This window comes from Schistocerca nitens, chromosome 1, assembly GCF_023898315.1.
Source record: "Schistocerca nitens isolate TAMUIC-IGC-003100 chromosome 1, iqSchNite1.1, whole genome shotgun sequence".
Classification (NCBI taxonomy): Eukaryota; Metazoa; Arthropoda; class Insecta; order Orthoptera; family Acrididae; genus Schistocerca; species Schistocerca nitens.
This window is the reverse complement of record NC_064614.1, coordinates 512713938-512786026: the sequence shown is the minus strand read 5'-3', so window position 1 is coordinate 512786026 and position 72089 is coordinate 512713938. Positions and strand designations below refer to the sequence as shown.

At 42.9% G+C, this 72089-nt stretch overlaps 1 protein-coding gene across 1 annotated transcript; it reads right to left on the bottom strand.

The window, feature by feature from the left end:
• Nucleotides 1–15478: 15478 nt before the first annotated feature.
• Nucleotides 15479–67531, bottom strand: LOC126258003 (ring-infected erythrocyte surface antigen-like). The gene is made up of 5 exons (XM_049955611.1): nt 67475–67531; nt 54750–54834; nt 46634–47059; nt 17569–17730; nt 15479–15486 (listed from the first exon to the last, which is right to left on the bottom strand). Exons 1-5 carry the CDS (start codon nt 67529–67531, stop codon nt 15479–15481), a joined length of 738 nt encoding a protein of 245 aa, XP_049811568.1.
• Between the last annotated feature and the right edge of the window lie 4558 nt (nt 67532–72089).

Sequence of the window (72089 nt, the reverse complement as noted above, 5' to 3'; positions counted from 1 at the left end):
GGTGTCGATGGTCCGCCGGCCGGTGTGGCCAAGCGGTTCTAGACGCTTCAGTCTGGAACTGCGCGACCACTACGGTCGCAGGTTCGAATCCTGCCGCGGGCATGGATGTGTGTGATGTCCTTAGGTTAGTTAGGTTTAAGTAGTTCTAAGTTCTAGAGGACTGATGACCTCAGAAGTTAAGTCCCATAGTGCTCAGAGCCATTTGAACCATTTTTTTTTGTCGATGGTCCAGCAATTAAATAAAATATAAGTTGAATAACAGGGAAACAATAGATTCTCACTTCACGTAATTAGTTATGAACAACAACATAGCTCGCGAAATATTCACTTCTAAACGAATACTACGTCTTCACTGCAGAAGCCACAGAAATCTCACAAGAGCACAAGTCGAAACTACGAAATATGAGTATCTCTCTGTCCCGCGACCACGCGCAAACTCTCCACTCTCCAAGTCTTTCCCGTAACCGTATGTCGCTACTCCACGTCCAGCACGCTCCGTCCAGCACCTCTCGTGTCCTGAGCCATTGTGTCGTCTATCGAAACGATGCTCCTCTCCCACTTCCGTACAGTCTCTCCACGTGTCCTTTTTGGAACGATCGCTGTGATTGACTACAACGCTCCCGCCCTGTCTCCAAGCCAACGCACATTCACAAACATAATGAAACACATACGAAATACTGGAGTTACATTTAAATAACTTGAAATTAAATAAATATTCCTACGGCTGGACCATAAACACTTTCTAACAGACATTATTAAATACACAAACAAATTAAATAAACACATATCAAGGGAATAGACCAGAAGTAAGTCAGTAGCCTAATGTCTCTGTGCTTTCTAAAACACAGTAAATAATTGACCAATTTCTTCATGTATAGTATACACCAGACATAAACAAGGGCATAGATGAATAAATATATTTATAAGCATGCTGCTACCGTTCTTTCGTGTAACTGTGGAGTACTTATGGCCTGAACCGATCGATAGTGATCAGCCACTTTGACCTCCAATAACTTATGTACTAGTCAAGTTACATGCCTGTAATTTGTACCAATTTAGGTTTACACTAATAGCTTTGTAAAGACACGTCGATCGACGAAATCGGATGAACTACACTCCTGGAAATTGAAATAAGAACACCGTGAATTCATTGTCCCAGGAAGGGGAAACTTTATTGACACATTCCTGGGGTCAGATACATCACATGATCACACTGACAGAACCACAGGCACATAGACACAGGCAACAGAGCATGCACAATGTCGGCACTAGTAGAGTGTATATCCACCTTTCGCAGCAATGCAGGCTGCTATTCTCCCATGGAGACGATCGTAGAGATGCTGGATGTAGTCCTGTGGAACGGCTTGCCATGCCATTTCCACCTGGCGCCTCAGTTGGACCAGCGTTCGTGCTGGACGTGCAGACCGCGTGAGACGACGCTTCATCCAGTCCCAAACATGCTCAATCGGGGACAGATCCGGAGATCTTGCTGGCCAGGGTAGTTGACTTACACCTTCTAGAGCACGTTGGGTGGCACGGGATACATGCGGACGTGCATTGTCCTGTTGGAACAGCAAGTTCCCTTGCCGGTCTAGGAATGGTAGAACGATGGGTTCGATGACGGTTTGGATGTACCGTGCACTATTCAGTGACCCCTCGACGATCACCAGTGGTGTACGGCCAGTGTAGGAGATCGCTCCCCACACCATGATGCCGGGTGTTGGCCCTGTGTGCCTCGGTCGTATGCAGTCCTGATTGTGGCGCTCACCTGCACGGCGCCAAACACGCATACGACCATCATTGGCACCAAGGCAGAAGCGACTCTCATCGCTGAAGACGACACGTCTCCATTCGTCCCTCCATTCACGCCTGTCGCGACACCACTGGAGGCGGGCTGCACGATGTTGGGGCGTGAGCGGAAGACGGCCTAACGGTGTGCGGGACCGTAGCCCAGCTTCATGGAGACGGTTGCGAATGGTCCTCGCCGATACCCCAGGAGCAACAGTGTCCCTAATTTGCTGGGAAGTGGCGGTGCGGTCCCCTACGGCACTGCGTAGGATCCTACGGTCTTGGCGTGCATCCGTGCGTCGCTGCGGTCCGGTCCCAGGTCGACGGGCACGTGCACCTTCCGCCGACCACTGACGACAACATCGATGTACTGTGGAGACCTCACGCCCCACGTGTTGAGCAATTCGGCGGTACGTCCACCCGGCCTCCCGCATGCCCACTATACGCCCTCGCTCAAAGTCCGTCAACTGCACATACGGTTCACGTCCACGCTGTCGCGGCATGCTACCAGTGTTAAAGACTGCGCTGGAGCTCCGTATGCCACGGCAAACTGGCTGACACTGACGGCGGCGGTGCACTAATGCTGCGCAGCTAGCGCCATTCGACGGCCAACACCGTGGTTCCTGGTGTGTGCGCTGTGCCGTGCGTGTGATCATTGCTTGTACAGCCCTCTCGCAGTGTCCGGAGCAAGTATGGTGGGTCTGACACACCGGTGTCAATGTGTTCTTTTTTCCATTTCCAGGAGTGTATTTAGATTTTGGAAATTCGTTGATGGGTGTTACTTGTATAATTTATAGTCTGATACTAAACTTTAAACTAATAAGGAAATTGAAAATCTGATTACACCATCATAATCGCCGTGCAAAAAATGGTAATGACCATGTTTCTGTTTGAGGTATCATGATTCATCTGGTTACTATAAATTTCCATACGATCTGTGAAATGGCTGCCATTAAGTTTTCACAAATTCAGCCATCTTTGGCACTCATGGCACGACTCCCTCATCGACACAGCATCACCATGGAATTGCCAGCCACGCGGTCCCTGAATCCCGGCTAACGTTCGGCATCGTGCGACCGCCGACGAGCCGCGGCCCGCCGAGAGGCCCCAGCGCGTCCACGCCAAATCCGAACTTAGACTATTTTCAGGGCGCCACAACTCGCCCGTTACCTCACAAGTTGCAGTGAGAAAAGTGGGCGAAGTTTGGTCCATCAGAGGAATTCACTCATATCGTTACAGGATAAGTATGCCCTGACTGTCCAACCTCTTTATCCATCAGAATAGATGCCTATCGTCCATTCATTTGGTGTACGATAACAGCAGCATGCACACATCAGAAATACTCAATGATTCGTTGAACGGACACCCAAAAGTATCGGCAGTGGAATGACCTGTCCTCAAAATTTAAGCGGAGTCTGTAATTTTGCACATTGAATAAATAAGTACGAGCGTACTTGGAAATTCTTTTTAGGATCTTCTTTTTTCTCTGTGGAACAGCATTAAGTGAAGACAGTATATTTGCAGCTTTTGTGTCCGCTACATCCTGCAAGACCGGCCGTGGTGGCCGAGCGGCTCTAGGCGCTTCAGTCTGAAACCGCGCGACCACTACGGTCGCCGGTTCGAATCCTACCTCAGGCATGGATGTGTGTGATGTCCTTAGGTTAGTTATGTTTAAGTAGTACTAAATTCTATGGGACTGATGACCTCAGATGTTGAGTCCCATAGCGCTCAGAGCCATTTGAACCATTTGAACCATCATGAAAGACGCAACAAAGTGTTATACATTGAAGGATGATGGAGTTCATATTAAAAGTAAAAGAAACGTATTTTATTTCAATGTTCCTGGTTGTCCCGCGTCGCGAACAAGAAGCCCCAAGGCCCGTTTGTATGCCAGGGGGCACTGGATGTCGCTGTGCTTTGATTTGTGTACGGTTCAAATGGCTCTGAGCACTATGGGACTTAACATCTTAGGTGATCAGTCCCCTAGAACTTAGAACTACTTAAACCTAACTAACCTAGGGACATCACACACACCCATGCCCGAGGCAGGATTCGAACCTGTGACCGTAGCAGTCCCGCGGTTCCGGACTGAAGCGCATAGAACCGCACGGCCACCGCGGCCGGCTTTGTCTACGGTGACGTTATAGCCTTAACCCTTGGCGCTTGCGCTTCTCTAGCGAGTCAGCGTATATATTGGCAAGCCATTGCAGAAACACGTCAGTCAGCACCTGAAGATGACGAGCAGCTGTCTCGTCGAAATATTGTGCAGCTTCCACAACATTAACTGACGCGATGCCCGTGAACCAATGAAGCAGTTACTACGTCGGGAAAGTCTTAAACAGCTCAATAATAATTAACCATTTCAGTTTGCCCTCATATTAATGGGACAAATCGTGTTTTCAGTTTTTCATTTTTTCGGATTTTTGTTATTGAGAACTATGAGTCACTAAACCTTACAGAAAAAACTGTTTTTCGTTGTTTCTACTATCGTATTTCGTTGTCTTTCTTCAATAAGAAATTTAAAAACCCTTGCTCATTGGACGCTGCTTTTTACTTTTTAATTACATATATCATCTTAGTACACCAAAGCCAACAGTTAAAACTTTCTTGACTCAACCCACATTGTGCTGTCTTATAAAATACGTTAAAGAGGCATTCGATCTCGAGAGAAACCCAACAGTTTGAAGAATATTTTACTGTAAAATCAGCATTGGTTATGAGTATAATGTTCTTCCATCTTCAGATGAAATTAAAAAACTTTCATACACTAAAGATGTAAGCAATCATGCATGAGCAGCGCCTATTAGACGGAGTGGTCCGACAGCCGATCAGTTCCAGTCATTCCACCAGCAAAGGGGTACACGGCTCGTGTTGTCAGTAGTCAACCATGCCTAGACGGTCAATACCGCGGATCGACCGCGTCCGCATTTTTACTTTGTGCCAGGAAGGCCTCTCAGCAAGGGAAGTGTCCAGGCATCTCGGAGTGAACCAAAGCGATGTTGCTCGGACATGGTGATACAGAGAGACAGGAACTGTCAACGACAGGCCTCGCTCAGGCCGCCCAAGGGCTACAACTGCAGTTGATGACCGCTACCAACTGATTATGGCTCAAAGGAGCCCTGACAACAACGCCACCATGTGGAACAATGCGTTTCGTGTAGCCACAGGACGTCGTGTTACGACTCCAACCGTGCGCAATAGGCTGCATGATGGGCAACTTCACTCCCGACGTCTATGGCGAGATCCAACTTTGTAACCACGACACCGTGCAGCGCGGTACAGGTGGGCCCAACAACATGCTGAATGGACTGCTTGGGATTGGTATCACGTTCTCATCACCGATGAGTGTCGCATATGCCTTCAACCAGACAATCGTCGGAGACGTGTTTGGAGGCAACCCATTCAGGCTGGACGCCTTAGACACACTGTCCAGCGATTGCAGTAAGGTGGAAGTTCCCTGCTGTTTTGGGGTGGCATTGTGTGGGTCCAACGTACGCCGTTGGCTGTCATGGAAGGTGTCATATCGGGTGTATGATACGTGAATGCCATCCTCCGACCGATATTGCAACCATATCGGCAGTGTACTGAGGAGGCATTCATCTTCATGGACGTCAATTAGCGCCCCCATCGTGCACATCTTGTGAATGACTTCCTTCAGGATAACGACATCGCTCGACTAGAGTGCCCAGCGTGTTCCGTAGACGTGAGCCCTATCTAACACGACTATAATAAATTGAGAAGAGCTGTTTATGGACGACGTGACCCAACAACCACTCTGAGGGATCTACGTCGAATCGCCGTTGAGGTGTTGCACAATCTGGACCAACAGTGCCTTGATGAACTTGTGGATAATATGCCACGACGAATACAGCCATGCATCAGTGCAAGAGAACGTGCTGCTGGGTGTTAGAGGTACCGCTGTGTACAGCAATCTGGACCACCATGTCTGAAGGTCTCTCTGTGGATTGGTACAACACGCAATGTGTGGTTTTCATGAGCAATAAAAAGGGCGGAAATTATGTTTATGTTGATCTCTATTCCAATTTTCTGTACAGGTTCCGGAACTCTCGGAACCGAGATGATGCAAAACTTTTTTTGATGTGTTTAGTTGTATATTGCTAATACGAAACTTTATATAAGAAACGAGTTATCATTTATATATTTTAGCCATAACATATCATTTTCTGATAAAATTTACATGTGTAAAAGAATGGTAAGTTTATTTATGTACATGTTGTTTCCTACGTATTAAAAACTGAAGCGATAAAGAAATTGGTATAGGCATGCGTATTCAAATACAGAGGTATGTAAACAAGCAGAATACGCCACTGCGGTTGACATCGCCTATATAAGACAACAAGTGTCAGCTGCTACAATGGTAGGTTATCAAGATTTAAGTGAGTTTGAACGTGTTGCTATAGTCGGCGCACGAGCGATGGGACACAGCATCTCCGAGGTAGCGAAAAGGGGGGATTTTCCGTAAGGCCATTTCACGAGTGTAGCGTGAATATCAGGAATCCGGTGGAACGTCAAATCTCCGACATAGCTGCGGGTGGAAAAGGATCCTGCAAGAACGGGACCAACGACGACTGAAGAAAATCGTTCAACGTGACAGTAGTGCAACCCTTCCGCAAACTGCTGCAGATTACAATGATGGGCCATCGACAAGTGTCAGCGTGCGGACCATTCAACGTAACATCATCTATATGGACTTCAGGAGCTGAAGGCCCGCTCGTATAATCTTGATGACTGTATGACACAAAGCTTTACGCCTAACCTGGGAGCCTTGTTTCAAATAGTATCGAGCGGATGGACGTGTAGGGGTATGCAGACAACCTCATGAAACCATGGACCCTGCATCTCAGAAGGGGACTGCTCGAGCTGATGGAGACACTGTAATTGTGTGGGGAGTGTGCAGTTGGAGTGATATGGGACCCCTGATACGTCTAGATACGACTCTGACAGGTGTCACGTACGTAGGCATCCTGCTGATCACTTGCACCCATTCATGTCCATTGTGCATTCCAATGGACTTGGGCAATTCTAGTAAGACAACGCGAAACCACACGCGTCCAGAATTGCTACAGAATGGCTCCAGAAACACTCCTCTGATTTGAAGCACTTCCGCTGGCCACCAAACTCCCCAGATATGAACATTATTGAGCATATCTGGGATGCTTTCAATGTGCTGCTCAGAAGAGATCTCCACCCCCTCGTACTCTTACGGATTTATGGACAGCCCTGCAGGAATCATGGTCTCAGTTCCATCCAGCACTACTTCAGACATTAGTCGAGTCCATGCCACGTCGTCTTGCGGCACTTCTGCGTGCTCGTGGGGATGCTACACGATAATAGGCAGGTGGACCAGTTTCTAATAAAATATCACGATGAGCAATAAAATATCACGATGAGCAAGTTTCTAACCAAAAGACATTTCCTCTGTTCTGAAATTGTCTTTCAGTAAATACGTGTGGCCACTATTTTTTTTTTTCGACGAAAGAAGATTCTGAAAACAATAATACTAGATCGTAGCTCCTCTCGGTACGGGCTTTTGTTAAAGTTTCGAGAACATACCTTCACCGAAGAGTCAAGCAGTATATTGCTCCCTCCTACGTATATCTCGCGAAGAGACCATGAGGATAAAATCAGAGAGATTAGAGCCCACACAGAAGCATACCGACAATCCTTCTTTCCACGAACAACACGAGACTGGAATAGAAGGGAGAACCGATAGAGGTACTCAAGGTACCCTCCGCCACACACCGTCAGGTGGCTTGCGGAGTATGGATGCAGATGTAGATGTAGATACTAGATCGTAGCTCCTCTCGTGCATTGCTGCGAATTAATATTATAACAGTATGAAAGCGACATGCAACAAACGTCAAATTGGTACGAAGTGTACTGAATGATTAGCATTTCAGCGCAACCGAATAAAATAGATAGGAGCAATGCCACCAACATTTGGTATATAAGGAAAGACTACGAAGTTGGTTCCTCACTCACATTTCGCATTTTAATTTTGGTAGTTAGTAAGAAGATCGTGTGACGCCCCATGTAGCAAAAGAGATAATTCTACCAACATGCGTCGTAATTCGAAAGCGTCAGGACCGTGTCGTGTCGAATCTGCAGTTTAGTCTTCCGCGATTTTTTTGTCTGCATCGATCGGGAATCGACTGGTTCAGGAGAACCATACTCGACCCCTTGCAGGATTTCAAAGCCACGATGCGTCTTTCGCCAGAAAGGACAGACGTGCTGTTCGCTCGGCCGTGCAGCATCGTTCGTCTTCGTCACATACGTTGATTTGGTAACGGGATAGTTTGCAATTTGCAGTTATCCAGGTGGACAGTGTAGGTGGACAGTGTAAAGTCTACTGGATCCCCACGGACTATCAAGCATGGCCACCATTGTTGTGGCTCCCCCTGATATTGCGATAGAGGGAGGCTGCCGATTGTGGTACGTCCACCGACAACAGATGTGAGTGGTTCTGCGTACTGCGTCACGATGGTCGCATCGGTGTGTGGAAGCTCCAATGGAGGTTCCAAGGAGAACGAACGTTGCCACATTGCATTCGTCGCTTTCATATGGGACCATCGCCTGGTGTGATGGTGTGTGTGGTGGTGGTTAGTGTTTAACGTCCCGTCGACAACGAGGTCATTAGAGACGGAGCGAAAGCTCGGGTTAGGGAAGGATTGGGAAGGAAATCGGCCGTGCCCTTTCAAAGGAACCATCCCGGCATTTGCCTGAAACGATTTAGGGAAATCACGGAAAACCTAAATCAGGATAGCCGGAGACGGGATTGAACCGTCGTCCTCCCGAATGCGAGTACAGTGTGCTAACCACTGCGCCACCTCGCTCGGTGTGATGGTGTGAGGTGCCATCTGGTACACAATACGATCTTCTCTGGTTCCCATATATTCGAGGTCTCTGTGATGTTATGTTTCGACAAGGGAACGCAAGACTCCATGCTAGCCCTGTTATCCCGACCTACCTGTACACGAGGGTGTTCGCATGTTGCCCTGACCAGCCAGTTATCCAAATGTCTCACCCACTTGAAACATCTGGTCTTGAAGTATCGAGGGACTGTCACGTACCACTAGGCGGATACCGGGAGCACACAGGTGGAGCAGCATAGAATCACATACTAGTGTGTCATCAAAGCTCACTTGGACCTGCTTTCCAGCCGGGTTAGAAAAAAATCAAATGTGTGTGAAATCTTATGGGACTTAACTGCTAAAGTCATCAGTCCCTAAGCTTACACACTACCTAACCTAAATTATCCTAAGGACAGACCCACACACCCATGCCCGAGGGAGGACTCGAACCTCCGCCGGGACCAGCCGCACAGTCCATGACTGCAGCGCCTAAGACCGCTCGGCTAATCCCGCGCGGTCAGGGTTAGAGCCATTGTCGCTACACCCAGAAATCACCTGGAAATTTGAGCATATATTATTCCAACTATACTGTATACATACAATAAGTTCAGTTTCGTTATTTGCTATCATTGCTGTTCATCAACATCCAGGAAAGTGGCGAAATTGGACTGATCAAAGGTTGGGAAATTGTACGGGCGCTGATAACCGCGCAGTTGAGCGCCCCACAAACCTAAACATCATCATCATCATCATCATCATCATTGCTGGTGTTGCAGTCTTAATGAGAAGCAGTGTACGTAAGATACGAGAAAATCCCTCGCGGCAGTGAAAGAAGTAGACACTCGCAGAGCAAGTATAGATGACAGCCCTTAGGGCTGAACATTGCCGCGTTCTAAGTTCAGTCGGTGAAGATCCGTTAAACAGTCATGTCCAAGAACTTGTAAGCCTAGCCTAATGGACTGCATAGTTTAGTCCAAGGCTAGGTCGATGCTGGGGCACTGCCTTTGCTGACGGTTTGGCAGCGCCTGCTACGTGTTGTCATGATCAAACGCATGCCGTTAGCCAGGCTCCCATTGTACAGAAGCCACAAAGGCCTCACACTGCAATGCGGACTGGAATGCCACTGCTAGCGTAGTAAATGGCGAACTTCTGTGTGTGACTGACAGTCAAAAACAGAAGCAACGACTCTGATGAGCGCTGTCAGGCAGCCAACATTGTTACAGCCTTCAACCGCTGTCTATGTTAAGCGGACTCTTACAAAAATCCACGTAGAGAATAATTTCTCGGGGGCGTACCACGACGTGCAGAGACTCCAGTTAAAGCATTCAAAGCATACTGATCTAGTACATCAGTTACCGTTCTTTGATTAAAATTGTTTATGTATTGTGATGTGCCATAAATTTCCTTTTAATCACATGTGTCCTGCGTGTTGCGATTGCCGTAAAGTTAGTGTCTTATGATGTGACTAATTACATCCGATGTCAGAAAAAATCTGTGTTTCGAATATTCATTTGTTGATTTTGGAAATTTTATGTCGCTCTAGTACTACTACACCTACTTGAAGAATACCTGTATAGCTAAGTCACTACATCACAATTGGAAGCATATCCACTCTAAATTTTTCTCCGTAGTTCACAGGGCTGATGCTCGCTGCTGATTCTTGAGCTAACAGAATTTTTTTCTTAATAGTCACGAAGTTAAGAAACTTCACCCCTCATTCTTCATGCAGTAATTAACTCTTTGGATATTGACGTAACATTTATTGCTAATTTTCGATTGTCGACTTGTAGAAGGAAGTTAATTAGTGGGCGAGAAGAGAAAAACCTGCGTAATGGGAGTCATCAGAGAAGCCGAACTGCTGCTAATTTGGAAGCCTTTTGGAAATTAATTAAAGTCTATTGTGTGGAGAGCAACGAGTGCTTGGTTCCTTCCTGCTGGAACTTCCATTTAACGAAACTTTTACGATTGTTTACCCGACCTCTCAGAATCGGTATGATATGCGTTGACAGCAGAAGGGTAGCAGCCTGTCTTCTAACTCATTTCGCATCATGTTCTTCCAATTAAAGGTCATTTCTGTTCCGTCGTTAGCAGACGGTCGTACTATGTGCTTCTCTATTATCAGGTCTCCTCAGGGAAAATAAAGCTGCATCCTTTCCCTCTTGTGTAGCCGAAATTAAATTTGCGTCTAGGTTATGTACGGAAATATTCCACCCCTTCTTCAGTGTCGTTATGTGAATAACAGCATTGCGTTGCATATGCTTCTGTTTCTGCAAAGCCTGTAATTTAATTTGTCAGGAAAATGATTAAAAATTCGTCAATACAGTTTGTAATGGTGGGGTCAGCGCGTCACTTGTGCAATGGCTACCGGAAGGAATCACTCTGTGACGTGCTGGAAGACCGCACTAGAGCCAGCGTGTAGTAATTTAGGAAAATAGAGAACAGTACACGAACTGCGGCACGAGACATCGAAACGTGCATTTCTCATAGCGACTCAAGCCTTTTCTCCCATAACCATTGAGATTAAGGCCTATTCGCTCAGATATGCGCGTGTCAACAAACCATAAATCGACCTGAATTCTCTTGCTCTTAACACTGAGTGTATGGCGGGCCTTGCGGCTCCCACAGAACACTTACGACTGTCTGATTACGGCCCCTCTCCGGTAGTCTAATCAACACCCTCGTCCTCTCCTAACAACATCCAGAATGCCAATCCCCTTCCTCCCACAATTAGGTACCTTCCAAAATCATGTGCTCCACGTGGAGCTGCTTGAAAAAGCACATTTCACCAACGGTGGCCCGTGAACTGCCTTTTTCGCCAATATCATATTTTTTACTGCTTGGTACTGCCTTTCTACAACAGATGGGCAGATCCTCTTCGACCAGTCTTCTTTCTGTCGAACATGCGCACTTCAGTATGCGCCTCGACATCACAGTCAGCACGCCAAATCAAAACACCGCTTCTCCATTCAAGTGGGAACACCAGCGTGGGAGCCAGTGCATCTCACAAAGGAGAAATGCACTAATTTTTGTGACGGCTTGGTGGCTGACGCCTGGTTGCGCCCACCCATTACGGCGACGGAAGGGAAAAAATGCTTTTCTTTCACAGGTGTAAACGTCCTTCTCCGAAACGCTGATAGAAATTCTGCGAAGGTTCTGTAAAATTTTTGCCGCCGGCCTCTGCATTAAACTGTCTTATGTCCCACCCCCCGTCCTTGCCCCCCTCTCCACGCCACTGCAAGGACCCGTCCGGCATCGTTCCACCTGCAGGAGAAGTACTGACCAAGACTCTTCGCCTGTTAGCCAGTATACCCGAGCTCAGTCCTTCGAATCTTCTAGCCTGCCATAAAGTGACTGTTTTGCTATCTATACCAGCAGCAGCCGCCGTATCCAACGGCAGCCATGGAGGAAACGGCTATCCAACATGAACACAACTCCTTCACTCGAAACTACAGCATGCAAAACTACATTATAACCAACACCGAGCCTAATCACTGTCAATCCGCCATACTGGTCACTGTGTCTCCTTAATGCAACACAAGTGCCCTACTCTGCGTAACTGAGAGCACTTAGGTGAAAGAGAGACGACGCAAAGGATTAGCCCCTTTCAAGGACAGAAGATGCCCAGGCATACTGACCGATGACCACGCTGTCTGGTCTCCTTCCCCAAACCAACCAACCAACCAACCCAGGCATACTGTTCTGCTGTCAACACAACACAACACCATCCATCAACAGCCCATGCTTACAGGTCACCACGACACTCCAACGCAGTCGTTTGTGTTGCGGTGTTCAAAAAATGGTTGAAATGGCTCTGAGCACTATGGGACTTAACATCTGAGGTCATCAGTCCCCTAGAACTTAGAATTACTTAAACCTAACTAACCTCAGGACATCATACATATCCATGGCCGAGGCAGGATTCGAACCTGCGACCGTAGCGGTCGCGCGGTTCCAGACTGAAGTGCCTAGAACCGCTCGGCCACACCGGCCGGCCGTTGTGTTGTTAATGCCAGCCAGTGTATGCAATGGAAATTACCTTATCTCGTTGCTGCGATTCTTGAGCCGACGGTGTGGTACTACACAGAATGTTGCAGAGAGTCATTACTTGTTCTCAGATGATATGTGCAGATCTAAAAGGGCTACAAAGTGTTTGGTACACAATACAGCGATCCGTCCTTGCTGTGGTCTGAGGTTGATTGGAACTTCGAGATGTTTATGCCTCCGCTTACATTCCCATGTAGTCTAACAGCACGCTGCTGTGACATCCAAATGCCCATACATCTGGATATTGCACGATTTGACCAGCTGGTCAAACGGAGGCCCAAAATGATATCGCATTCAAATTCGGTCAGATGCAGATAACGCCGTATCACATGAATACATGACATCTTCATGTCACGTTCCCTGTACAGCCCACAAACACCGGTATCAATACTAAGCGCAAACAACACAAATGTACTCTGGTGGCCATTCCACATGTCCCAGACAGTTCCAACTGTAGTCATTTGTGCATGTGTGAAGTTACATTGACATCCAATCAGCACAGGCAACAGACAATGAGTACAAGTACAGTTACACCGAACTGGCCACTGGAATTTCACTATATCAGAAGAATCATATCAGCCAATGCAGAATAAATGATGAGTTAAGCTACCCAAGGCATCGCCTCCAAGCCCCAGGACATGGAAAATAAAAGTCGCCAACTGTCAGCCTGTAGCCACACACACTTGAGAGAGATCGATACATCGCTGTTACATTACATCTGACGCATACACCTTCATGTAAAACTGACATTGTCGAGTGGTGAGATAAAATGGTCTGTTCCTCTCCCCCCCCCCCCCCCCGCCGCCCCCACCCATCCCCCCACTAGCCCAGACATGAGTTCATGTCAACGCTAGTAAAATTGACATTGAGTATATATTTGTACTGTTGATCCAATAATAAAAACGTAACTGATTCCATGTATTAATCCATCGATCAGTCTGTTTTCATTTCGATCTGATTTGCATTTTGGCACTCAGCATGGGGTCATTTGTTTATATTAATTTTTCCGAATTAAATTTCATTACACTTTGTCATCCAATACAGGGCGACGTCATTTTCAACTTATCAAAACAATACTAATCCATTTATCAAATATTGATGCCCAACGTAGGGCTACCTCATTTTCAATTAATCAGTATATCAGTCTAACCCACTTTCACTATATTTTGGTGTCCAACATGGGGCGATCTTCATTGCCATTTTCCAATTTTAATTTGGTTTTGATGCCCAATTTGAGCCATTTGCATATTAATTTCCAATCAAATTTCATTTATTACGGTATCTAGCCCGCTGTCTGAAGTTCATCACAGTTACATATATCGTTTTCCTTCTTTACAGATTACGTTTTTCTCATTACTTACTGCAATGTATAAGCAATCCAGGAGACCTATCACAAATTCGCGTAAGCTCCTCAGAGAGCTATTTTTGGTACTTTCGGCGATTCCAGTGATTTTCACTTGCATAGATTATAAATTGTTTATTTTGTAATTTTTCATTTTTCTCTTTCTTTCACTCTCTGTTCTCTGATCCCTGATTTTCATAAGGAATTTTTATGGATCCTATAGCTAACTAATAAAGACTTCCTTCATAAAAATGCACTATACGTATGCAAACGCCGTCCAAGCTCACTACAGGCAGAACACTGCAGCCAGACAACTGCTACCACATCATTCAAGCAAGAATAGTGTTTGTTACTAATTGAGTTATTGCAAAAGGTAAATTAAATGATAAAAAACGAACAGTCAGGGAATTAATCTCAGTAATTGACTGTGTCTGTCTTACCACTGTTTTAGTGAAGTATGTTCATAAAGAGACTATGGATATTTCTTATTTAAAAAATTTTTAAGCGTTTCTTTATTTGGGATAAATTATGTAATTAGTTATACTACCTAGTTTAAAGGAGGAGGTGATGTCATGTGAGTGGATAGAAATTATAAGGGGTATTCCACAAGGTTCGGTCAAGGATTCTCTGCTTATTATTGTACGTGAATAATTATTTTATTTTAATCACTTTTTTCAAAATCTCATAAATATTGCTAACCGAGTACAGGATCATCAGAATCGAAATGTTCTAAAGGCAAAAATTGGTTTTGGAGAAATGAGAATCCTTGAAATTTTTAAGTTATAAAGCTCCTCAAATATTTCATTGTGAAACACATAATACCATCCAAAAATGTAGAGTTACGAAAACTAAATACAGTCATTTTGTGTAAATTTCGATAAAAACTGGAGAATTCATTTAGTATATTCGCTAAACCATTCGATTTCAACTAATTTCGCCAATTTTATGGTCAGTGAGATTTTTTTGAAAGAGTAAACTGCCGTTTGACTGTGTATTACTGTATTTATCTTTCGTACTTTCTAGAGTTCGGCTTTCATACCATTATCAAGAAAATGCTAAAAATTCTGAGACCATTAACATGTCATATCTGGTAAGGCAGTCCAAAGCAGGCAAGCAAGACTAACATATGTCTTAATGGCATAAAAGCCGAAATATAGATTGTACAGAAGATAAATACAAAAATACAGAGAGAAATGGAGGTTTACTCTCTCAAAAAATATGCATGTCAGTAAGATATCTTATTTTTCACGTTTTCATTCATAGATATACTACAACGAAATATTTTTGACTATCCTCGTAGACAAAAACAATTAATTCGACAAAATTTAATAAGTAGAATTACTTCTATGTTCACACACATAATTAAAATATATATTTAAGCAGTTTCTTCTCCAAATTATCTCATTCTGCACATTTAATTAAAAGTAGTCAATTAGGCACCTGCAAATAATCAGCAAACAACCATACCAAAATATTTTTAATAGATGAGTGTAACTGTTGTTCAGACAACACGTTTCGCATCCTAACGTCCATTGTAAATGTCGCATACGCAACTGTCCAACTATCAGTCACTGTACAAACTATTTTAGGAACAGTTCTGTGTAGCAAACATTGAAACAGTGATTTCATCGTTTGGTTTTGTAGCCCTAGCAGTAGCTGTGTTTGCATATTAAATTACGGGAATTCACATTTGCCTTTTATGCAAACAACTGTCGTTTACAAATGCCCACATATGTTTCAACACCTCGTGACGTCGTCAGGAGGATACGTTAATGAAGTTCTTATGTTTCTAAATTGTTTGGTGCTTTACGTGATTGTATACTGCCTCCTTTTCATCTACAAAGTTATTTTTTAAGTATCTGACATCACCTAAATACTCTCCTGTTGTGGAAAACCGCTGTACAATAAAACAAAGGGGGCCATACAGAACACAATATATAAGCACAGAATAAAAGTACCCACTAATGATGGCTCACAACGTTGAAAGAAGTTTAGGCATTTATAAACAAAAGTTCTGTACGTAATAGGTGGACCTGAATTCCCAAGGTTTAGGAATCTTCAGCTATTCTGAATATATGTAAAACTTCCGAATGACTTTCAAATTCAAACATACTCTATCATGAGACACATGACCATGGGTTAATACAGAATGAACATGGTTTCAGTAGCATTTGACAGTTTTATAAGGTGCCCATGACCTAGGCCATAAACAGAACGTGCACAAGACAATTGCTTGCCCATTAAAAACTTACCTGTTCCTGCGTTTGCGTAACTAACATATCAATTGTCACATGTTAGAGAGAACGACAAAATGGAAGATAGAAATATTTTTCAAGCACCGATGTGTCCCTGTCTTGTGTAGGTATAAATGCGCCAACCATGAAAAATGTTCCAGTGTAATACTTGTCGAGATGTTCTAAAGATACCATATTTTGATACATACCCAACCTTCCATTAGTTTTAGATGCTCTTTGTAATAATAATAATCGTTCACTTCATCAACGAGATCAGAAATCCTAGTATAATGATACAAGAAGCGGTAGAGAAGGAGCGAGAGCAAAAGTGTAGGTTTGATAGACGGAGAGAAGAAGAGGGCAAGAACACCGATAAGTTTAATACTTCCAGCGAACATCGTAGTGCAGTTGTTAAATTATATTCTGCTATACTGACATTCAAATCTCCATCCCAATTTAGGTACAAATTCCTTGCCCCTAACTTTAAGAGAATTCCAGGATAGTTCCCTCGAGATGACCATGACCAAATACCAGCTCCATCCGTGCGAAACTGTTGTTAATCTCTCGTGACCTTGCCGTCCGTTCGAAGAAATACCCCTACAATGCTCTTCTTCGACTGTCCAGTAATTTCGGTTACTATGAAATCATAAAAGTATTATTGATTTTCTTCCTGGCAGATTAAACTGCATACCGGACTGGGACTCTAACAAAGCTTTCTTTCTCGGGCATTGCCCTTACCGACTGAACTTTCCAGGAACGATTCAGGAACTTCCCTCATAGCTCCACATCTGCTAATACCTCTTTGCTACTTTCAAAAATTCATACGTTCTCCCTCAATTCTTTGGGGGGAACATCTGTTAAGTTTGGAAAGCTACAGAGATATACTGGAAGACGTGAAGCTGTGAGAGCGGAGTCGTGAATAAGGCATGTTGAGTTCAGTTGCTAAGAGCAATGTCCGCGAAATGCGAGGTTGCGGGTTCGAATCTGAGTCTGGCTCACAATATCAATTTTATATGAAGTTTCAAATCATCGCTCTCTTCTCTAAAGAGTGCAACATTCTTTCTGGATTACGAAAAATATCAGCCTTTCTGCATGTATTTTAAATTGCAGCGTTACAAAACAGGGAAACAGGGAACAAATTTCAAAATGGAAGGAAAAAAGTGTCCATGAAAGACTAGTTATATTGTTAACATTAATATAGTGGTCACTGAATGTAGGAGTCACGCGGCTCCCTCCAGGTAAAAGGAACACTGGGAGAGGAAATGCCCGAATGTCCGTGTAGGCTTACCTGCTGTTTCCGGGACGCGCTTCTGTCCGCAGCAGCACCGTGTTCTGGCGGCGGCCGGCGACGCAGCTGACCCCTGAGTGGTGCGGCATCCTGCGCGCCTGCTGGCATGCGGCTGTTGCTGAATGTCGCAAGTGAGGCCCACCGCAGTTGGGTGCACCGACTCTGTATAAAGGAAGCAATTCTCAGCGCACTGACCATGGCATGGCTTCCCTCCTGTATTACAGAAAAAGTAGCGGCACACATAATATCCAAGTACTACGAGGCAACGCATTTCAGCATTATTGTACTATATTCTCTCTTTGGTTAACAAGAGTATGGAGAACTGACCATGCAGTTTCGCAAGTGAAATCAGTAGTTTAATCGTTTCTTGCAGTCACTACGCACTTATATTAGCCCTAAACCACGAGATATTAAAACTCCTAAATTGTGTCCGTGTGGACACACAATGACGTGCAGAGACTGCTTCATAGTTACGAGGGTGAGTCAAATGAAAACCTTAAATTTGTGATAACAAATCGAAATTTCGTGCCTTTATCTTGTAAGTTGGTAAGCGTGCTACAAACAGCGTGCATAATGGCCTGTAGGTGGCAGCATAGTGCAGATGCACATGTGCCGTCGCAGTATCAGTATAAAGATGGCCGCCCCACTTGCGACTTGCACCAGGGAAGAACAGCGTTCTGTTATTCGGTTTTTGCGTAAACCTATTGAAATTCATCGATGAATGTAGGTTCAGTACGGTGATGCATGTTTGTCACAACAGCAAGTATACGAATGCAGTAGGAAGTTCGCAAATGGTGTGACTTCAGTGGAAGATGCTCCTCGTCCAGGTCAGGCACAACGAGTTGTGGCTCCACAGAACACTGCAGCAGTTGAAGCCATAGTGAAGGAAAACCGCCGACTGACACTGAATGACACTGCAGCATGTTTAAAGATTAGTCACGCGTCAGCACACCACATTGTGCATGATGTGCTCCAGTTTCACAAAGTGTCTGCAAGATGGGTGCCACGCAGCTGACTCCTGAAATGAGAGGACTACGTGTTGATGCTTCTGAAGAACTTCTTCGGCGCTTTGAACGAGAAGGTGGTGGCTTCCTTACAAGAGTCGTTACTGTGGACGAAACCTGGGTTCACTTCCACCAACCGAAAACGAAGAGAGCGAGCAAGGAATGGCGCCATTCCTCATCACCAAAACGAAGGAAGTTTCGAACAGAACCATCAGCAGGGAAGGTTATGCTGACTCTCTTTTGGGACGAAAAAGGCGTCATTTTGGAGCATTCCATGCCTAGAGGGACCACTGTCACCAGTGATCATACACAGATCTCCTAAAAAATCATCTGTGGCCTGCAATCAAATCAAACAGACGTGGATTGCTGTCAGCAAGTGTCCTTTTTCAGCATGACTATGCAAGGCCACACACTGCCGTACAACAGTTGCAACAATCACAGACCTGCATTTTGAGTGTCTTCCTCATCCACCATACTCACCAGACCTTGTCCCAAGTGATTTCCATATGTTTGGACCACTCAAAGACGCAATGGGAGGAAAGAAGTTCCGTTCTGATGAAGAGGTACGCCACGCGGTGCATGAGTGGTTGCGCAGACTACCAAAAGAATTTTTTTCTAAACGAATTTATGCACGTTGTAAGTGCTGGCGGACTTGCATTGAGCGTGGGGGAGATTATGTTGAAAAGTGATACAGCTTTGTACCACTTCTGCACATTAAGCAATATTTAAAAAAATATTTAAGGTTTTCATTTAACTCACCCTCGTATACATGGTGTTGCATATTTTCTTGAGGGAAATCTTTGTCCTGCATAAACTGTTTTTGATTTTGGAAAAAACCCTTTTTCCATGCTTTTGATACTAGCTAATTCCACCCTCCTGGTTAATTTCAAGCTCCCGCTGTTACAGAGTGAAGAACTATAGTCACATAATACCTTATCTTCCATACAATCAAACAATGGGAACTCCACTTAGGCATATCAGCAATGTAGGAAAATACGTACATTTATGAGGAGGAAGATCCGTCTAATGATGTCCTTAATACAGGTTCCCTGTGATCATGATGGTAAAGAGCACAGTTCTGACAGATGTGAATTCAGCAAGAAAAATAAGAAAAGTGCAACCATTATGAGAGGTTTATCACTGTGCCAGCGTACATTACATTAAAAGCTTTATGTAGGTATCCCTTAAAAAAAAAATAAAAAGTGAGGACATGAAACGAATCGCTAATGGTTATACTTAATTATTACGAAAGATAATTGTTCGGAAGTGGGATACATCACAGTGAAAACAGCACAAGCATAATAAAGAAAGATATATCATCAGGAGTTCAATTTTGACTAAACTTAAATCTTCTACTGGTCAAAAATAAAACTCCTGAGTTACCTATTTTCTTTGTATTCAGGTTCGAAGCCGCTGTTGGGGAGCAGAAAAGCATGGTGACGTCAGACCGTTATAATATGATGTATAATGCAACTAAATAGTGTGCATTACACAAAGAAAACAGTAATCAGACTTTATGACAAGCAGTTAGATTTCACGGTTCGAGTTATGATAAATTCAGATGTGCATGTAATGAAGCACGGACGGCCTTGTAATCGACACGGCACCAAACCAATCGTTTGCCAAAGTGATTAAAAAAGCTGAAACAGACACACATTATGAACACACCAAAAGTAAAAGGTATTTCTACTGGATTACTATCAAATAAAAGTATAAATGAATTTATATATTAACATTATCACACGTAACATGGTAAGTAACAAAGAAATGAGTCCTTATATTAAGGAGCACAGAAGAAGAAAAATAAAAGGAAGAGGGTGCCTGAATTATTGTTTAAGTTGAAGCACGAAATTATACCAAGGATTTTAAACAGTGACAGAAATAAAAGATATAACTGAATCTTTGACTTATCACAATAGAGTAAATTATTACAGTTAGTTTCACACTTAAAACAGAACTACAAATGACGTAGTGAGCGTCTTACAATCAACTCTGATCGTAAGTCGCAACGACGACGATGTCAAGACATTTCTTCTTACCTTAAAGCAACTTCCCCACATTGGTTCCCATATACTCCTGAAGGCCATGGTGGGTATTGGTGGACTGAGGCTATGCCATAGTCCTACGACAATTCGTGGTAGCTAGCCTTCCAACCTGTAATCTGTTGTACGACCTTTCGTTTAAAATAAAAAGAAAAAAGTCTACGTGGCAACTGGTGCGTTTAGTAATTAACATGCGAAACTACTATTCAAAGCTAATAAAAAATCATTGGAATTAGAGGCACTCTTATGTTGTACCATAGCCTTCCCTCCCATGACAAATTGTTCAGCTGCTACTACACGAAAAAGGCACTAGTAAAACACTCACGTCTTGAAACCGTGATGCCTAAGAAAAAGCCATCTGCAGGGTGGTCACAAACAGTCTGAAAAGCTTATAAGGGTGTTTCAGGATAGGCTGTCATAAGAATTAACTGTTCAGAAAAAAAAATTATATACGTGGCGCCGTTTCCAACTTCATTAGAATAGAAGTTAGCCAAGCAGGCCTCTGCGAGCGCAGATTCATGCGGCTCGCCAGATACAATTACTATCAGTTGTTCTCATATCGTACTTCATAGCGCACGAAACCGCTCAAACTTTGGTTGCGGTTCGATTCTTACTAACGTATTTTTGTATCCCTCTCCTGTTCGGTTCTACGAAACCAAACGAAGAACACGTGTGGCGACATCGTCTCTAGTGGGTAGTTTGAATTTGCCCGCGCTACTGTCTGATTGACTAACTTCAATGCCAATTATCTCGCAAATGACTCAGTTTTTTAGTAACAGTTATTTCTCAGCTCAACCTACCCTGCATCACCCTTACAAGGTTTTCAGACTGTCTTCGACCACTCTGTATAACAATCTTTTACTGGGACAGGTGAGTTCCTAGATCTTTGATTAATTCATACAGCATTATGAAGGGCGGCAATCGGGAGAACAGTACAAAGCAAAAATTGTAGTGGTACGAGAAATACTGAAACAAAAAAACTGGAAGTTGTTGTGAATAATAAATGTACAAGCACTACGTGTGGAGAGTTTAGGCACGACCAAGGCGTAGAAGGACATAGAGTATGCCGTCACAGTAACCAGTTCCGAGAACGTAAACCGGGAAAGACCAAATAACGACATTATTATGAGTATACAACACAGTAGGAAAAATACGTGATTGAATTTCTAGGTGATTTGGGAGTAGACAGGGATACGAAATTCAGTATGAAACCACTGCCAGCAAGAATGGCTTCAGCCTGGCTGGCCACTGACTTGAACTCAGTCTGTATGACAAACGTGGCTGTGTAATTCCATGATGCTTCGACTCTGCGGCAGATTTCAGAAACCGTAGTGCCTGGTGACTGGTGTGCCAGTATCTAGGCAGACGATGACCAGATGTTTTCAGTGGCTGAGACATTTTGAAGTGGGACCTTTCCGTAAGCTATGCATAAATCACTTATTGACTCACAGGCGATCATTCATCGGCAAACAGGAAAAAGCTGGTATTTTCTTGTAACAACACCAGATCTCTGACTATTGCTAGCCAATCTGAGCCCTGGGCGCGTATATTTCAGTTGGGCGCATCAAGAAATTTGAACAACGAGTCACTATTCTCCCGTCTCTCGTCCTGAGCAGCACATGAAACAGAAGCGCTTAACACTCCTGCCTTGAGTATTTGATACGTGCGCTTTAGACCAGCAATCTCAACATAACGGTGAGATTGTAGCAAGGTGCGAACATTCAGGTTGTATTTGCCTGTTTGGAAATCACCAGAATGTTAAAGTTTTGTAAAGCTGGTGTTCTTTTCACTCTGAAATTTATATCTTGACTTGCACTGGATGAGGTTGTGCCTTTGTTCTCGTTTTCCATTGCATGAGAACACAAGGTGATCGGCAGCCGTCTCAGAGGTAACCATCTGTAAATTAAGTCCCTTACAAACAGAATCTCTAACTCGCAAGGCTTTTTCTGAGCAGTTTCTAAGTTTATTTTTAATTACTTTTGTGCCACGATGTTCGGAAGAGATGTTACGTGTTGTTATTGAATGATTGTCTCTGTCGACAATAGGTGACCTTGTAATATCAGATTTGTTTACGCATTATAATAGACTTTTTTGGTTTCTTTTGGTTTATTGTTTAAATCTTTCCCTTGTTCACAGATTTTACGACGTATATCTTACTTCCACGTTTGAATCATTAATATTTGTTTCGTACAAAACGTGCTCTATTTACTCACATTGCTCAGTGGCTATGGTAGATAGCTCACAACACTTGCATTTATCTTCTTTAACGACGTTTCAGCAGTACAGGTAAGACATAGCTACTGCACTTCTTCGAGCTATATGGCTGCAAAGACGATGTCGTCATAAATTATTGCTTCTGTCAAACAAGCTCTCTTTTTTCAGGTTATTATGTAGTGCAGGCGACAGTTGACACAACGTTTGTGCTGCACATAACGAGCCTATAAGGTTCAATAGTAAGGTACTTTGAGGCTTTGCGTAAATGATGATGAAGTCAACACAACACCCAGTCCCTGAGTGGAGAAAATCCCTGGCCCAGCCGGGAATCGAACCCGGGGCCCCTTAGCACGGCAGTCCGTCACGCTGACCATTCAGCTATCGGGGCGGACATGACGTTATTAATGGGTCATATTTAGTGTCCGTGGTTATATTTCAGGGTATAAATCTGATTCATAATATTTTATGCTCATATTTACATTCAAAAGGCGTGGGCAACCTTACAGCCTGGAACTCTGTATGGAGGTAGGACTGGACAGGAAGAGCAACATGCGGCCTTGCATTATTTCCTTGAAAGGTAACGTACCTGAGACATCGAAGATAAAAAATGGTTCAAATGGCTCTGAACACTATGGGACTTAATTGATAAGGACATCAGTCCCCTAGAACTTAGAACTACTTAAACCTAACTAACCTAAGGACATCACACACATCCACGCCCAAGGCAGGATTCGAACCTGCGACCGTAGCGGTCTTGCGGTTCCAGACTGAAGCGCGTAGAACCGCTCGGCCACAACGGCCGCCCAACGAAGATAGATCACAGCAACAGGCACTAACACGTCAGAAATGTAACGCCTGCAGTCATCGGCTGTGCGGACCAGAGCAGTCCAATTTGCGTGCGCAGTGGTATCCCGTACCATCACGGCAGGTGCTGGCTGCGTATGAATATGACGAATGAAATTGTGCAACGTTCGTTCTCCTCATACCCTCCACACACCCAATTCTGTACACAGAAACTAGATCCGTCTGGAAAGACGATGTGGCACTCCTGCGTCCAGTGTTACGACGTGGTGCACCAATGTCGACGCACAGCTCTCTACTGCTGCGTCAATGGAACCCTCAAACGGTGGTCACGAACGCTGGTAGTCCTCCGTGACCCAAATGTCGTCGAGCTGTCCTTAGGGATGCTTGTCTTGCTACAGAGAAGCCCATTGCTGAATCAAGATACGTGACCTGGCTGTACGATGCTCTGCGGCCGAGCGAACAATGTGTCCGCCATCCCGGGCGCTAGGCGCATGGAGCTGTTGAGACCCAGCATGGCTTTCAGTATGGCCCCGCTGAACCCACAGAATTAATATTGGCAAGACGGTCGTGGGGTAGCGGCCGGCGTGAGCAGCAGTATCGCTAAATGATAAACTGTAGTCTCTATAGACCGCGAACCTTCCGTTGTCGAATCCAGACCGAGATGGTATGGATTTCTCCTTTTTAAACGAGGCATAACACGATATTCTCAGAAACAATCAACATTCAAATTCATTCGTTCTCTACATGAGAAACCCGCTGCGTAATACTTCGTTAAATAAAGAATGTAGGTGGCATTACTTCTACCTACATTGTGTGATTGTGCTGAAATGTTAATGTTTTGCTTATGGAAGCTTGTTGTGCCCATCATGATAATTTGACGTTCGTTACATGCCGTCTTCAGGGTGCTGCAGTGCTGTTGGCAGGCAGTCTAATTAAATGCAGCATATAACGCCGTGAGAGTTTGGTTTTCCGTGAACTGTATTGCACAGGGTGATCAGAAACAGTCTGAAAATCATGTAAGCGTGTTGCAGGAAAGGTTGTGCTGAGAAATATTTGTTAAGAAAAACGTTCAATACGTTGCGCCATTTCCGATTTATTTAGCACTGGAGTTAGCTAATCAGGTCGTCGTACGTGCAAATTCAAGCAACGTGCCTGATACTGTGCCGCCAAACGTGCTCTTCTTTGGTTTCCTCAAACTGAACAAAAGTAGCTTTTCCCACCCAGCTTACATTCGTCACTTCCGAAAAAGGCACATATTAAATGGTAATGAGCATTTCAACAAGTGGTAACTCACGGACTCACAAATGTCCGAGCATTACAGCATTTTAGAGCGTGCAAGTGCTTGAATTTGCGTGCACAACGACCTGATCCGTTAACTTCAACGCTAAACAAATCGGAAACGCCGCAACGTATCAGATTTTTTCTTGACAATTATTCCTCTACTCAGTATCCCCTGGATCACTCTTACAATCTTTTCAGACTGTTTTTGACCACCCTGTATATATAAATAGTGTGACCATTTCACTATCCTTGGAATACACAGGCAAAGATTTTATGCAAAAGATTTCCTTGTTTTGCAATAAACTGGTTTTATTTTCATAAGTCGTAGTATATTAATCCTGAATTGTACTTGCATATTACGATTTGTTCTCGAAATCTTTGTGTACTTGATAAATAATTTGCTTTTTGTGCAAGGATTATAATTCCGAGATACAGAACTTCGCTCTCTGTGTGTGGAACCTTGTCCATCATTTTCTTTGGAAATATTTAGAGTCGTATTCAGAACATTACGAATTTACATTTGTGTATTAGGAGAATATACTGTTCAAGTGGTATAACTAATTAAAGATCTTGCCAAACGGTTTCTTACCCCTACAATGTTGCTTGCTCATTTCGTTTGCTTTCTGCTACGTTTTGTATTTACAGTTCGTATTTGGACTATTACGATTATATTTTGGTATTATTTACTAGATGATTGTGGGGAAAAAAGAAAGCAGTCATTGTGCGTATTTTTTATGAATAACACAGGCATTTTAGATGTGGAAATATTTAACTGTAATGTTCTGTTGAGTTTTGCACGATGTGTGGTACATTTCTCGAACTACATTCGCTCACAAGTGCAGCTTAACCAGTGAGGTGAAAGATGACTCATATCAATGTTTGTCATAATTTTGGCGTCTTCTTGCACTGTTAGCATATTTTTAACTTGGACTGCTGCGTTAATTCTATTAAATTTACTCATTTTACCTGTCTCGCTGGCAATTTTTGTTTCTGCTATTATTAATGTGGAGTCCTTTGCCTAATAGTTCCCGTTCATCGCTAATTAATTATGCTTCGTGAGACGAACAACTCTGTCATTTAGCTGATTTACATTCTTAATCATCTTTTCTTCAATATTATTATGATTTTTAAGTAAGTTGGAAATTTTTTGCTATCGTGCCTTGTACGAATTATTCATACGTTTTCTTGCAGTTTTATTCTCAACCGTTTGTAGAACATAAACATACTGCAGTGGTGAAAACACGTTATGTACATAGTTTCCATTGCAACTGTATAATTCCATGCCTAGTTCACTTACGCTAGTGGGAGGGGTTGTTGTTTACAGCCTTAACTTTGGCATATTTGTGTATAATACTTAATGCAATGCACTGTTTATAAGAATTTATTTTAGAATGCGCTTTGGCAGTTTTCAGTTTAGTCTTGAATAACCTACTTAGATTTGCGCTTGCGTGACATGGTACTACTTTTATAAGATCGGACATCGTCAAGTTTGTGGCGTACGAGATCTTAATTTTCAACATAAAATCTATTTTTCTTGATAGCCCACTTATAAAATGATGACCTGTTTCGGTTGCTCAAGCAATTATCTTCAGATAATTAAAATTTCGTTACAGTGAGTAGCTCGTCACATGTAGTACAGACAGGTATTGTATCATTAAAGCTCAATAACACACAGGAGTTTTAATGACAAAGCACATGTGACGAATTACTCATTTAAAATAAATTTCAGTGGTATGCTCTCCGTCACTTTCTTTTTGTTGTTTTTGTGGTCTTCAGTCCTGAGACTGGTTTGATGCAGCTCTCCATGCTACCCTATCCTGTGCAAGCTTCTTCATCTCCCAGTACCTACTGCAACCTACATCATTCTGAATCAGCTTAGTGTATTCATCTCTTGGTCTCCCTCTACTTTCTTTTTATGCAGCACATATTGTAAGTAGGAAGAAATTTTTACGAATAAAATTTGTTCTGCCTATTTTAGATCTGAAGATGATTGCTTGAGCAATCGTAAATGGTCACAATTTTACATATGTGCGATCAAGACAAATAAGTATTGCATTGAAAATTGAACTCGCAGTCTCCACAAACTTGAAAACGTCAGGTCTTATAACCAAATCTTTGGAAGACTTATGATCAGCTAAGGCGTAAGACACAGATAACATTTATTGAGACTTTTCAAGTTGGTTTGTGGAATATACTATCAGACTCTTCGAAAAATATCACTAACACAATCCTGAAGACAAGGCCAGATAAGAGGGAGAACCGTCATACAACCAGCTTAAAAACTGATTCACCTAAGTTTATCACAAGAATAATACAAGGAAGTATCTAACAAAAAGTCAGGATGTCTTAGGCGACGATGAATTTTGCTTTGCGAAAGTTAAAAGCACCAGAAAGGCAGTTGTGATATAGGGCTTGATAATGGAAGTAAAGCTTAAGAAAAATCAAGACACTTTCATAGAATTTACCGTCCTAGAAAAAGAGTTCGACAACTTAAAACTGTGCATGATGTTAGAAATTCTCAGGAAAACAGGTGTAAGCTAGAGGAGAGCACAAGTATTACACAATATGTACAAATACAGACAGTAAAATAAGACTGGAAGTCCAAGAACGAAGTGTTCGGATTAGACAGGGTATCATACAGATTTGTAATCTTCTGTCCCTGCTGCCAAATCTGTACATCGGAGAAACAATTACGATAATAAAAGGAAGGTGCAGGAGTGGTTTTAAAATTCGGAGTGAAAGGATATCAATATAAGGGTCGTTGATTATATTGCTACCCTCAATAAAAGTGAGAAATCATTGTAGGATCTGTTCAACAGAATCAACAATCTAATGAGCACACGCTACCGATTAAGGGTAATAAAAAGAGAGACGAAAGTAAAGAGGCCTAGCAGAAACTGTGGATCTCGAAGCACACGAAGTGAAAGAATTCTACTACCTTGTAAGCAAAATAACTCATGAGCGACGGAGCAACGAGGATCTAAGAAGCAGACTATTAAAAGCAAAGAGGGCATTCCTCCTAAAAAGAACTCTATCAGTATAAAACACAGCCCTTAATTAGAGGAAGACATTTCTGAGAAAGTACGTTTGAACCACAGCATTTTATGACAGTGAGACATAGGCTACGGGAAAGCCGGAAAACAAGAGAACTGAAGCGACTGATATGTAGTGCTATAGAAGGATGTTGAAAAGTAGGTAGACTGCTGAGAAATTAGTAGAGTCGACGACGAGAGGAAAATATGGAAAACACTGATAAGAAGAAGGAACAGGATGATAGGACAAGTGTTAAGATTTCAAGGAATAACTGCAGTGTTACTGGAAGGAGTTGTACAGGGTAGAAACTGTAGAAGGCATAGAGTGAAATTTGTCCAACAAATAACTGGCGAAAAAATGGGTTCTTCCATACTTTCTTGAAAATAAAGGGGCATTTTAAAAGAATAAGCTTTTAAAAAAAAGTATTCATAAGATGAATCAAGTTTTTGAGGAGCATTAAATAGGTACTCGCTGCAGTAGCAATCCTCTGACATCCTGTCAGTTGTCACCAGTCTTGCTCGAAGGTCGTGAGTTGAGTGAGGGCCAGCGGTCACGGAACGAGGCCGCAGCACCTGCGCAGCTCGCACAGAGAACGTTTGTTTGGAGCTGCGAGTGAGCATGCGTGTGTACGCGATCTAGGAGCGGCGTAAACACGTCCGCCTAACGACGATCCCAGGTAACCATGCCACGCTTCGTTGCTGATTCCAAGTGCCCACCGTTTGGATGTACTGTAAATAGATGCTGTTTTACGCCTCCCGCTAATACTCTCCAGTGCAGTACCTTTTCTTTGAAAGCGATTTACGTTAAAACTCGCCTAGGCAGAAAAAGGCACATGATTACGCAACGTAATGGCCTGTCTATCAATTTCATGGCCTCGTGAAAAATCAAACGCTCTTGCTCCTGTCTGATGCACACAGTGCATGTGGAAGATCTCTGCGACTGTAAGTTTTGTTTCCTCAGATGTACTGCTAGTACATTTTGTGTTCTATATCCAGACATCCACTACACTCACAACGTGAAGATCGTGTTGACACATCAAACCACGCAGTATTCTTAAAATGACAGAACTGAAAAGTTATACTGCTAAATTTTGGTTGTTTGGATGGTTGATTCGAGGGAGGGGAACAAACAGTGAGGTCATCGGTCCCTTTGGATTAGGTAAGGATGGGCAGGGGAATAGGCCATGCCCTTTTAAAGGAACCACCCCAGCATTTGCCTGAAGAGATTTAGGGAAATCACGGAAAACCTAAATCGGGATGGCTGGATGTGGATTTGAACCGTCGTCCTCCCGAATCACGTCCAGTGTGCTAACCACTGCGCTCGGTCTAAATTTTGGCACAGATGTGTTTAATTATTAATGTTCTACCTTTTTCCTTCGAATTTTTTATACTACCTGTAATCCTGCAAGAAAATGTTGTTTCTCATCAGTCACTGTACTGTCACGTAATTGTGGTCCGTTAACCCGAGTCTTTTGTTATATCCAGGGTAACATGTTCAATCGTGGTGACTTCAGTGCAATTATTTTCTTTGAGTAAAAGTGTCATTTTTGTTCGACTCATTGCGAATTTCTTACAGTTACCTTCTATATTGTACTGTGTCATACTATAACAGTTCTTTCTAGGTATTCCCCAAGTTTCATCAAGGTCTCTTACTTGGCTGTGACACATCATACTAAAGTTACTTCCTGGGGGACTGATGACCTTAGCTGTTTAGTCCCCCTTAAACATCCCAACAACCACCACCACCACCTAAAGTTACTTCCTTCGTTAAGTTTTACACATAAGTGTATTCCGATGCATTGACGCACATTTTATAAACGAAGTAGACGACAAACATTTAACAGTAATCAGTATGTGACGACACTTGGAAACGACATCATTTGATATACAATTGCGGCATTGTTCCACAGAAAATTCACAAAATCGATTTCAATAACCGCGGTAGAAAATTATAAAGTTTGGAACATATCAAAAAATGATAGGCGGTGTTATATTAATATCCGGCCAGAGTCGCCCTCTTCGTTTCCGGTCAATGGTACACGCATTACGATGTCCGACCTCAACATACGAAAATTCAGGCCAAGCGCAGGCCTGCTGTCGGAGCTGCAGTGTACTAAACGGCCTAAAGCGGTTGGCAGTATACCGTATCAAGCTGATTATTACATCGCACAGACCTACTCAATTGCGGCAATGTTGGCTGCCATGTTTCTCTGTTGTTCCAAATACACTGAAGAGCCAAAGATGGTACACCTGCGTAATATCGGGTGGAGATCTCTTCTGAACAACACGTTGCAAGGCATCCCAGATATGCTCAATGATGCTCATTTCTTAGGAGTTTGGCGCCAGCGGAAGTTTTTAAACGCATAAAAGTGTTCCTGGAGTCACTCTGTAGCAATTTTGGACGTGTGGGGTGTCGCAGTGTCCTGCTGGAATTGTCCAAGTCCATCGGAATATACAATGGACATGAATCGACGCAGATGATCAGACAGGATGCTTACGCACGTGTCACCTGTCAGAGTCGTATCTAGACGTTTCAGGGATCCCATATCACTCCAACTGCACACGCCCCACACCATTACAGAGCCTTCACACTTAGAACAGTCCCCTGCTGACATTTAGGGTCCATGGATTCATACGGTTGTCTCCATACCAGCACTCATCCTGCCAGGCAACATGTTTCCAGTCATCAAAAATCCATTGTCAGTGTTCACGGACCCAGGCGAGGCGCAAAGCTTTGTGTCGTGCAATCATCAAGGGTACACGAGTGGGCCTTCAGCTCCGAAAGCTTATATCGATGATGTTTCGTTGAATGGTTCGCACGCTGACACTTGTTGATGGCCAAGCATTGAAATCTGCAACAATTTGTGGAAGGGTTGCGTTCCTGTCATGTTGAATGATTCTCTTCAGCCGTTGTTGGTCCCGATCTTACAGGATCTTTTTTCGGCTGCAGCGATGTCAGAGATTTCATTTACTGTACATTCGTGAAACGATCGTACCGGAAAACCCCCACTTCATCGCTACCTCGGAGATGCTGTGTCCCACAGCTCTTGCGCCAACTATAGGACCACATTCAAACACACTTAGCCGGCCGTTGTGGCCGAGCGGTTCTAGGCGCTTCAGTCTGGAACCGCGCAGCGGCTACAGTCGCAGGTTCGAATCCTGCCTAGGGCATGGATGTGTGTGATGTCCTTAGGTTAGTTAGGTTTAAGTAGTTCTAAGACTAGAGGACTGATGACCTCAGATGTTAAGTCCCATAGTGCTCAGAGCCATTATCAAACCCACTTAAAACTGATAACCTTCCATTGTACGAGCAGCAGTAACCAATCTAACAACTGCGCCAGTCACTTGTCTTACATAGGCGTTGCCGACTGCAGCGCCGCATTCTGCCTGTTCACATATCTCTGTATTTGAAGACACATCCCTACTCCAGTTTTTTTTGGTGCTTCAGTGTAGTTCCACATCCTTTTTATGGGTTTACGAGGTGGTGATTTAGCGGGTCAGTTGAGGTGTAGTAGGCTGCCTGATGGTTCATCAGAACATGATCATATGTGCGCAGGGCTGTCGTGATCTTGGAACACGGGCGTATCCACAACATTCTCATCATGAAGATGTAGATGAAATGGCAATACTCGGTTACGGAGAATTCAGAAATAAACATCCCGTTTCATGTTCGCAGTAGCCTGAATGGATGGGTTCAAGTCAAAGTACGAGACACACCCCCAAAACATCACAGAAACAGCTCCGTCCTGTACTACACACTCCAAGCAATACAAGTTGAAAGCTTCATTGGGTCGTCGGTGTAACCGACACTTGGAATCATTTGAAAAGACAAAAAGTGGCGATTATTCGGGCCACAATACACTCCTCCACTCAGATTCTGTGCTGATTGGTACTCTGTATACAAGCAGCCTTTTGTAAAGCACCCGTCTTGATTCGTCCATTGCATGAAGCCGCCTTCCGATACTTTCTGAGACAGTCCTGCATTCACTGATAGCAGCAATTCCTGTAGTTTTTTAAACCGATTATCGCAGGCAAGTCGTGATGTCCCCGGTCCCTGTCAGTTACGATCTTTATATGACCGCTGTTATTACGCAGTCTTACATGGTTACCAGTGATACACCATTCTCTACAATAACTTTGGACAGTCCCCGTTCACACACAAACAAATCATCCAGTTTCATTTATGGTGTGGTCATGGGCACGTACTAACACTACATTTTCTTTCTGCCATTCTGTCACGTCTCCACGTCAAACCTTCTTACTGCGGTGATAATAAGAAATCGATGTTCAAAAAATGTCTTTATCGTGCCTCGATATATAGAATAGAAGCGTATACATATCGATATACCAGTGAAAAAAAATAGACATGTTGGCCTATAAAAATATCGGCTGAACATTGTAAATACACTGCCGGTTTGAGAGCTGTATACTTAAGTATTGATTGGTTATTAGGTATTCTGTACATGAACAAGCTAGCATCCTGCCTATCCTCCTTAGAGCAAGAAGTGAATGGAAACCGACGCACCCTCACGCTTGGCGGTAACCACTTTGCTAACAATGGTTAGGGAATGTAAGTGGCACAATTGCAGGTGTCCGTTGGGTCCGTCATACGGTTTCGTTATGTATCGGATTTGTATAGAACACTTCATGTCGACTTCCCTGCTTTTTTTCATTTCTGCCAACGCCAGCGACCTAGCAGTTGTAGTGTCAAAATAGCGTGCTGAAGTTAAACGTTGCAGTTTCTGTTGGTAGCGCCGAGCGCCGATAACGTCAGCATTTCCCCCACACGCCTCCGCCCAAGGCAAAGACCAAGCTTGTCATTTACATTTTTGTTCATCATTTTCAGCAGCTGTTTTTGGAGAATGTCGATGTGAAGAAGCAGCACTCCAGTTGCGTTAAAAATTGTTACTCCATTTACATCACTACCCCCCAGTGCAATCGCACTTCTTCTTTGTGCCACCTGTACTTGTTTCACACAGCCAAAGAGAAAGACTGGACGACATGAAAACTCAGAAAATAGTAAGATTCCTTCACACAGTGAAAGTAAAATTATGTTCTACTAAAATTTCAAAACAACAAATATTTACCGAAAACTGCGAAAAAAATAATACTGCCATTACAAAAAAAAATGGATGGCTCTGAGCACTATGGGACTTAACATCTGTGGTCATCAGTCCCCTAGGACTTAGAACTACTTAAACCTAACTAACCTAAGGACATCACACACATCCATGCCCGAGGCAGGATTCGAACCTGCGACCGTAGCAGTCGCGCGGTTCCGGACTGCGCGCCTAGAACCGCTAGACCACCGCGGCCGGCGCCATTACAAAATCGATGTGGCTATGTATCGGAGAATATAATGTCGCCGATAAATAACGATATTTTTTGGAATAAATATCTATACATCGATATTTTGCCAACAGTCCTAGCTGATACCTTACGAACGACTGGCATATGTGCTCGACTTCACTGCCTTGAGTTACTTCGGCACCGGAGGGAGACATGACCGCCTGGCACCGGTTCTATCGTCCCTACAGCACTCCGAAGCAACCATTGTGTTAAAGGAGTGACCAACATGTTGCTGGTGAGTGTTTTTACGTAACTCCTTACACCAGATTCGTTTTGAATACCGTGAAGGTAGCTTAGAGAAGCTAGTCGCAGGACCGCATAGTGTTAAAAACAATTAATTATTTCTTCTAAACTTTGATATTTTCATTATGGAACATAATATCCTGTGACGACCCGAGTCCCGGTTACTTTTCCAGAGTCAAACCACGGTGAGCGCTCCGTTGCGCACCGGGGAACGACGGGCGACTTGCTTGTGTTGGAAGAAGTGAAAGATCCAACAGACAACGAGCTACCTCTCAAAGCCATGTCGAAATTCCAAAGAGATACGTAAACTTGGTCGCCTCAGTTCTTAATTCGATGATGTAGTACATGACGTATGTCAGCTTGGTTCTGTCTCTCTGAACAGAGATCATCTGATTCCGTTCGTAGTCTCAGTGAAACGTAATTTTAGATGTGCAGTAAAGTACCGTGAGAGTGGGGATTATCATTTCGCATACGTCTCGAGGCAGAGCAATCGGATGTTAAGTCAGAGACAGCTGTCAGTTCGCCTACGTTCTGACGACGCAGCCGCGAAAAACCGCCTGAGAACGGTCGCCACGAAGACGCGCGCGCCAGGGCGCGTGCAGGGCTCAGCTCCGCAGCGAGCCGATCTAAGATTAATCGCGTTTATTCGCTCCGCTTCGAAACGCCATCCATTCACGCCAAACAACAGGCACGAACGCCAGACGTGCGGATAAATTCGTTTGCTTTTTTAACCCGACTGGCACGTAAACGAATTTGTCTCCGTGTTTTAGAAAAATGGCACCGCTAGGAAAAGAATTTCTATGGGCGTAAAGATAAATCGCAGTGTTCTCAAGTTTATCCACACACAGAATTCATGAACACTGAAACAGTGGAGGCGCAGCCATTGACTAGCTTCTAGAGATGAAAGTGAGGAGCTTATGGCAAACCAAACGGTTCTTTGACAGGGCTCACAACAAGTAAGAAGTCACTTAATGTGTATAGTCATATAACGAATTTCTTTAAAAAATATTGTTGATTTACGTTACTATTGCCCTAAAAGCGAGTCATGCGATTTTCGATGTAGTTAGGAGACTGTGTACTTGTAAGGCCATGTGTTCAGGACACAGATTAATTTCCTTTCAATTTTAGGTGTCAGCGCTCATAAGTGACGAAACAGAAACGCTAGAAAGTAACTAATTGCCACTCTAGAGCTGAAGACAATATTCGAATGAAAAAGTATGGCGTGATGCTCGTCTACTGCTATTCTGCCCTTCTCTCACTGGGCAATAATAAAATTCAATAAAAGCGGCGGTAAGGTCCAACTGGTGTGTTTTGTGGATTCGTATTTGCTTATCGAATAACGCTCATCATTTCCAAGTTTACAATTTTGCAATTTCTGTATTTTTACAGTTTCTGTTCAGTACCATTCAATGTCCTTCACACATGTGACTCCGAAGGCTTTTCCGGCGTAATAATTGATAATATTCTTCTAGGGTGTGCAGCCGGATCATAACGCCATCTTGACACAATATTTTAGCGGTCCAACTCGCCGCCATCTTCAGGTGAGAGTGCAGGTACACGATCTCGCCGGAACTGACTTCTTAGCGCAAGCACTGGGACACAGTGTTCATCGAAAGCATACGCACACGGACCGTTACCTGCGTGTTTCTAGCTGTCATACATCGTTCCAACGTACGGGGGTCCTGCGGACGTTGGCGAGAAGAGCTTATGCCATTTCAGACGGACAAAGCTTGACACAAGAAGTGGACCATCTCAAGGTTGTGTACTAGCAGAATGGCTATACAGACAAACAGATCTGTCGTGCTTTCCAGTCTGGACCTTCGCCTGAACCACCAGAAGATACCTGCAAATCGGTGGCTTTTCTATCTTTTTCTGGGAGCGCTTCCTCGAAAATAGGAAGAATTGTAAAAAGATATCATATCAAAAGTATTTTTCGTCCGCCAGCCAACATTAGAGCGCTTCTTGGCTCAGTTAAGGATGACTTGGGTCTGAGGAAGCCCGGTGTGTACAAGATCCCTTGCCACTGTGGGAAGGCTTATATTGGTCAGACAATCCGGACCATTCAGGACAGATGTGTTGAGCACCGACGGCACACACGGTTGTTTCAGCCAGAGAGATCTGCAGTGGCGGAGCACTGTCTCACAGAGGGACATATAACGCTGTATGACGAGACACAAATGGTTGCCCCTGTATCTAGCTATTGGGACTGTGTTTTAAAAGAATCCATAGAGATTCGATTATCTGAAAATCTTATTAATAGAGACAAGGGTTACCTTTTAAGTAAGACTTGGAACCCTGTGTTATCAGACATTAAAAAACAACGGTCTGTGTTTCGATCGTCGGAATAGTGTTTAATTTTTGATAGCGATATCACGATTTCGCCTGTTTCCACCACTGGGGCGCTGTATGTTTTCTTGCGCTAGAGGGCAGTTACGGCACCTTCTCGCGCACGCGTTGTGGGCCTTCTGCGGCCTATATAAGGGCCGCCGCTTGCGCTGAGAAGTCAGTTCCGGGAAATCGTGTACCAGCACTCTCCCCTGAAGATGGCAGCCAGTTGGCCCGCTGAAATATTGTGTCAAGATGACGTTACGATCCGGCCGCACACCCGAGAATATTATCCTTCACACATGCATACATGACTCCCTCTCATACACGTGTGAAGGACATGTCATAGTACTATACAGACACTGTACAGGCACAGAGATCGGAAAATTCAATTACATGCCAAGACAGCCCAATATGACGATAATAATAAGGGAATCACAGAAAATGTACGAGCAGTGAGGGACATCGACAAGGCGACATATGAAGGTTTGGATCGGTCCGAGAGGCACACACGCACAGCTGAAGTGGTTAAGGCGATCTCTCGCGTTAAGCGGGAAATCGTGGCTCGAGTCCTGGTCCGGCACAAATTTTCATGTGGCTCTAAGGAATTTTACACCTGATGTCTAATCATATTCGCAATTCGCGAATACATCTCTTCTTCCTTCCTTCTTCGTTTCGGTCATCTAAGGACCACGTACTAATTTCAATGCTTCCTTCTTTGTTGTTCTTTCTTCTTTCCTCCAGTATTCTTTCATCTTTTCACTATGTAACCTTTTTCTCTCCTCGGACCATTTTGACCCTGTCTTCTTCTCCCTCCTGCCTTGGAATCCTTCCATTTTTAACAATTTCATCTTGAAAATCTCTCATTCTGTTGCATCTTTTTCACTTATGCTGTTTCTTTCCCAACTTCTTGAATCCAGGCTACGAGGTGCGGCTAGAAAAAAACCGGACTGATGCTGGAAAAAACATTTATTTACAATTATTTACAATTTCATGTTATCTCCTTCAATGTACTCTCCTCCTCGGTCTCTACACCGCTCCATACGAATTTTCCACTGTTCATAGCAATGCTGCAGATCATTTTCGGTAAGTCCATACATTACTTCCGTCGCTTTTTCTTTTACTGCTTCAACAGTCTCAAATCTAGTTCCTTTCAAAGCTGACTTGACTTTAGGGAAAAGAAAAAAGTCACAGGGGGCCAAATCAGGTGAGTAGGGTGGATGATCTAAGATGGGAATGTTGTGTTTTGCCAAAAACGTCTTCACTGACAACGCACTGTGAGCTGGGGCATTGTCTTGGTGAAGGATCCATGACTTTTTTCTCCACAAATCGTTCCGTTTTCTCCGTACTAGCTCACGTAGGGTAGCCAGGACGCTAATGTAGTAATGCTGATTCACTGTTTGTCCCTCTGGTACCCAATCAATGTCAATTGATGTCAAAAAAAAAACAATCATCATTGCCTTGAATTTCGATTTTGACATTCCTGCTTTTTTTGTCGTGGAGAACCAGGAGTTTTCCAATGCATCGATTGGCGTTTAGTTTCGGGATCGTAAGTAAAAAACCACGATTCATCGCAAGTAACATTTTGTAAGAAGGTGGGATCACTTTCAATGTTTTCCAGGATGTTAGAACAAATCATTCTTCGGCGTTCCTTCTGTTCAATTGTGAGACACTTTGGGACCATTTTTGAACACACTTCGTTCATGTTGAAACTTTCATGAATAATCTGCCTAACACTTTCCTTGTCAACTCCTGTTAACTCAGACACTGCTCTGATTATTAAACGGCGATCTTGTCGAACAAGTTTACCGATTTTTTCAATGTTTGCATCAGTTTTTGCTGACAATGGTCTGCCAGTGCGAGTGTCATCACTGGTGTCTTCGCGGCCATCTTTAAATCGTTTAAACCACTCAAACACTTGTGTTCGCGATAAACAATCATCGCCGTACACTTGTTGTAACATTACAAACGTTTCACTTGCAGATTTTCCTAGTTTGAAACAAAATTTGATGTTAACACGCTGTTCTTTCTGTACACTCAACATTTTCCGACGCACAGACAAAACGTCAACTACTTAAAACAGACGCCACGGGCAGACTGAGTGCAGGAGGCAGATGAAACTCGAGCAGTAGGCGGAGCGAGAGTCACGTGACTGGCCACGCGACTTTCAGCCTTATTGCATTCGTTTTATTGTTTCACCAGTACTAGTCCGGTTTTTTTCTAGCCACACCTCGTATTGTTGACATCTTCTCCCAAATAAATTTAAAAATCTGTTTGGTTAAACTATTGCTGTTCATTCTGTATAAGTTTGTGTAATTTGTAGTTCAGTTCTAAACATTCACTTGCATAAAGACATTCTCGTTTTACTACTGTGCTGTAGTGCTGTATCTTCAAATTTTTAGACATACATCTTTTATTGTAGAAATTCCTAGTTATTCCATAAGCTCTCTCCATTTTATATACTCTTTCTTCTACAGCGAATTTTTCTAAGGCATTTCCTTGGATAATTCTCCCAACTATTTAAATTTATTTACCCTCTTTATCTGGCCAATATCTGTTGCTAGGGATTCCGGAGCATTTTTTATATCTTTCATTTTTTTTCTACAGATATTCTTAAATCTGTTTTGTTGGCTATTTCTTCTAAGAGATTGATTTGTATTCCAGCATTTGTTAGGTTTTCAGAAAGAACGCCAAACTCATCCGCTTTCAGTACCTTTTTTTTTTTTGGTTCCCAGTCTGATTGGTGATAGTTTCTGTTCTTTTAGTTTTTGTTTCCATTCTCTTACTATTTTCTCTAGTACACAGTTAAAGAGGAGTGGTGACAGGCCATCACCTTGCCTTACACCTGTTTTTATGTTGAATGCCTGCGATATGTCATCCCAAAACTTTACTTTTGATTTGGTGTGTGTGAGCGTTTCACTACTAAGGTTTCCTAATATAGATTTGATGCCAAATTCTATGATCACTTTATCTAGTGTTTCCCTATAAACCGAGTCAAATGCCTTTTTAAAATCTATAAATGTTACAACTATATCTTTGGAGTTTGTAAGTCTGTGACAAATTATGGACTTCAGGTTGAAACTCTGTACTGAGTAAGATCTGCCCTTTCTAAATCCACTCTGATATTCTCCCAAATGGCTATCAAGTGTTGCTTCTACCTTGTTTAGTAGTATTGTTGAAAATATTTGAATACCCACTGGCAACAAAGATATATCTCTGTAGTTATTTAAAATTTGCTTATCACCTCTCTTGTGCAAGGGATGGATGAGAGACACTTTCCAGTCTACTGGTATCTTTTCAGTTCCCCATTATTTCCTCAAACATGAGCTGAAGGTTAGTTATAATTTCTAGTTGAGGCCATTTAATAAGTTCAGCTGTAATAGTCTTCTCCACTGGTTGTGTTGTTTTCATGGTACTTATTGCTTTTTAATTTCTTCAGCTGTAGGTGGTGGATCCGCTTCTGTATTTTCATAGAGATCTGGAAATTCTAGCTTTCAGTTTGGTTCTTCACAGTTCAATAGTTTTTCAAAGTACTTTCTTAGTATTTCACAATTCTAACTGTTGCTTAGGACTACTTTACCATTTTCATCTGTGAAGCAAATGCTTGGAGATTGGTAGCCCTTTAGATGACTTTTAAACATCTGATAGAAATCTCTTCTGTTTCCAACGTATTTGATATTTACTATTCCACTGTCGACAAAATTTAATTCACCACATGCTTAGTATCGTATGTTCAGTATCACTTGTTAAATGAACATTCCAAAATTATATTACAGGCATCAATGCGTCATTTTTGCATGAGACCCGGGAAAGGAAAAGAAAAAAAAGAAATTTCAATTTCACGATACCATATCGATGATTCCTTTACTAAATATCAAACTCTAAATAAAATGTGAGGTACCACAAGGCTTCCTGGATGCCCGCTGCATTGTACGAGTACTTACTCATGCTTTCTAGAGAGCAGACATATATAACTGTACGTTCAGTAAGGGAAATCATTCCGGTGTTGACGTTACAGATACGATCATTTTGAGTGACACGGTGCCGAAAATTAGATCAGAATTATAGAATCACACAACTTCTGATATTATACAATTTATACACAAGATAAATTGGAAACTGAACCACCACCTCGAAAAATAAACAGCGCCGTTCTAACCACAGACGGTAGACTGGAACCCGAGCGACTGCCGTGTCACCTATCAGCCAATGGCTTCATGAGGATGCAGTATGGATGAACGTGGGTTGAGCACACCTGTCTCTTGGCAGTTTTCCGCTAAGCCCATCCGGTGCCCCAACTTCTCATTCAAGTTAATTCCTTAAACGCGGATCACCAAGCTGACTGCACCCAGTTCCAGTCCTCCCATAAAGGAAAAATCCCTGGCAGTACAGGGAAATCGAACAGGGGTCCTCCACATCGCGGCCATTTACACCACTCTGCTACGGGGAAGGACACCGCACCATACGCAGTCGTCAATTACTTTTCTACATCTACATCTACATCCATACTCCGCAAGCCACCTGACGATGTGTGGCGGAGGGTACCCTGAGTACCTCTATCGGTTCTCCCTTCTATTCCAGTCTCGTATTGTTCGTGGATAGAAGGATTGTCGGTATGCTTCTGTGTGGGCTCTAATCTCTCTGATTTTATCCTCATGGTCCCTTCGCGAGATATACGTAGGAGGGAGCAATATACTGCTTGACTCTTCGGTGAAGGTATGTTCTCGAAACTTTAACAAAAGCCCGTACCGAGCTACTGAGCGTCTCTCCTGCAGAGTCTTCCACTGGAGTTTATCTATCATCTCCGTAACAATTCGCGATTACTAAAAGATCCTGTAACGAAGCGCGCTGCTCTTCGTTGGATCTTCTCTATCTCTTCTATCAACCCTATCTGGTATGGATCCCACACTGCTGAACAGTATTCAAGCAGTGGGCGAACAAGCGTACTGTAACCTACTTCCTTTGTTTTCGGATTGCATTTCCTTAGGATTCTTCCAATGAATCTCAGTCTGGCATCTCCTTTACCGACGATCAACTTTATATGATCATTCCATTTTAAATCACTCCTAATGCGTACTCCCAGATAATTTATGGAATTAACTGCTTCCAGTTGCTGACCTGCTATTTTGTAGCTAAATGAAAAGGGATCTATCTTTCTATGTATTCGCAGCACATTACACTTGTCTACATTGAGATTCAATTGCCATTCCCTGCACCATGCGTCAATTCGCTGCAGATCCTCCTGCATTTCAGTTTGCTGTGAACTTCCCTTTGCTTCCGCAGCAGTTTTCTAACTCGGTTGATGTACCACGGTGGCTCTTTTCCATCTCTTACGATCTTGCTTGGCACATACTCGTCTATTGTACGATGGTTTTGAACTTTGTCCACTGATCCTCAACACTATCTGTACTTGAGACAAAACTTTTGTGTTGAGCCGTCAGGTACTCTGTAATCTGCTTTTTGTCACTTTTGCTAAACAGAAAAATCTTCCTACCTTTTTTTAATATTTCTATTTACGGCTGAAATCATCGATGCCGTAACCGCTTTATGATCGCTGATTCCCTGTTCTGCGTTAGCTGTTTCAAATAGTTCGGGTCTGTTTGTCACCAGAAGGTCTAATATGTTATCGCCACGAGTCAGTTCTCTGTTTAACTGCTCAAGGTAGTTTTCAGATAAAGCACTTAAAAAAATTTCACTGGATTCTTTGTCCCTGCCACCCGTTATGAACCCTTTGAGTCTCCCAGTCTATATCCGGCAAATTAAAATCTCAACCCAGAACTATAACATGGTAGGGAAATCTACTCGAAATATTTTCCAAATTATCCTTCAGGTGCTCAGCCACAACAGCTGCCGAGCCAGGGGGCCTACAGAGACATCCAATTACCATGTCTGAGCCTGCTTTAACCGTGACCTTCACCCAAATCATTTCATATTTCGGATCTCCGTCAATTTCCTTCGTTACTATTGCACTTCTTATCGCTATAAACACGCCTCCCCCTTCACTGTCCAGCCTGTCTCTGCGGTATACATTCCAATCTGAGTTTAGGATTTCATGAACTGTACTGAACTGGTAAATGTGAAGCGCCAAATTGGTTCTTAAGCGATACTACTTCAAAATTTGTTTAAATTGCGACAGAAATAAGATATTACCTGACAGGTAGTTATAGTCAACAGCTCATCTCTTTATTTACTTTGTAAGCTTCACGTTAGTCGTATAAGTTCAGCCTTTGTGTATTGCTATCGATACTACTATCTTTGATGTCATAACGTATGAGTACTGCACGCTTCACTTATCGCTGGCTTCCGAAACTTTCGGTACCGAGCGCGCCTTTTCTACGATGGAGCATAGTCTTGCCGTGTTATGACAACAATGTCCCAGCGCTAATGGTCATGCGACGTCTTGGCATGAGCAGTGTTACCACGTATGAAGATTTTTTGCATTCTTTTCTTTAGAATAGTAGCGAGTGTAGTTTTCTGACGACTGGCGATTAAATTTGACAAATTAAAGAATTTGTTTGGCGACTTAATGATGACTACTTTTCTTTCTTTTTTTGAATCGTCAGGCTTCTGACTCATTTGATTTGACGCGTCCTGTCACGAATTCTTCTCCAGTGCCAACCTCTTCATCTCAGATTAGCACTTGCAAACTACATCCTCAATTATCTGCGGGATGTATACCAGTCTCTGTCTTTGTCTACTGTTTTAACCCTCTACAGCTCCCTCTAGTACAACGGAATTTATTCCGAGATGTCTTAATAGATGTCCTACCATCCTGTTCTTCTTGTCTAGTATTTTCCATACATTCCTTTCCTCGCCAATTCTGTGGAGAACCTCCTAATTCCCTACTTTTTAATTTTCAACTTTCTTCTGTAGCACCACATTTCAGATGCTTCGATTCTCTCCTGTTCCGGTTTCCCACAATTCATGTTTCACTTCCATACAATTCTGTGCTCTAAACGTACATTCTCATAAATTTGTTTCTCAAATTAAGGCCCATGTTTGAGATTATTTGACTTCTCTTGGCCAGGAATGTCCTTTTTGCCAGTTATGGTCTGCTTTTTATGTCCTCCTTGCTCCGTCCGTCATTGGTTATTTTGCTCCCTGAGTAGCAGAATTCCTTAACTCCATCTACTTTATAACCATCGATGCTGGTGTTAAGTTTCTCGCTGTTCTTCCTTCTCCTACTTCTCATTACTTTCGTCTTTCTTCGATTTACTCTCAATCCATACTCTGCACTCATTAGACTGTTCATTCCATTCAGCAGCTCAAGTGACTCTTTTTCACGTTCACTAAGTATAACAATGTCATCAGCGAATATTAACATTGATGTTCTTTCGCCCTGAATTTTAAGTCCACGCTTGAACCTTACTTTTATTTACTTCAGTACTTCTTCATTGTATAGACTGAACAGTAATGGCGAAAGATACATGTCTTACACCCTTTCTAATCTGAGCACTTCGTTCTTGGTCTTACATTTTGTTGTTCCCTCTTGACTTTTGTACATATTGTGTATTAGCAATATTTCACTACAGCTTACCCCTATTTTTCTCAGAATTTTGAACATCTTGAATTGTCCCATGACGACAAATCCTATGAAATTATCTCGATTTTTCTTTAATATTGCTTTATTATCAACCGCAACGTCAGAACCGCCTCTCTGGCGCCTTTACTTTTTATAAAGTCAGCCTGGTCGTCATCTGACACACTCAATTTTCTTCTCCATTCCTCTCTACATTTTTCTTGTCAGAGACCTTCATGCATGAGCTGTTAAGCTCTTGCAATCTTCAGAACAGTGTGTATGATGTTTTTCCTAAAGTCAGATGGTATATCGCCAGACTCATATATTCTGCACACAACTGTGAATAGTCCTCTTTTTTGTCACTTTCCCCAGTGAATTTAGAAACTCTGATGGAATGTTATCTATCCCTTTTGCCTTATTCGATCTTAAGTCTTCCAAAGCTCTTTTAAATTGTGATTCTAATACTGGATTCCCCATCTCTTCCCTACTGACTCCTGTTTTTTCGTCTATCACGTCACCAGACAAATCCTTCTCCTCATTAAGCCTTCGATCTGGCCGCCCGTTGTGGCCGAGCGGTTCTAGGCGCTTCAGTCTGGCACCGCACGACCGCTACGGTCGCAGGTTCGAATCCTGCCTCGCGCATGGATGTATGTGATGTCCTTAGGTTAGTTAGATTTAAGTAGTTCTATGGGCTGATGACCGCGGATGTTTAGTCCCATAGAGCTCAGAGCCATTTCAACTATTTGAAACTTCGATGTACTCTTTCCACCTATTCGCTCTGTCCTCTCCATTTAACAGAGGAATTCACATTGCATTCTTAATGTTAACACCTTCGCTTTTAATTTCACCGTAAGTTGTTTTGACTTTTCTATACCCTGAGTCAGTCCATCCGACAGTCATTTCTCTTTCTATTTCTTCACATTTCTCATGCAGCCGTTTGGCCTTAGTTTTCCTGCACTTTTGATTTGTTTCTTTCCTAAGTGACTTGTGTTTCTATATTCCTGAATTCCCCTGAACATTTTTTTGTATTTCCTTGTTTCGTGGATCAACTGAAGTATTTCTTCAGTTACTCATGGTTTCTTCGCAGTTGACTTGGTTGTACCTATGTTTTCCATTCCAACTTCTGTGGTCGCCCTTTTTAGAGATGTCCAATCCTCTGCAACTGTCCTTGCCACTTAGCTATTCCTTACTGTTTTATCTATAGCCTTAGAGAACTTCAAGTGTGTCTCGTCATTTCTTAGTACTTCCTTATCCCACTTCTTTGCGCACTTACTCTTCCTGACTAATCTCTTAAACTTCAGCCTACTCTTCATCACTAAAAAATTGTGATCTATATCTACTCCTGGATACGCTTTACGATCCAACATCTGATTTCGGAACCTCTATCTGACAATAATGTAATTTAATGAAATCTTCCCGCATCTCCCTGCGTTTTCGAACTATACCTCCTCCTGAATGAGAGTTTTACTCTGCAGCGGAGAGCTTGTAACACGTCCTTTTATTCTGGTTTTATCCGCTCGTTCGCGGACCTAAGTAGCAGCCCAAAATTAGATAATTAATTAATGTGACCGTGTACCTAATGGGCTAGCAATCGGATTGGACTGCTCAGGAGGTGTTACATTCCGTACTGTCCTCACAAATATGGTAATAAGTACGGTTTGGTGATAATGAGGACAGCAAACACAGTTTCATAAACAAAACCTATATTCTTAGCAAAGCACAAAAATAAGGAGACAGCCACTGCCTTCGTCAATACACTGTTAATGACGGCTAATCTCATCACAGGTCTCTTTAGTTATTGTTAATCGTCACACGCAATATCCAATCACTGTAATCCAAGTAATGCCGGCGCGGTAGACGCGGGAGTATAATAGCGGTACTCAATCTCACTGTAATCACTTTATAATAAAACTTTCTCACTTTCCCGCATAATTAATGCAAAGGGGTTAAACCACGGCGTTGGCCACTCCCTTTGCCGGTAGATTGCAATAATTTCTGCTGGCTTTTTTGCACAGCTATGCCCGCCTCGCGGGAACCTACCACACCTTGACTCGGCACTCCACACTCTAACTTCGCACTGCTCTCCGCCCAGTTATTCCCGCCTCGCGGGAATCTACCTAAGCCGTCCACTCGGCACTCCGGGGAATCCCCTCTAGCTCGCGCGTCCTGCACACACTACTCGATATTTGCCCTGTCGACCTGTGTGAGCGCAAATTCTAATAGCAAGGGCCTGCGGACCCCTTACATCCCCGCCCTCAAAAACTTCTTTTGAACCGCAGGTGAAAAAGAATCGTCTAGGGATTCAAAAACATAGTTACATTGAATCAAAACATGCAATACAAATCATTAATAAATTTACAATTTGTCAAAGTAATCCTGGACTCCGGTAGTGGGCTGCCTCCACAACAATTTCTACAAAAAGGTTATTACATCACATAAATGGTATTGTTCAAAATTACAAATTTTCATTTTAACCAGCAATAGTCCTCTTTAGTCCAATCTCAAAAATGAAAACACACAGCATATACACTCAAAAATTCATACCTAAATACAGAACATATGGATTAGTATTAACATACCATTTTAGTTATTAAAGGTTTTATATTCATTCGTAGATAGTTTTTGACATGAAATATGCAACTCTAATTGTAATATATCACAAAGCACAAATGTAAACAAACTCTTTCCTTTCAATTGTCCATTTTACAGCTAATTGTCCTAACCATGTCCTAGCATGTTTATTTTGGGTCATTATAGCCCTCACTCTAGACTGGACCTCATCTGGAGTGTCATTCGGTTTATCGGTTCCTCCGCCTCTTCCTCGGAAATCAGACGAATGATTGATGTGGATTCTTGGGTCATTACTCCTTTTTCTGTTTCGATCCTTAGCTTGCTTGTATTTCTGTGATTTAATATACTCCAACTGCTCCAGCATCTTCATTAATGCCTCTCTACCTTTAATTGGGCTCCTGGATACGGTTCCTTGTCTTTTCTGATTCATTCTTCTTTTTATTGCAGATATCATTACGTTGTCATTCAGGGGTTGTTCCAAAGTCTCGTTCCCTTTCCACAAATGTTTGGCAATTTCTTCAGACGCTCCTTTCCAATTACTAAGTGGTTTGCATCGTAGTGGGTCCTCAAGTGCTGCACATTGACGACTCTTGGGCCAGCATTTCTTCAATAATTCTCCTCCGAACTGATCATTATCCGTAGTCTCTCTCTTCCTCTTGATTCCACACGTGAAGGCCTCACCTTTGATTGCACCCTTCTGGTAATCTTCTCGCTGCATGGCTACAGCATCTCTCAGATTTATTGTCAATTGTTTTTGCTTTTCTCCTATCCCCTCAATCACATCGTTACATTGGTTCTGCTTCTGTGTCATTTCGGTGATCCTTTCTTCCATATCGATTCCGGTTTCTTCAACATCTTCTTCTATCTTCTCAATCACGTCGTCGCATTGTTTCTGCATCTGCGTCACTTCAATGTTCTTTTCTCCCATTTCGGTTCTATTTTCTTCAACATTTTCTTCTGTCTTTTTTGTTAGCTCTTCTTCCGTCTTCTCCACGTCTCCCTGGACCTGTTCTATATTTGTCTGTAGTTTACTTTCTCTCTCGTCGACGTTCATCTTCAGTCGTTTTGGTACTTCCCGTATTGCCTTCCTCAGATTACATTCCATCTCTGTGTACGAGGTTCTGATTTGTCGTACTATAGTTTCCTTACTTGACTCCAAGCTTTCTCTAAATTCTTGTGAACTCTTCTCTATTAAGTCTATTGATTTGTGTAACCTTTCTTCCCTCTCTCTCGTTTCCTGTGAATTCCTTTCTAACGATGCGTTAGTCTCTTGTAGACCCTTTTCGAATGATTCTCTTATTTCTTGGGAACTCTTCTCTAATGATTTTTGAAACTCTTCCTTTAATGATTCTCTGAATTCTTGTTGTAATTTTAGCAACTCTACTAACATCGACCGTACCTCGGCATCTTCTGAAACTGGCTTAGCTCTCATCATTTGTTCCGGTGTCTCAGGATAACTAGTTGAATGTGCTGCTGGGCTTCCTAATGAGAATCCACAATCACTGGTTCCTGAATCATCTCTGTCTCTCTGTACTACCCCTTTCCTTTCCATTACTGCCTCACAGACCTGCTTATCTTCAAAAGACATTTTTGGTTTATTTTTAATGCCCAGGCAAGTATTACAAAATAACCTCCAATAATTCAAAACACTCCTAATTACCAGGAAACTACTCAACAGTACCTGCAATCCTTTCAGAAATTTCCCAAATTGACACAACATGCCTGACTATTAAACATACCAGCTCTCAAAAACCTAATACTTCAAGAACAATTTTCACATACACAATTTATGCAAAATATTTTAAACAAGATCATCACAACTCTCACAAAATTTAAAAATGCAAATTCCTCAAAACAGTTGTCATTTATACAATGCAATGTGCACCAATAAGCATGCTAGACTTCAAAATATGTTTCGCAACTTTTCTGAAATTACTACAATTTAGCATCTTCCCTAACGTAAATATCAGTTAAAACTGTTTATTTATCACGAAGACTGCACACTGCAATTTACTGTTATTTTAACCCGTCGTCTTCACTCACCAACCGACGTTACCGCGAGTCGCGATGTTTTGACGTTTAAGATGGGCGTGGCCGGGCCGTCGCTGGAGCCCGCGTGAAGTTGGTCAGCTGCAAGGCGACGTAGTTCCCCGTCGGCCGCTTCGTGGCGCTGTAGGCGGACGTAGTTTGTAGCTCTGCCGCTAGATGCCGGGACTGCGCTCGTTGTCTCGAAGTTGCGTCGTTCGTCGTGTGAAATCACCTCGCGGATCGAAGCTCTTTGGTGCGACTGCTACGTGGCTCTGTGTGACGTCACTCCCTACTTGCGTCGCCACAATACGTTATCGTCAGCATACAAGTTTATGGGTCCACACGAAACCGTCCGATTTTCACCGTTCAAAGGGCAATTTCGGTCAACATTTTATCACAAAATACCTTTCTGACAACTTTTGTGACGAAATCTTGGCTCGTCTCACTATTTTAATGTTCACACGTGTCTCTCTTTAGCGTCCACTTTTCACGGTTTTTCGCGCGGATTTTCGCATTTGCACTTTGCAACACCGTTTAATACGGCCAGAAAAACAGTTTAGTCACAATCTTGCTATATTATTACTTCGTATTGTTCAAAAAATACACTGTTCCTAATCGCGATTTTAACGTTCATGCACTGTTCCGATTCCACATTAAAAATTTTGTTTTCTCGTCCTAAAATTGCACTTGTTCTTTTCACGATAAGCCAACTGTGTAACACTGCGTTCGAAAATTGCATTAGTCCGAGTCCTGTCCACGGTAAGCCAAGGTGTAACACGTCCTTTTATTCTGGTTTTATCCGCTCGTTCGCGGACCTAAGTAGCAGCCCAAAATTAGATAATTAATTAATGTGACCGTGTACCTAATGGGCTAGCAATCGGATTGGACTGCTCAGGAGGTGTTACATTCCGTACTGTCCTCACAAATATGGTAATAAGTACGGTTTGGTGATAATGAGGACAGCAAACACAGTTTCATAAACAAAACCTATATTCTTAGCAAAGCACAAAAATAAGGAGACAGCCACTGCCTTCGTCAATACACTGTTAATGACGGCTAATCTCATCACAGGTCTCTTTAGTTATTGTTAATCGTCACACGCAATATCCAATCACTGTAATCCAAGTAATGCCGGCGCGGTAGACGCGGGAGTATAATAGCGGTACTCAATCTCACTGTAATCACTTTATAATAAAACTTTCTCACTTTCCCGCATAATTAATGCAAAGGGGTTAAACCACGGCGTTGGCCACTCCCTTTGCCGGTAGATTGCAATAATTTCTGCTGGCTTTTTTGCACAGCTATGCCCGCCTCGCGGGAACCTACCACACCTTGACTCGGCACTCCACACTCTAACTTCGCACTGCTCTCCGCCCAGTTATTCCCGCCTCACGGGAATCTACCCAAGCCGTCCACTCGGCACTCCGGGAAATCCCCTCTAGCTCGCGCGTCCTGCACACACTACTCGATATTTGCCCTGTCGACCTGTGTGAGCGCAAATTCTAATAGCAAGGGCCTGCGGACCACTTACAAGCTTCTGTGAAGTTTGAAAGGTAGGAGACGAGGTACTGGCAGAGGTGAAGCTGTGAGGACAGGGTGTTTTAATCTGCCAGAAATTTTTATACCTCCTCCTCTTGTGATCCTTGAACAGGGTATTCGCTATTACTAGGTGAAATTTATTGGAGAATTCAATTATGCTTTCACCTATCTCATTCCTAGTACTAAGCCCATATTCTCCTGGAACCCTTTCTTCCACTCTTTCACCTACCACCGCATTCCAATCCCCAATAACTATTAGATTTTGATCCCTCTTTATGTGCTAAATTACCTGTTCAGTATCCTCATACAGTTTCTCTGTCTCTTCTTCTTCAGCTTGCGACGTCGACACGTATACCTGAATTATCGTTGTCAGCGTGGGTTTGCTGTCTATTCTGATGAGAACAACCCTGTCATTGAACGGTTCACAATGACTCACTCTCTGCCTTACTTTCCTATTCACAACGATTCCTACGCCCGTTATACAATTTTCTGGTGCTGTTGATATTACCCTATACTCAACTGATCAAAATTTCTTGTCTTCTTTCCACTTCACTTCATTGATCTCCTTATATCTAGATTGAGCCTTAGCAGCTCGCTTTTCCTATTTTCTAGCTTCTTTACCACTTTCATTTACTTGAGCACAAATAGAACGAATGTGAAAATTTCCTCTTGGGACATTGTTAATGATGCGGGTTAAACACACGATAATTTCCCTGTCGTTCTCATGAGTGATGTTGCAAAATTACATGCAGAAGCACGCGAACGGGAAATGTCATTTCTCAAAAATTAAAATTAGATATCCTCAGAAGGAACAGCAGAGATTAAATAATTTTGTATAAGCCGTTAATGAAGCAGAGAAGGAGAAATAGCTATTAGTAGCTGTTCATGTAGCAATTCACTTATCAATGAAAACCGTTGATCATCTAGCAGTCTTAATAAATACGATGAAGAAAGAAAACACTGTAATAACTCACAGAACCAAATGCTGTGCTGTCATCAAACATGTTATTGCACCATGTTTATTTGATGCTTTACTGTATAGCATTGGTAATGAACCCTTCTCATTAATTACTGAAGACAGCACCGATGTGAAGGACAAAAAGTGTCTTTGTATTTGCATGAGATATTACAGCAAGGTAGAAGGGACAGAATCTGTGAACATTCTTGGGTTACTGGTGGTTGAGAAAGCAACGACAATGATTTTGTATGTAACACTTAACTTGTATCTGCAAAAGTTATCACTGGGTGTAAATAAAATGGTAGTGCTGTGAACATTTGGTAGTAGCAATTTATCTGGGGTGCCAAATTCAGTTTTTACTCTGTTCAAAGAAGGTAACGATAAGTTCCCGTTAATTCGGTGAATTTGTCACTCAACTGACAGTGCTGCATCACAGGCTTCCAAAGTGGTTCCTGTAAACATAGATTGCATTTACAATTGGTTCCATTCCAGCCCATTACGGAAACTACAATACCAAACGTTATTTAAAATTTTCAAAAACATTTCACAGTTTTACAGCTAAGCAAAACCAGATAGTTATGTAGGCATAACGTACTAAAATAATATTAGAGCACTTTGAGGAACTAAAAGTGGATTTTCATAATGTGCTAGACAAAGAAAGTTGCTTTATGGCAGGGACATTAAATCAGAAGTTACAAGATGATTTGAACCATGTATATTTAACGGTTTTGAAACCCAATCCTTTGTAGATAAATAAAGTCAATCTAACTTTTCAGCACACAAATGTTGAAATTGGGCACTACTACGAAGATGCTAAAATGAACGGTTTTCAAACATGCTTTTGTGCAAAATTGTTCGTAAGAAATTATTGAGTCTGTTTATAACTATCTAGCACACCTAGATAATAAAGGTATTGAATGTTAACGTGTGTTGCAAAAGAAGAATTAAGCTCAAAGAGAGTAAGTTGCTTCAATTGCAGATCGGACCACAGCAATATATTACGACCTTATTTTACCAACTCCTAAAAAGACTGCTCACAAACTTGAATCATTTTAAGAAACTCTGATATTTCAGTCCTAAGATATGCCTGTCACTAGCATCAAAAGTGAATTTCACAGATATGCCATTCATAGATATATACGTAACAAATAATATGGATATTATTTGGAATCAATACAAATCTACTGATCAAGTTAGTTGGCTTGAGTTTTATGGAGGCGACGTTTTGACAAGTTTACACACATTTTAGCCAACAATTTTACACCATAAGATGCTGGAGGCTCTCTAATTTTCAAAAACGTTACTTGCATTTGTATGAGCTAGTGCTGATGTCTAATGCTGTAGTGGAAAGAGTGTTCGGCATTATGAATGCTAGAAAGGTCGAATAACTGAGTTCATTCAACAGCTGTAACTACAATATTGGAGAAGGTGAAAGTGGCTGTTTGTTAATCGAAGCTATGCATGAGAATATCCCTTGCGTCAATTTGGTGTAATGATTCATCAACTATTTCCTGTTACAAGTGTTATAGGTTCCGAAATTAACAACTGTGATAATTAAATGCAACTGTATTTGAATTTAGTAAGTACTGTATCTTCCAGATTCTCACTATTGCATTTACAATATGACTGTATTTAGACTGGCTTTGTAGTGTGCCTGAGCTCAATTCTCGGCTCGACTCGAGAAATATTTCACTGAAGAAGAAAGTTCCTAGGTATGTCCAGTCCCGAGTGCGTGAATGTGAGAGTGCTGAAGAGTGTCCTACCAGTTACTGAATAACAATCCAACTCAACTAACTTTTTTCAGTATTAGTGCTTTCGAATCCCATGGTTTTTTAGTATGGAATTAGCACAAATAAGTTAACTGATAAAAGTTGCAATAATTCGACTATTTTTTATAAAAATGTGGCGATATTTTTGGCTATTTTTTTGTTCAACGATTGACTACAGGGGAGTGGAAAAACCTCGTAACAATGGGCTTATGCACGAGAGTGGGTGTTGAGCTTCAGTACGAAGCGGTCACGCGTAGCCGCGTCGCGGATGATTAGATTAGGAATTCGTAGAAAGATAATCTATAGTTGAAAGTGTCACGTTGTATCATTAATGAAAAGTGTTCTGGTAATTTAGTTATTTGCAGGAAGGTGCGCGGAGTTAACTGTGAGATTTACGGTTCAGATGGTGTCGTGTTAGTGAATAGGTTAATTGCCGTGGAGAAACGTATCAGCAGTACAAATTAAATGAAAAAGCTTCCACAATCAGCGATTACCTGTTTAATTAACGTTGAAACGCAACACAGCAATGGTTGCTTCAGAGTGAATATGAAACAAACATAATTGTTCAATGAAACTGGATGACTGTAGGCATTGTTGGGGAGATGTGTTACGTGCAACAGGACAATGAAACAAAGTAATTTGATTTCTACGGTTATTGTTTGAAAGCCATATTTTTCATTTTTTACTCAATTAACTTTAATGTTTAAACAGTATAAAAGACACAGGAATTTGACAAAGCACTGAAAAACTGAAGTCGAAACAAGGCCGTGGGAGTAGACAACATTCCGTTAGAGTTACTGATAGCCATCCATGACAAAACTCTTCCATCTGGTGAGCAAGATGTATGAGACAAGTGAAATACCGCCAGACTTCAGGAAGAATACAATAATTCCAATTCCAAAGAAAGCAGATACTGACAGGTGTGAAAATTACTGAACTCTCAGTTTAATAAGTCACGATTGCAAAATACTAACACGAATCCTTTACAGAAGAATGAAAAACTGGTAGAAGCTGACCTCAGGGTAGATCAGTTTGGACTGAGGAGAAATGTAGAAACACACAAGGCAATACTGACCCTACGCGTTCTCACAGAAGATAGGTTAAGGAAAGGCAACCTACATTTATAGCATTTGAGATTTGGAGAAAGCTTTTGACGATGTTGACTAGAATGTTCTCTTTCAAATTCTAAAGGGGCCGGGGTAAAGGCTATTTACAATGTGTATAGAAACCAGATGGCAGTTATGAGAGTCGAGGGGCACGAAAACGAAGCAGTAGTTGAGAATGGAGTGAGACAGGATTGTAGCCTATCCCTTATGTTATTAAATCTGTATACTAAGCAAGCAGTAAAGGAAACAAAAGAAAAATTTAGAGTAGGAATTGAAGTCCAGGGAGAAAAAAACTTTGTGATTTGCTGATGACATTGTAACTCTGTCAAAGACAGTAAAAAACTTGGAACAGCAGTTGAACGGAACGGACAGTGTCTTGAAAAGAGGATATAAGATGAACATCAACAAAAGCAAAAGGAGGGTAATGGAATGTAGTCGGCTTAAATCAGGTGATGCTGAGGGAATTAGGTTAGGAAAGGAGACACTCAAAGTAGTAGATGTGTTTTGTTATTTGGGAAGCAAAATAACTGATGATGGTCGAATTAGGAAGGATATAAAATATAGACTGCAAAGGCCAGAAAAGCGTTTCTGAAGAAGAGAAATTCTTTAACATCGAGTACAGATTTAACTGTCAGGAAGTTCCTCCTGAAAGCATTTTTATGGAGTGTAGCCATGTACGGCAATGAAACATGGACAATAAACAGACAACAACAAAATAGTAGGCTTTGAAATGTGGTCTACCGAATACTCAAGACTTGATGGGTAGATCACGTAACTAATGAGGAGGTTCTGAATAGAACTAGAGAGAGAGAAGATAAATTTGTGGCACAACCTGACTAGAAGAAGGGATCAGTTGGCAGAACACATTCTGAGGCATCACGGGATCACCAGTTTAGTACTGCAAGGAAGCCTGAGAGGTAAAAACCGTAGAGGGAGGCCAAGAGATGAATACAGTAAGTAGATTCTGAAGTATGTAGGTTGCAGTACTTACTCGGAGGTGAAGATGCTTGCACAGGAAAGAATAACGTGGAGATTGCATCAAACCAGTCTTTGGACTGAAGACCACAACAACAAGAAGAAGTGACATGTATGTGTTCGTATTAGATACATGGTCCGGTTATTTTCGTAACGAAGCATGATCTCTTTGTAAAGCTTCCATACTTGACTCCGAAAGTCTGACAGCCGCGAAAATAAACAGAAAAGACAGTAACGAAAGAGGGAGAGACGAGGAACTTCACATTTACCGCCGTAACAGGGACAGTAACTTTACAGTACTTTAATCAATTTAAGCAAATGGCACCTGGTTGTGTGGCCAACTACTGGGAACAGCCTTTCTCAGGGTAGTGTTTGTCGCTGTTAGCGCGAACAAGACGGCAGATGTAGGCAGTCGCACTTACCCGCGAACTCGATCCTATGCCGGCTGGAGCTGCCCAGGGAGCCGCTCACCGTCACGTCGGTCTGGCCACCCACCACGACGCGCACCTGCAACACCACAGCCAAGTCACCACTGCAACAGACTCCCGTCTCGCACGCTGCACCACATCTGTCCAACGAGCAGGAAAGTTTTCTGCTACGTGGTTGCTGTAGTTGCATTTGACACGGAAAGGGTGTTGCTACTGTCAAGAACATGAGCTCACCCACTTCAGAGAGCACACTGGTTCCTATGGAGCGCTATGGATGGTGCAAAATTGGTACCAGGCGGTCATGTGACACTCCACCGCTGAGATAAGTCTTCGCCGTGAAATGATGCACATGTTCCAGCTATTTGATGGGATCAGCGCTGTAACATGGATCGTCGTGAAGATATGACGAAATGGCAGAGACGAATTAGCTTATTTGGACGTTTTGTGGCCACGCTATGAATGAATCTGTCCGATTTGTTGTATGTCAACGGGGGCTGTGGTAATAGTGTACTGACAACAGGCGTGCAACACGGTGTAAGAACAGTGCTCGTAAAAAGATCGCGAACGACAGGACCCAGAGACGAGTATCATACCTTTTCAATGAATTTCGGTCCTAACCCAACATAAATTGCTACTGTACGTGATTTCAAATCTATCTCAACAAGTTTCCTAGCGAACACGGTGAAGGGAAATGCAGGCAATGGAGGTTTGAACTCTGTAGCCTCGCAAAATGCCCGTTCTCGCATCGGTACATAAAGCTGCTCGTCTTCAATGGACCTACCGACAAAAACAGGAGAGCAGCTGACTGGAAGCATGTAAATCTGATAGGTAGCGATTTTCCCACTTTCCAAATGATGAAATGAATGCAGTGCCCGAATAACGCAATTATTCGTTCAACCTACAGCGTGTAGGGGTGTAGTTCAGGCCAGATGTGGTTCTGTGATGTTTTGAGAGTGCTTTCATAACATGTTAAGTGTCCATCCATTCAGGTTATGATGAACATGAAGCAGTACGTTTATGGCAACTTTCTCAGTGGCCAAGTATCGCCCTTTACACATCTATATGATTACTCTACAGTTCACAATTAAGTACCTGCCGCACTGTTTATCGAACCACCTTCAAGTTACTTCTCTACTGTTCCATTCTCGAACACCACGCAGGAAAAATGAACACTTACATCTTTCCGTGCGAGCACTTGTTTCTCTTATTTTATTATGATCATATTCCTCATGTAGAGCGCCAACAAAATATTTTCACACTATGAGGAGAAGGTTGGTAACTGAAATTGCATGAGAAGGTCGTGTCGCAACAGAAAACGCCTTTGTTTTAATGACTGCCATCCCGATTCGTGTATCATATCCGTGGCACTTTCTCCCCTATTTCGCGAAAATGCAAAAGGAACTACCTTTCTCTCAACTTTTTCCATAACCTTCGTCAACCCTGTCAGACGTGGATCCCATACCGTACAGCATATACTCTAGCAGAGAACGGACAAGCGCAATGTAAGCAGCCCCTTTAGTAGGCCTGCTGCAGTTTCTAAGTGTTCCGCCAGTAAATCGCAATCTTTGCTTTGCTTTCCCCACAATATTATCTATGTGATAGTTCCAATTTAAGTTATTCGCAACTGTAAGTATTTACTTGACTTTATATGTTTTAGATCTGTGTGCTTTATCGTGTAAACGAAGTTTAGCGGATTCCCCTGAGATATAGATGACTTCACGCTTTCATGCAGGGTGTACATAAAGTGTGGAAACACTTTCAGTTATTTATTGCACAAGAAGTAAACAGTGTACAGATGTGGTACATATTGCATTTTGAAGAGAAACTCTGAAAGGTTTTTTTTTTTTTTTTTTTTTTTTTTTTTTTTTTTTTTTTTTTTTACAAACATTCAGTATGCGAACCATGAGTGACCCGAGAGACGTCAATACGGTAATCTAATTCTTGCCATACCTGTTCTAGCATGGCATCGTCGACCGTGGCAGTCACTTCCCGTATTCTCTCTTGGAGCTCTGCTACATCACGTGATAGAGGCGGTACGTACACCAGATCTTTAATGTGTCCCCACACAAAAAAGGCACACGGAGTGAGATCTGGTGATCAGGGAAGCGATTTCATGAAACAGCTGTCCCCTTCTGTAGGACGGCCGATCCCTTAATGCGGCAGCTCCGTGTTCAGGTACCCACGAACTTCACGATGAAAATGGGGTGGAGCCCCATCCTGCTGAAAGATGAATGGAGAGTCCGATTGCATTGGAGCCATTTCGAGTTCACGGGATGCGCGACGCAGACTCCTTATGAAACTCTCCGTACGCGCTGCACATTCACTTCATTCCATGTCGGTGGCTTCTTACCGTACTTGGTTCTAAACATCCATTCAACAGCTGTAGTACACTTGTTTTTGTCGAGCTCCAAAAATAGTTCAAATGGTTCTGAGTACTATGGGACTTAACATCTGAGGTCATCAGTCCCCTAGAACTTAGAACTACTTAAACCTACTAACCTAAGGACATCACACACATCCATGCCTAAGGCAGGATTCGAACCTGCGACCGTAGCGGTCGCGCGGTTCCAGAGTGTAGTGCCCAGAGCCGCTACAGAAAGACAAGCAAGGTTGTATCAGGAGAGCTATCACTGCCGACAACAACCACGGCACTTAATATTTGCAACAGTGGTTCGCCGTTTGTCTGAAACAGGGTCGTTTCTGGAAGCAAGAAATCATGGAGGACACACCGGAAATGTTTGGACATCAGACTTTGAGGAAAATTTGATTAACACTTTGGAAGGCGACCTCCATGTCAGCAGCAGGCAGTCGGCCCGCCAGTACAGGGTAAGCCAGACAAACGTGTGGAACATTCTCCATGACAACTGTTACTGCCATTCTCACTTACAGCGTGTGCAGTGCTTACTAGCGGCAGACTTTCCACATGGGAGCAGTTTTGTCACTGGTTTCTTCACCAGGCAACCACGAGTTGGGATTTGAGTCATCCAACCGATTCACAGATGCGACCACCTTTATGCGGATTAGTATCTTGAACTTTCATAAAAGTCATCTGTACGATAGTATGCAGAGCCCCCTCGGTATGGTGACAGCGAATCATCAGCATTGGTGCAGCCAGAATGTGTGGGCCGGGATAAATGGCGACCGTATTTTGGGACCAGTCTTCCTTCCACATCTCCTAACAGGCCGGAACCATCGGAATTTCTTGCAGGTGACTTTGCCTCCCCTACTGGAAGAAGTGTCATTGATAATTCGGAGGGTTATGTGGCTGCTACTTGATGGTGCTCCACTCCACTTCGCCGTTAACGTCTGGACGCATCTTAGTCGTGTCTTCCGTGATCGATTGATCGGACGATGGAGTCCAGTTGAATGGTCTGCACGTTCACCAGATTTCAACCCGTGCGATTTCTGTTTATCGAGCCATCTCAAAAGTATCGTGTATGCAGAGCCCATTCCAGATGTGGGGACACTGGAGCAGCGTATTCAACCTTGCCTTTGACACTGTTCGGTGCAGGTTGCCCGATGTGAACGTGTGAGACATAACATGTTTCGGCACGTACAAGCATGCGTTGAAGTTCATGGACACTATTTTAAACACATACTGTAACTGTGGCTGCGTGGTACAGCGCATATTAGACCGCAGTCTCACTAACAAGGTCTAATTCAATAAATGGTCTCTAGCATGTAAACCATTCATTTTCGAAAATAATTTCATTAGACATTTTTTTGGTCCGTATCCTCACGTCGATCAATCCCTACAGTTTGTACACGGTGGAAGAAATCGCTCTGTATATTGTGAAGTCCCCTGACGCGGTTTTTGTCTGTATATTCAGACTAATCTCAGGAACTACTGTAGGGATTTTGATACGGTTTTCACTAACAGTCAGACTTATTCACGAAAAAGGTTTGTCTATTTGATTTATTACGGTTAAGTAATAATCAGTGTGTAATACATTTGTTATCTGTTCCAGATTTAATTGGCGTCTGGAATGACATTCTGTGGCTACGATGGGAGCTACGAGCTACAGAGGAGGCGGTATCTGGGGAGAAAAGCATGCAAACAGCCGCCGTAACTCCTGAGAGCAGCGAAGTTGCTCAAAATCTACGTCTTTCCCGGTGGCCTAGCAGTAAAGCGCGTGCATGGACACGGCAAAGTCATGGATTCGAAACCCGGTCCAACTGCGAATTTTTTTAGTCTGCCTTTCAACCTAGAATTCACCTCTCAATGGACATTCACCAGAAACGATAGTTGGTACGGATTACACGTTAAAGTGTTAGTCCCCGCCGGCCGGAGTGGTCGAGCGGTTCTAGGCGCTACAGTCTGGAATCACGCGACCGCTACGGTAGCAGGTTCGAATCCTGCCTTGGGCATGGATGTGCGTGATGTCCTTAGGTTAGTTACGTTTTGAGTAGTTCTAAGTTCTAGGAGACTGATGACCTCAAGTTAAGTCCCATAGTGCTCAGAGCCATTTGAACCATTTTTTTGTTAGTCCCCTTTCCCTGACTGGACATCAGCAGTAGGTTTATAACATGCAAGACGCTGCAGTGACGTCCAATTGAAAGACTTGCACCGGGTCACTGAGCCAAACGAAATTATTGTTACCAGAATCTGTACCTCTACACAACTGCGTCAAGCCGGCCTTCGTGACCGAGCGGTTCTAGGCGCTACAGTCCGGAACCGCGCGACCGCTACGGTCGCAGGTTCGGATCCTACCTCGGGCATGGATGTGTGTGGTGTCCTTAGGTTAGCTAGGTTTAAGTAGTTCTAAGTTCTAGGGGACTGATGACCTCAGAAGTTAAGTCCCATAGTGCCCAGAGCCATATTTTTTTTTTTTTTTTTAACTGCGTCGAACTGCAGCCTGCAGCCCGCAAGCGGCCCTAATTAAGTTTTCGTGCGCCCAGCTGTTCTCAGTCGTATTTTATAACAGTATGTTTCTAGCAACTAACAGCAGAGTCCAAAAACGTCAACTAATGTGGAGAGCTTCTTGCTCAGGAGCAAACAAAAATACTCGCAGAGTACATGGCAGACGCTCTATCCATCTGAGCCACCGTGGGCACAGAGGATAGTGCGTCTGCAGGGACTTATCCCTTGCACGCTCCCCGTGAGATCCCGGGTTCGAGTCCCGGTCGGGGCACACATTTTCAACATGTCCCCAATGAAGTGTATCAACGCCTGCTTGCAGCTAGGGTGTCTATTTAATTATCATTTCATTTCGAGCAAAGCTGCATGGTCATCGACGGTAACTGTTCTTTCGGGAACAGATACTACCGTCATATATAGTTAAAAAATATGGGTTCCCGGCCTTTGACCTTCTTCTGCGAACGCACACGCTATGCCCGAACTCGTACGGGACTTGGTAGATTAATCTGCCACGAGTAATGAGTATGATGGGCAAACATCTATTAGGCGCACTACGAATGTAGTGTTGTGGACATGTTGGGAATGTGGATCTCACGGGGAGCGTGCAAGGGATAAGTCCCTGCAGACGCACTATCCTCTGTGCCCACGGTGGCTCAGATGGATAGAGTGTCTGCCATGTAAGCAGGAGATCCCGGGTTCGAGTTCCGGGTGGGGCACACATTTTCAACATGTCCCCAATGAAGTGTATCAACGCCTGCTTGCAGCTAGGGTGTCTATTTAATTATCATTTCATTTCGAGCAAAGCTGCATGGTCATCGACGGTAACTGTTCTTTCGGGAACACATACTACCGTCATATATTGTTAAAAAATATGGGTTCCCGGTCTTTGACCTTCTTCTGCGAACGCACACGCTATGCCCGAACTCGTACGGGACTTGGTAGATTAATCTGCCACGAGTAATGAGTATGATGGGCAAACATCTATTAGGCGCACTACGAATGTAGTGTTGTGGACATGTTGGGAATGTGGATCTCACGGGGAGCGTGCAAGGGATAAGTCCCTGCAGACGCACTATCCTCTGTGCCCACGGTGGCTCAGATGGATAGAGCGTCTGCCATGTAAGCAGGAGATCCCGGGTTCGAGTCCCGGTCGGGACACACATTTTCAACATGTCCCCAATGAAGTGTATCAACGCCTGCTTGCAGCTAGGGTGTCTATTTAATTATCATTTCATAATGTATGTAGGTTACCAAATGGTTAAGTGGCGACGACGGGAAAAGTGGCTACTGCATATTTATTTTATTCTGACCAGAGCTGCTGCCTGCCGAAAAATGATCAGACTAGTTGTAACACACATCGTCAATGATTTCAGTGAGATCAACAGGGGTAGCTTGCTACGTTATTTTTTAGAAAGAGCGTGTTTGTTTTTCAGTCAGCTGATGTAAGATAATTCATTTGCATAATTCAAGTTACCTCACTTGTCTGGAGAGTAATAATTTTTTACAATATTTTTTTCAGGATGATAGTTTCTACTGTGTATCACTGTCCCTACATGGCGTCCGATCTGGAGAAGTGGCCACAATACTCGTCGAGAAAAGTGACCAAACTTTTCGTCCCAATAAAAGTTAATTACTTCCAAAAAAACAAGCATAATACGGTTGATAAAACTGACTGCTAAACCCTTTTTGAATTAATTATGATATTGTACTTAAAACCATATCTGTTCCGTTATTTTGGCCTAATACAGAAGTCCGATTGAAAAGGTCTGCTGCTGTCGCTTGGTATCCTTTCACCATGGTCCGGTTAAAAATCAATTTCTCTTTGAGTGACCACATAAAGGACTCACTCCCCCTGCCCCTTCACCCCCCCATACCACTGCCCTTTCCTATGCGGTCAGAGGCGTCGGGGTACAGTGTCAACAATGGCTCTTAAGCAAAAATGTTTAACGACCAGTGGTCTATATATATATTATAAAATAAAGTCCCCGGCACTGAAATTATAAAACTGTCGTACAAAGAAACATGCATAATGTACGACTGTATAAGAACTATATTTAAATTAAGAAACATGATCCCGGACAGTTTCTGTATGTTGGACGCAGCTACTTCGTATGTCTAAAATACGATTTTGTATACGTCTATATGGCAACGCCTCTTTACAGCTCTATAGACGGCTATCAAAAATGGCTCTGAGCACTATGGGACTTAACTTCTAAGGTCATCAGTCCCCTAGAACTTAGAACTACTTAAACCTAACTAACCTAAGGACATCACACACATCCATGCCCGAGGCAGGATTCGAACCTGCGACCGTAGCGGTAGCGCGGTTCCAGACTGTAGCGCCTAGAACCGCTCGCCCACAACGGCCGGCATAGACGGCTATCGTTTTCGCCTATAGCCGTTAGCGCTTCGCAGTTGAAAGGTATCAAAAGAGCTACCAAATGTCGGGAATTTCTGTAATCTGACTCGACGGTATGAATGTATTGGTATTAAAGAATCAATGTATTAAAATTTCATGCATTATGGTGCAATTTTTCACACATCTCCGTGTTTATGACGTCATATCACCTGACCTACGTGTCATACAATGATATAGTTTTGTAGGTGGTTTCTGCGGCATATGTGGATACTGTCTGCAAAATGTGTTGCGAATAGTTAGTAGTAAAGAAGTAATAAATTTAAATGTAAGGCACAATGCGGCAGTTTTTCACGCATCTCATTGTTTGTAACGTCATATCTCCTGAACTGTGTGTGGTGCCATGATAGAATTTTGCAGGTACATTTAGCGGCATATGTGAATATGGTCAGAGAAATTAATTGCTAATGGAATTAGCACCACAGAAGTAATAAATTTAAACGTCATGCATGATTCGGCAGTTTTTCACGTATCTCTTGAACTGTGATAAATAGGTGGCTCTTATCCGACAGCGATTGCTGCCTAACAGTAAGGGATATGTGTACCAACTTCGATTGCACTCAGATCAGTGGTTTAGGAGGAGATGTGCAATATATACACACATACATCCCTATTTTTCTTACTGTTGCGCCATACAGGACAGATACCTAGTGCCCGTAGAGACTTAGTGCTACCCGTGCGAAGCCAGGGCAGGTCGTTAATATTCTCTATATTAAAACCCCCGATAAATTCCTCCTTTTAGTATGCAATGCTATATTTTTGAAACAGAACGAAGGAAGGGGAACCAACAGTGCGTGTCATTTGACTGGACATCACTTTTCTCTCTTGCGACAACTTTTGGGAAGTATTCAGAGTTGTCTGTTCCGACTAGAGACAGCATGTTTCCATCATTTATCACTTGTGGTAATATTAAATGGGTAATAAATGGCTACATAGTGCATAATAATGTCTACAATTTCTTGTGAATTGTAGCGACTTTATATTTTGTGATGTGGAGGTATAAATTGAATCAAAAAATGGTTCAAATGGCTCTGAGCACTATGGGACTTAACATCTATGGTCATCAGTCCCCTAGAACTACTTAAACCTAACTAACCTAAGGACATCACACAACACCCAGTCATCACGAGGCAGAGAAAATCCCTGACCCTGCCGGGATAAACTGAATCAATGGGAGAAAATTTGCCCTGTCGTACAACACTAATCAATAGTCCTCAGTGTCTGACATAGGTAAATTACCTGTTACCCGCTGCTTCGATAGAATAGCAATAGTTTTATTATAATGAGTGATAGTAAGTAAGTTTATAATTTTACTAGAAGTCTGTGTACATAGTGGTGCAGAGACGTTTGTGTAAAAATGTTGTAGTGTCGATATGAAGTTACATAATGCATGTGTTTCTATTATTTTGCTGTATCTCGAATCTAGAAGCAGGATTATATTTTCCAATTATATGTTAAAAATGGCGCGACTCATTGCATTCGTGCAGAAGTAGTTTTTTAGGGGTTTTTCTAGCACACGTAATATTGTATATGAGATTTTGCCACCAGAAAAACACGTACTAACCGTATCACCCTTCCATTTTAACGCGTTATAGTGCCTGTATTTTTTATCCATCCTTCCTATGATGACTGATTATGATTAACATAATCAGTTAATAGATCATAATCAATGCAGCCTCGCCAAAAGCCTCCCACGTTCCACATATAAAGGTACGACTCTCTGTTTGCCGTACAGCCTTTAAATAACGCCGTCGTTGTGAGTCTACAAGCGTTTTGGAAGCCGCAAGAGACGCGAGACGCTCAGTGACTGAAATGCTATGGGCTTGTGACTGTTCTTACGTCTCTGTAGCTCTTAAGGTCGCCTGACGTTCTGCATTCAAGTTCTGGCGGACGTGAGATTACTCTGCGGTTTCTTTCGCAGCTTGAGCGCTCTTAATACCATGCGCTAAATGAGACTTAAGTTTTCGAGACTTGTAGTAATACTTTTAAATATAATTCTCGGGCTTAGCGTCCAGTTTTTATTGTTTTAACTTCACTAAAACTCTCCACCTACGCCAGGTGGTGTAGGAACTCAATATCATAAACCTTGCGCACGTTAACGTTTGATTTACATAGTCACGGAATAATCTATACACACGAAGAGTCGCCGACCATTGTACGAGCGTCGTCTGCATGCCACTGGCGTACACCGTGTTCAGAAATATTAACAGTGCTCAAAAAGATATGTCTAAAGTAGCCTTTATCTTCCTCAGGATTCGAGCTATCTCAGTACCAAATTTCGCCGGAATCTATTCAACGGTAAAGTCGTGAGAACGAAACAGAGTGACTTACTTTCGCAATTAATAATACTGTTATCAGTACGAAAGTATGGATGAAACGCCTTGAGAATTGTATACGCATTGCATTGATTACGTTGAATAATATTACGTAGGACAAATCAACCAATAAAAGCAGTTTTCCAAATATGATAGAGTTCAAAAAAGAAAATAACTTTTTCAAAGAGTAAATATTTTTCCTTAATTAGCGTAATATTCTCCAGATCAATAAATATCATTTTCTATACACTTCGTAAAGCAGTCTGTCTTCTTCAGCAGAGTTAACGCTATCTAACGCCAAAATTCATGGATATCGGTTTAGCGGTTTATTCGTGAAAACCTAACAGATAACATCAATTTGACATTTATTGATATTAGTACGGAAATATGGATTAGCATGACTTAATTATGTTGAGGTTTGTATAAAAAAAGCGTGTATTCTAGCTGTCACACAGGGCTGCGCTCGCTTGTCAGTAAAATGAAATTAAATATACGTACGGCTTTATTGGCTGACAGACCCCGGTTGGAATACTCGGGAGCTTAGTGCAAGTCCTTTTTGTCGCCATTTTGGTGAATTGCACGTAGATGATGATTACAACGCATACATCCAGACGCGAGTAGAAAAAGCCCGACGTGCGTGGGAATTAAACGCGAGAACCCATGATCGTAAAACAGGAACGTTAACCTCATGAGCACGAGCTATTCCCGCTAAGTGGAATGCAACGAAGAATTTATAAGCGACGCATGATGGTGCGCGGCTAAAATGTGACGGGTTTGTGACTGATGTCCGTCTGGATCTATGGATTAAACACGTACAGTAATGTATAAACATTGCGTTGATTACGTTTACTCGTATTATGTAGAACATGTCAAACAATAAAACCATTTTCACAAATATAATAAAATTCAAAAGCCAAAGAGTAACAGCTCTTTCAAATATTAATTGTTGTTCCATATTTCGCGTGGTATTGTACAAATCAATAAATATGTTGTACTACACACATTCTAAACTAGTCTGCATCTTCATCAGCGTTCTACACTACTGGCCATTAAAATTGCTACATCAAGAAGAAATGCAGATGATAAACGGGTATTCATTGGACAAATATGCTAGAACTGACGTGTGATTACATTTTCACGCAATTTGGGTGCATAGATCCTGAGAAATCAGTACCCAGAACAACCATCTCTGGCCGTAATAACGGCCTTGATACGCCTGGGCATTGAGTCAAATAGACCTTGGATGGCGTGTACAGGTACAGCTGCCCATGCAGCTTCAACACGATACCGCAGTTCATCAAGAGTAGTGACTGGCGTATTGTGACGAGCCAGTTGCTCGGCCGCCATTGACCAGACGTTTTCAATTGGTGAGAGATCTGGAGAATGTGCTGGACACGGCAGCAGTCGAACATTTTCTGTATCCAGAAAGGCCCTTACAGGACTTGCAACATGCACTCGTGCATTATCCTGCTGAAATGTAGGGTTTCGCAGTGATCGAATGAAGGGTAGAGCAACGGGTCGTAACACATCTGAAATGTAACGTCCACTGTTCAAAGTGCCGTCAGTGCGAACAAGAGGTGACCGAAACGTGTAACCAATGGCACCCCATCCCATCACGCCGGATGATACGCCAGTATGGCGATGACGAATACACGCTTCCAATGTGCGTTCACTGCGATGTCGCCAAACTCGGATGCGACCATCATGATGCTGTAAATAGAACCTGGATTCATCCGAAAAAATGACGTTTTGCCTTTCGTGCGCCCAGGTTCGTCGTTGAGTACACCTTCGCAGGTGCTCCTGTCTGTGATGCAGCGTCAATGGTAACCGCAGCCATGGTCTCCGAGCTGATAGTCCATGCTGCTGCAAACGTCGTCGAACTGTTCGTGCAGATAGTTGTAGTCTTGCAAACGTCCCCATCTGTTGACTCATGGATCGAGACGTATCTGCACGATCCGTTACAGCCATACGGATAAGATGCCTGTCATCTCGACTGCTAGTGATACGATGCCGTTGGGATCCAGCACGGCGTTCCGTATTACCCTCCTGAACCCACCGATTCCATATTCTGCTAACAGTCATTGGATCTCGACGAACACGAGCAACAATGTCGCGATACGATAAACCGCAATCGCGATAGGCTACAATCCGACCTTTATCAAAGTCGGAAACGTGATGGTACGCATTTCTCCTCGTTACACGAGGCATCACAACTACTTTTCACCAGGCAACGCTGGTCAACTACTGTTTGTGTGTGAGAAATCGGTTGGAAACTTTCCTCATGTCAATACGTTGTAGGTGTCGCCAGCGGCGCCAACCTTGTGTGAATGCTCTGAAAAGCTAATCACTTGCATATCACAGCATCTTCTTCCTGTCGGTTAAATATAATAAATAAAATAGATAGAGAAACATTTTGTGACTCACTATACATAAACTAATGAAATAAAATTATCTGTTCATCGTGAAAGGAGCCTACCTGTATGCATCTTTGGGATACGCCCTGAAATTCTGTAGCACGAATTTCTGCACACGACCGTCGGCAGCCGCTTGTCTGCTCGCGATGTTAATTAATAGCCTGCCGCAACCGCAGCAGCAGCGGCGGAGCCCCCGTGATGACAGGGCTGGCTCTGGCCCACCTCCTGCGGTCACACCGGCAACAGAGCAGACTCCGCCCTACACAAAATACCTCCTGAACGTTCGGCAAACATCCCATTACACCCGCAGCATCACAACAAGGAGACTGTTTCCAGTTACAGCATACCGTCGGAATGTTAGAATGGCACATCAGCAAACTGGCGTAATGTAAAGATATCTCATGCTGTAAACTAATTTCAAGGAAAGAAACACGCGTTATTTGTAATTTTTGTTAATTTAGTCGTATTGCTTATGATTCCAAATAATTCAGGACTGTTTCCAGAATCAAGAGTTTAAAGCTATTTTTACTTTCATTTACAAGAAACAGATCACGGTTGCATATAACTTCCAGATTTGTGATACTTCCTCTCAAGACTGATTTAGGATCTTTGAGATTCCGATGTGGAGCCTTCTAACAAATAGTGACAACTGGCCGTGTCTTATGGTCTTACAGCAAAAGACATTATGAAACAAAATAAGTGGCACAGATACTTACCGCTGGCGGTTTAGAATATTCTCTACAAGATTTCATTTCTGTTTCCATGAGGTGCATATTCTCTGGACATTTAGGAGGTGCTGAAGGAACTCGATGTGGGTTCGCGGAGTCAAGTATTATGGTCTCTGGTTCAAAATGGTTCAAATGGCTCTGAGCACTGTGGGACTTAACATCTTAGGTCATCAGTCCCCTAGAATTTCGAACTACTTAAACGTAACTAACCTAAGGACATCACACACATCCATGCCCGAGGTAGGATTCGAACCTGCGACCGTAGCAGTCGCGCGGTTCCGGACTGAAGCACCTAGAACCGCTCTGCCACCGCGTCCGTCCTTAGTCTCTGATATCAACAATACTGTCAGTTGTCATTTCGTATGAACTAGTACATAACTTATCGACACCTGAGTGGTGGGTACCGTGTGATTCTGGAATAGGCACGCTTTTTATTTATTTGTTTACTTATTTTGGTGGGAGGGGCAGCGTGAGTTCGATTAAACTTATGCATCTGTTTTGGATCTACCACTGTAGACGGCCTCTTACCCCTTGGAGCGCCGACATAAAAGAAATGACGAAAAATTAACATTTTCAGAAAACTGCTACTCTATGAGGTACCCATGAGTCTAATTATTAAGAGGCTTAACTATTCTCATTTGTGATCCCATGATTTTGAAATATGAAACCGTCTCCATGATACTAATCGGCCGGCCAGAGTGGCCGAGCGGTTCTAGGCGCTACAGTCTGGCACCGCGAGACCGCTACGGTCGCAGGTTCGAATCCTGCCTCGGTCATGGATGTCTGTGATGTCCTTAGTTTAGTTAGGTTTAAGTAGTTCTAAGTTCTAGGGGACTGATGACCTCAGCAGTTAAGTCCCATAGTGCTCAGAGCCATTTGAAACATTTGATACTAATCGGTTCGATTAACACGTTGCTCAGTTATCAAATGCTGATCGGTACGTCACATCAGCAGGTAACTGAATACCTTTAAATCGTACGCTTCACTTTTCTCTCCAACACTGTACTGAAAATGTGCTACTACTTAATCTCTGTAATAAAGTTACTGGATTTTGAAATCGAATGACAGCTTTCAAAATTATAAACCTAGCTTGACATCATGTATGTGAAAGTAATCTCTTTCGCTCTTTGCATGTCATCACATCACAACTGCACGTGTGGCCAGCCCCCCCCCCCCCCCCCCCCGCCCCGTCTGGTTGATCGGCCACCTGGTGCAAGTCTTTTCAGTTGACGCCACTTCAGCGACTTGCGTGTCGGTGAGAATAAAATGACGATGAAGACAACACAACCCTCAGTCACCGAGTGGAGAAAACTCTTCGATCAGGCTGGGGATTGAATCTGGGCCACTCGCATGACGTTCTGCGGAGCTGACCACTTAGCAATGCAATCGTCGTTTCTAAGCTTTCGGTGATGGCGGTCTGCTTTAATTAATCAACTCTGAGTTGAGTTGTGTGTGCCTTTTATTCGGACTGTGCCGTTCAGCAAAAGATTCATTTCTTCCGTAAATAATGTAAAAAACTCTCAGCATCATATTCCACTGATATTTTGATTTGTTTTCGTTCTTAATTAGCTTTCATTAGGCACATGGTTTTTTTGTTGTTGTTTTTTTCTTTTTTTAAGATTCGCCTTCTGAAATGGTTCAAGTAGCTTTCTCAGTGCTACAAGGATTGAACGTAACTAATTTACTAGCTTTTTGCAAGCTTCGTGTTCTGAGACTGCCACAGCTTCAAATACAGAGCTATGCCCGGTTCAAAATTATATCTTTTCCAAGGAATTTTCGTTTTTAGTGATTATGGCAGACATTGCACGTATGGAAAGAAACAAATCTACATTTATAGAAAGAGTGTATTTAGATAAATGGTGTGTACCGTTGCGTACGCGATCTGATGCTACATGTGATGCCAGGAATATTTTGTTGCCGCACGTAGAGTGTAACAGCTGGTGTATTGCGCTCATGTTTACTATAAATTAGCACTATTTACTTGACAAGTTGGCTTGCGGCTGCAGCAAAGCGAGGACATTTGTCCCATTTGTTTGGATAAGTCCCGACGCGCAGCCGAGCATCAAATACGATACGCTCCGCAGAGCAGAGCTCACGTTACATTTACCCCGTCATAACGACGACGTCGCTCATACCTCTTTGACGTCCAGTTACTAACGTGTATAACCATGTTTATGAATAATGTATTGAAAGCATTGCACCTTATGGGAAAAGAATACGATATGGATATATGAATTACTAAAGCGAAAGTAAATGGCGTTTAAAGGAGTTGAATCAATCAAATCAGAAACTGTTATCAGTAACAGAATAAATGCACAATTTAATAGTTTTAACAACCTAGAAAACTACGTAAGTTGTCAGCAGAATAGAAACATATACAACAAGTTTCATTAGTTTCAGTATATTCATGCAACTTTTAAAAATGGAAACAAAAATAAAGTTTTGTAAAGTATGACTCTGACTTCTCTACTGTACGAGAAAAAAACAAGTATCTCACAAAGACGAATAAGAGCAAAAAACTCGCAGCAGCAATGAGGTTTCTAAGAACAGTCAAATGTTGCACACGCTAAGAGAGGATTAAGAATGGCCAAATTAGAGGAATGCTGAATGTAAACGGGATTAACAACAAAATAGAGAGATATAGGCTAGTTGGTTAATGTGGGCGGGGGATGGGACCAAACAGCGACGTCATTGGTCCCATCGGATTAGGGAAGTTGGGGAAGGAAGTCGCCGTGCCCTTTCGCAGGAACCACCCCGGCATTTGCCTGAAGCTATTTAGGGAATCACGGAAAAGCTAAATTGAGATCGCCGGATGCGGGTTTGAACCGCCGGCCTCCCGAATGCGAGTCCAGTACGCTGATCAAACAGCAAGGTCATCGGTCCTATCGGATTAGGGAAGAATGGGGAAGGAAGTCGGCCGTGCCCTTTCTGAGGAACCCTCCGGCATTTGCCTCATGCGATTTAGGAAAATCACGGAAAACGTAAATCAGGATGGCCGGACACCGGTTTGAACCGTCGTTCTCCCGAATGCGAGTCCAGTGTGCTAACCACTGCGCCAAGTCGCTCCGCAGAAATATAGAAACAGGCGGAAATACCATGTGAGCAGAATGAAATTTTCACTCTGCAGCGGAGTGTGCGCTGATATGAAACTTCCTGGCAGATTAAACCTGTGTTCCGGGCCGAGACTCGAACTCGGGACGCTTGCCTTTCGCGGGCAAGTGCTCTACCATCTGAGCTACCCAAGCACGACTCACGTCCCGTCTTCACAGCTTCACTTCTGCCAATATCTCGTCTCCGACCTTCCAAACTTCACAGAAGCTCTCCTGGGAAACTTGCAGAAATAGTTTGGAAGGTAGGCGACGAGATACTGGCAGAAGTGAAACTGTGAGGACGGCGCGTGAGTCTTGGTTGGGTAGCTCAGATGGTAGAACGCTTGCCGCGAAAGGCAAAGGTCTCGAGTTCGAGTCTCGGTCCGGCACACAGTTTTAATCTGTCAGGAAGTTTCACCATGTGAGCAGAATTCCAGAAGAAAGACTGAGGATACGACTGTCGAGATACACGCCGGCAGAAAGAAATAACCCTGGTAGGCCCATAATGAGATGGGCTTTACAATAACATTTGGAGACAGAACACGCAGTTAGCCTCACCGCTGGAAATGTTTGTGTTGATGCTGATGATGAGTATTGACAGACACACTACTGGCCATTAAAATTGCTACACCACGAAGATGACTTGCTACAGACGCTAAATTTAACCGACAGGAAGAAGATGCTGTGATATGCAAATGATCAGCTTTTCAGAGCATTCACACAAGGTTGGCGCCGGTGGCGACATCTACAACGTGCTGACACGAGGAAAGTTTCCAACCGATTTCTCATACACGAAGAGTAGTTGACCAGCGTTGCCTGGTGAAACGTTGTTGTGATGACCTCGTGTAAGGAGGAGAAATCCGACCATCACGTTTCCGACTTTGATAAAGGTCGGATTGTAGCCTATCGCGATTGCGGTTTATCGTATCGCGACATTGCTGCTCGCGTTCGTCGAGATCCAATGACTGTCAGCAGAATATGTGTGGTGTCACCGCCAGACACCACACTTGCTAGGTGGTAGCCTTTAAATCGGCCGCGGTCCGTTAGTATACGTCGGACCCGCGTGTCGCCACTATCAGTGATTGCAGACCGAGCGCCGCCACACGGCAGGTCTAGAGAGACTTCCTAGCACTCGCCCCAGTTGTATGCCGACTTTGCTAGCGATAGTTCACTGACAAATTACGCTCTCATTTGCCGAGACGATAGTTAGCATAGCCTTCAGCTACGTCATTTGCTACGACCTAGCAAGGCGCCATTACCAGTCACTATTGATGCTGTAAAACATGTACCGTCAAGAGCGATGCTCACCAATTATGGATTAAAGTTAAGTATTCCAGAAGCTACGTACGTTTTTTACTAGTCTCATTTCCGTGTCCTGTTCCAGACCTCACGCCAGCCTGCGTGAGCTTAAACGCGTGCCTTTCGGCTTCCTCCTAGTGGATTGGCTGTCTTGCCAATCCACAAAAATATGGAATCGGTGGGTTCAGGAGGGTAATGCGGAACGCCGAGCTGGA

Coding starts and splice junctions, on each gene's coding strand:
- LOC126258003 (XM_049955611.1), bottom strand. CDS start 67,531: ATGCACCTCATGGAAACAGAAATGAAATCTTGTAGAGAATATTCTAAA. Junction 47,060..54,749: donor GCATAGGATCGAGTTCGCGG/GTAAGTGCGACT, acceptor CCTCGTACACAG/AGATGGAATGTAATCTGAGG. Junction 17,731..46,633: donor CCAGAAGGGTGCAATCAAAG/GTGAGGCCTTCA, acceptor TCCTTTATACAG/AGTCGGTGCACCCAACTGCG.